Source organism: Fistularia commersonii, chromosome 25 (assembly GCF_037954325.1).
Source record: "Fistularia commersonii isolate RoL2024-O1a breed Wild chromosome 25, RoL_Fcom_v1.0, whole genome shotgun sequence".
NCBI classification, from domain to species: Eukaryota; Metazoa; Chordata; class Actinopteri; order Syngnathiformes; family Fistulariidae; genus Fistularia; species Fistularia commersonii.
In genome coordinates this window covers 6,741,681-6,803,712 of record NC_141308.1, presented here as the reverse complement: position 1 = coordinate 6,803,712, position 62,032 = coordinate 6,741,681, and the positions used below count along the sequence as shown (strand labels likewise).

At 41.3% G+C, this 62,032-nt stretch overlaps 2 protein-coding genes and 1 long non-coding RNA gene across 3 annotated transcripts; 2 read left to right on the top strand and 1 right to left on the bottom strand.

Moving 5' to 3' along the window:
* The first annotated feature begins 10,929 nt into the window (after positions 1 to 10,929).
* On the top strand, positions 10,930 to 12,830 carry LOC147219014 (uncharacterized). The gene is made up of 3 exons (XR_015108742.1): positions 10,930 to 11,304; positions 11,407 to 11,515; positions 12,800 to 12,830. It is a non-coding gene; the product is annotated as an uncharacterized LOC147219014 (long non-coding RNA).
* Positions 12,831 to 22,186: 9,356 nt separating this feature from the next.
* Positions 22,187 to 23,456, bottom strand: LOC147219013 (C-C motif chemokine 20-like). The gene is made up of 4 exons (XM_086173120.1): positions 23,339 to 23,456; positions 23,071 to 23,191; positions 22,582 to 22,659; positions 22,187 to 22,469 (listed from the first exon to the last, which is right to left on the bottom strand). Exons 1-4 carry the CDS (start codon positions 23,418 to 23,420, stop codon positions 22,406 to 22,408), a joined length of 345 nt encoding a protein of 114 aa, XP_086029246.1. The 5' UTR covers positions 23,421 to 23,456; the 3' UTR covers positions 22,187 to 22,405.
* An 8,218-nt stretch (positions 23,457 to 31,674) lies between these two features.
* On the top strand, positions 31,675 to 58,457 carry LOC147219012 (ephrin type-A receptor 4-A-like). The gene is made up of 19 exons (XM_086172700.1): positions 31,675 to 32,769; positions 33,499 to 33,566; positions 36,471 to 36,668; positions 36,969 to 37,079; positions 37,506 to 37,860; positions 46,643 to 46,798; positions 47,487 to 48,011; positions 50,243 to 50,367; positions 50,518 to 50,677; positions 50,759 to 50,870; positions 51,933 to 51,991; positions 52,228 to 52,341; positions 52,459 to 52,647; positions 52,751 to 52,812; positions 53,217 to 53,426; positions 53,718 to 53,894; positions 56,554 to 56,741; positions 56,835 to 57,020; positions 57,223 to 58,457. The coding sequence occupies exons 1-19, from the start codon at positions 32,625 to 32,627 to the stop codon at positions 57,338 to 57,340; spliced, it is 3,258 nt and encodes a 1,085-aa protein (XP_086028826.1). The 5' UTR covers positions 31,675 to 32,624; the 3' UTR covers positions 57,341 to 58,457.
* The last annotated feature ends 3,575 nt before the right edge of the window (positions 58,458 to 62,032 follow it).

Sequence of the window (62,032 nt, the reverse complement as noted above, 5' to 3'; positions counted from 1 at the left end):
GCAAAGTCTAGACTTTCTCAGCCTTGCTATGATGCATGGGCTTCGGCTCTGAGCCAAGAACCAGTCAGATGGCACTGTTTAGTCATGTGGGATGGAGAGGTAGTGCTTCTTTTTAACTTGTATTATTTTTTTAGTCATCATAGCACATTATAAAGTTGAAGCTCACATTTGTTGAGTTCTTATTATTGCTATGTAAAAAAACATGTCAGCGAAATATTGTGTCTTCTTGTCATTGAAAAGAACTGTCCTGTCCCTTTCATGGTATTTAAACCAGCTGTTCACTCACTGGCTTAGTTTATATTTCCACAGCGCACATGACGTGTGGTTCATTGTGATGTTTTCTGTACATGTGAAGTTTAATTTTTTTTTTTTTTTTTTTTTTTACATGATTGTAGCCCATATTCAGTCTGGCTGGTAGGTCATACAAGAAGGAAGAAGACGAAATATGATAAGATCCCATCTTCCGATTAAAATCCAAATGCCTCCTGTCATCTAGCCGGATAAAAAAAATAATCTGCCATGCTAAACTACAATGCAAATGACAAGATTAGGTATGACAAGGCTGAAAATAATCATTGCAATCCATAACTTCATTTATTTTTACTAATCTAAAAAGAGTGCACCTTCAGCAATGGACCCTGTAAAACTACAATAAACCATTTTATTACTGCACTTCAATCATCACAAAAACAAAATAAAGTAAAACGTTACAAATTTATTTTAGAAAGAATTCAATGAGTAAATACCCAAAACCACCTTTGTATGGTTTACAATATAGCTTGTTGCATTGTGGGTTCTAACACACATACCTTATTATTCTCAGTCAGTCAGAATTAAAGCTGCGAGAAGAAACGAGCCAGTCTCAAGCTTAAAAATCCAAAATACCATCATTTAGTCTGAATCTGCTTAAAGAAGTGATAGAAGTCACATGCTTGTTAATTATGTATGGGAGAAGAATCAACAAAGATGTTCTCAAAGTAAGTGCCGTTTTATCTTCCCTTCAATCTACAGTAGTTAATGCATTCGGGAAGTCCCATTGTTGAAAAGGATCAACTTAGGAGCTCCTTATTACCATTATCATTACTTTTTCTCCCAAAAGTAATATGTAAAACTTAGGGAGAAGACTTAATGGCAAAGTTATGAGGAGAAATGAAAGCAACACCATTTAAGCCCCCCCCCCCCCCCTTCAAAAAGATGAGAAGAAAACTTGGAACACGCTTACAAGTAATAGCGCTGGATGTTTCCGATTAATTCAAGCAGGAATGCTCAGAAAAGTGGATCCCAAAAAGAAAAGAGCACCCTGCCGTACCCTGACCGCAGTGGCATTCCCACTGGCGGGCTGCTCGCTGGAAATTTACTATGTTGGCAGTTGCGTAGTAGGTTAACAGCCCATATAATCATTAGTCCACAGTCATTTATATCAAAATAATATATGTATATTTTAAGTACAGGGAAACTAAAATCATTCTGAACAGTGATTATTTTAGAAGTTTAAAATATTATGACTTGAAAAAAAATATTCTTTGTGTTTTAAGGGCAGCACAGTGGCTAAGCGGTTAACCCTTTTGCCACACAGCAAGAAGTTCCCAGGTTCGATCCCAACAGGGGTCTTGCTGTGGGGAGTTTGCATGTTCTCCCTGTATCTGTCTGGGTTCCCTCCAGGTTCTCTGATTTCCTCCCCCAGTTCAAAAACATGCAATAGGTTCATTGGACACCCTAAAATGCACAGGTGTGTGATTGTGAAAGTGAATATTTTGTGAATGGTAAGTTTCTATAAGTGGCCTTGTGATTGATCGTCAACTAGTCCAAGGTGAACCCCCACCTCTCGCCTGGTGACAACTTGGATTGGCTGACATCCCCTCCCCCATGACCCTCAGTGCAGGAAAAGTGGTACAAATAATGAATGAATGATAACTGTGTTTTTGTTTTACACATCTCTGACACACTCACTTAGAAAACCTGACTACTCTCACAGCGACTTTATTCATGGATGCTTTTCTAATTGGAGGATTCCAGTAATTTACCAGGGAAGTCTGAACCGGTCTCATGCTTTTTTGGCATGCTATTGCTGCCCAAAAAATAAGCTATTTCATTACTTTATCTAGTTCATACAATTAAGATGAATAATATCAAGAATAGAGCAAATTCAAGGTATGGATTAATGGCAAACTTCAAATCACTGAAACTCACTTCTAGGACCTTTGGGTGGTTAATAATTGTGAAGGGTACAAATTTGAACTGTGCAGTGCTCATACATTCCGTCATTGCATCAAAAGCAAAAAAAATGAATTTCTGTATTCCATTCCTGCTGATCTCAGATATAAACATTTAGTTTTCATTGACCCCTTTACCGCTTAGCCTCCAAATGCTCGGGGGCAACATTTTCAGTTGCCAGCTGATGACATTTCATTGTGAGAAAAATGAAGGTTAGATTAATGGACAATGAATTTGCACAATGTTATGTTACACTGAAAGGCTTTTTTTTCACTTGGTGTGGGAGCACATTTTATGTCGGTTGTATTTTTTGGAAGGCTGAATTATGTTTCCTCCTAGGGTGAAAAGCAAATTTCAGTTGCTGCAGTGAAAATGTTTTAAATCCGAATGATTCACGGGATGCGAAAAAAAAAAGCAGCAGCAGTGAAACAGAAAGTCCACAATATTAGCAAAGCTAAACGGAATTATTTGAACTGTGAAGTGGATTAACAATAAACAGCACTTCAATCGAAATGGTACAAAGTTAAAGTTGCTCAGCTTCAACCGAGGGGGGAGGACTTGTACATCTGTTTGGGCACAGATAGCCAAACCCTCATGTGGTGATCAGTAGAGAACTTAAATCATTTTCAATCTTTGACTGAATATTGTTCTCTGGCTAACCGGCATGCTGAGAAAAAGAGGAAAGATGGATCCATGACAAAAAGGAATTTTGGCAGCATAACTCTCCCTGGGTTCAGATTGTCAAGCTTCTGCCCCCCCCCCAGGACAGAGGCTATACATTTAGAAGCCTCGCAAAAGAAACATCAAAACACAACTCCCTTCTTTTTATTAAATTCTCCCTGTCTATCGGTTATTATTCTGTTTTTTTTGGCAAGTGAGAGGGGGTCCCTTGATGAGTAAACTGATCTTCATTTCAACATTCCTGGAATTCTATCTCCTGTTGGAAAATAATCAAAGATTGGAGGCAAACACTGAATGAGAAAATCATGTGTTGTCTCTAATGGCAAAGGTTCCAGAGGAAAATACCAAGCTTGTGTTGTCTACCTCTGGAAATTAAGATATTCATTCACATGCATTCAAAATAAGAGCCACTCTTAACCATCTACCTTTGGTGCTGTGTTTATTTAGTACAATACACTTAAACAGCATGTAGTTTGAAGTGTTTGCACTTGTATGGCTAAGACGTTACATCTCATATTTAGATTATGACTGGTTGTAGGTCTGCTGAGATAATATCAATAATAATAATATTAATGATAATAAATACTTATAGCTATCAGTCAGCTGAAAACTGAGGTAACCTTTGTCTGAATGATAAAAAAGAAGAAAAAAAACCTTGGAAGAGTCTCTTGACATTATTACTGAGTTTTAATGATATGCTATAGGCATCATTTAAAGTCTTAACAGCTGTTTTGGATCTATTGCACCATGTCACTCAACAATCAATATCTTTTCACACACACATGTACACGCACTCCCTGGGAGGAATCTCTCTTATCGGGAAACATCAGATCAAGCAGATACACTTGAATGGCTATCGGGGCCAGATTGACCCGCTGAGAAGGGATGGAGGATCAATGTTTTTCCTCGCAACGCAAACTCATCCTGTTGTTGTGTGTTTGAGGGGGTGTGACCAGGGAGTTTTCTCCTGCCCAACCAGCTGTCTGCTTATTCACAGCATATCAATATTAAGATGGTAGCGAGGATTAACCGGCAGACTCGTAGCTCCAGAACGGGCCGGGTGCATCCGTGGACTCGACCGACAAGAGAGGCCCCTGTTTGAGCTTCCCCGCTGTGCCCAAGAGACAAAGACAAGTGCCTGTGTTGCCAAACATGGGCCCCTCTCATCACCCACAGGTCAGGAACTTAGAATAATCTAGCTCAAACAGGAGGGCACACACACACACACACACACACACACACACACATGCACACACATGCACACACACACGCACACACACACACGCATGCATACTCCCATTAAGGATTAAGGCTTTGATATGACCCTGCTTAACCCAACAGAGGAACAAATAGCAGGGTGTCACAGGGGAGGGAAAAGAGCTGCAGAAGGAGGGATATGAGGAGGAAAGAAAGAATTAAAAAGGTGGTGGGTGAGGGGAAATGAAAAGGGCAATCATGGGACATGTGCTTGACAGACAGAGCTTGTGGATGCCTGCTAAGAGACATAAAAAGAAGAGAGAAGGTTAGATATGCGTGTGTGGACTGCGTGATCAAAGCAGAGAAATAAAGAGATAGATGACGTGAAAGAGACCTTGCTGCGGTGTGTCATTAGGACTTTTCCTTTTAGATCAACTTGTTGATCTAAAAGGAACACGGGTTCTTTGATCCCATTATAATTGTTTTTCAGGGACAGCCTCTTGTGAAATGCCACCTCCAAAGGCTGACAGATGTGATGACCATACGCATAAATCAATCTGTGGTTTTGTCCAACGCTTGCAAAAATAGGCATTTGTCATGTTTTAAATGGGTTCAAATTACAAACTGGAAATAATTCCAGGCAGGCTGACATTTTATCTCTTTAGCTTCACAATCTACTGTACTGCCATGAAGAGTGGAATAATGTCAGCTATACCCTAGAGGTTGCAGTAGTTGTATTTTTGCCACTTTTGACTGCTGGGCTAAATTTGGATGGCTCTCTCAGACTGTCGAGCTTAATTTCCTCGAGTCTCTCCCTGCAGAGAAAGCTCACCATCTAGTGGACGGGTTTAAAATGCCACAAAGGAAACTCCAGAGTAAATTAATACAAGACCACTACAGCGTGTCTTGTAATCTGCGGATCTGTGGATTATCTGTGGAATCTGTTGAAGAGACACTTGATTACAAGTATAAAGACACATGAACACAAATTTGACTTTCTAATGAGGTTTAACTGTTTTGGAACTCTAATTTTAATTTTGTTGTTTAGGTTTTGTATCCTTCCAATGAAAACTACCTTTGAGTTTTTCTGTAACACAGTAGCAATTTTTATTAAGTACCGTACCAACACGCCATATGTTGCCGACCACCCCACCTGAGCCTTTTCATGTGTCTATGTGAGGAGTGGAACACATGCAGTGCCCGCTGACTGAGGAGTTCGGAAAAAAGATGCAACAATATCATCATTCGGCTTTGGACTGTGGTACCGTCTGCGAGGAATAGCCACTGTGTTAGAAAAATAATACAAATTATTTAAACTAAATCAAATCAAATTAAATTGAATTAAATTTGATTAAACTTAATTTAATTCCAGCAATTTTAGCAGGAATCTTCAAACAAAAACTTCATTATTATAAAATGGATACTCCAATAATTTTCCATAAATCTGGAGCTTTCCAGACCACTCAGGTCTGGTCTATGGCCTCGGGGCTTTGCTTTATCCGTCCAGTTGTCCAGCCAGTATCATAATCAGTTATGAAAATCTCTTTGTTCATAGATTCTGTCTAAAAGTAAGAATATTCCCCTTCATTATGACTGTTGTTAGTTTTTTGAAACTTGACATCCAATTACCATAGCAACAGCCATCTGCTTTTTGCAGCAGCCAGCATAAGCCCAATCCACAAACAAAGCCACTGCCTCCTACTAATCATTCCATTTTACCAAATCCAACGAGAGGAGTGGACAATTTGCTGTCTATAATGGCACTGGCGAAAAAAGAGACAAGTTACTGAGGCGGTGAAAACCCACTCCATCTGAAATGATCATGCTGGATCAGCTGTGGCATTGCATGCCTCCCAACCGTGAAGAACTGTGGGTTGAGCACTGTTATAATTAAAGCACTTATTGATTAGATTTTACGCGCTCCTGTGTCCTCTGGACCGTGAGGCACAGGGTGGGTCACTCACTCTCACAGACATTCAAATCACCTCAGAGTCAAGAGAGCAATGTCTATGCTAATGTCTATGGTAATATAACCCCGGCTTTAAGTCGATTATTGACACTTTCCTAAATGGACGGTTGATCCACAATTGAAGCTTTGTGCGAGGGGGTCAATAACACCCAGATTGATACAGGGCCAGGAGGTCAGTTTAATTTCAACTCCGCCACCTTCAGGAAATGAATTGGAAATGACTTTGTTAATTGAAATATTAATTGGAAAGAAAATGACATATCTCAAGTGGGATTTCAGTTCATCTCCTGGTATTGACTTGAAATATACATCTATATAGACCTTGGGGAATGGGTCAGAGATCCCCATTTGTTGAGGATCAACGTCTCTGGTTCCGTTTAGTCATTTATCTCCACGAGCGATCCGTGTGCGAGAAAAGAGAACACAGAGATAAGATAAAAGGGGCATAGCACAAGTCCAGAGGTAAAATAAAAGAGTGAGACACGAGATGAAAACCGGCTATACCTTGCCAGTTGGAGCAGAGAATAACAATGGTTGATGGTTTATGGACCTCTGGTGGGTGCCGGTGCTGGGGGCAAAGAACATCATGCAATCAGTCTGAGAAAGGTCGGTGTATTGATCAGCGGGTATGACTCCACTGTTACATATCAAAAATCATCTCTGCTCATCCCAAAACTTCTCTCTCGGAATGACCCCGAGTGCATTGTTCTTTATATCGGTTCATCCCCAGACAGAGGTTTGGTCTGTCACATTGAAGCGCTGGTGAATACCAGACCCGAACCCAGACGCACAGTTCTCTCCTGGCCTTTGCAGAAGTTTTCTGACAGTTATTTCCCACTTGGGAGGACCTTATCAGTGTGTGTAATAGATACAAAAGATGGGAAGTGAATTAATCTTTGTCTGATTAGCCTAATATACATATCTTTAATTACTAAAATGAGACATTACAATTTCTCAGTGTTGGGTAGGATGAAATAATGCCCTGATGTATCTGGAGCTGATTCCATTTTATCAAAGAAAGGACACCCAGCCAAATGTATCCATCCATAGAGATGCTCCTGTAAATACTGGTCCCTTTCATAGCATGCCACTCAAACTCTTCGCCCATAGGTGCACACTTGTTTGTTCTGAACGCCGACCTCGAGTGAGCTGCTATTCCACATGAGCTGTCAGAGGACACCTTTGATTTTAGCACAAGGTCCTCAAAAAGTTAAAGGGTACCTCGCCTGGGAGGACCAATAGGCATAAATATGCTTTACTGTTTCACTCATACTAGAATGTGTTGCTGAAAAAAAGCCCAAAGCATTGTTATTTCTCTAAAAGTCTCAATTTATGAGAAATATTCTAACCCTGGGGTGCTGCCATTGTTTTACCGCTGCAATATATGCTGAGTTGATGATTTATAGAGGTTGCTCGTGTTAACTTTGGCTTTCCACTATTGTTAACTTTCACTCAGTACACTGCAGTATACAGTTTATGGTAATAGCCCCGTTGTGCTGATTTTCGGTGCAATTTCCAGTCCAAGGGAACTAAAGAGATTGACCCTTGTCTACAAAGCTTTCCAAGGGACAAGAAGAGAAGAAAGGAGTGGGAAATTGCTTGTGGACACACAACTACCTAAGGATCTGTTGCTGGGTTCTCACTGGTTCTGTCCAGATGCATTTGATGCATTTAGCCAAGGTAATCTACTGAAAGAGCTCACGGGCGCTGCTAGTTTTAAATGGACAATAAGCCAACCGCTGTGCCGACAGTTTTCTTTCACAAGCATACAAAAGGTCCTTGGGAAGCCTGATCGAAGAAACGCCACAATCAGGAGATGGTGGATGTTCTCCCACGAGGATGTCAGCCACTCGCTACCGTAGAAGTAGCACCTGATGACAAAAGACACGTTCACGGAGGAAGCTGACGACAAGCAACTTGGTCAGTCAACAGAGTAGTCTGTAAGTCTACAGTGAACAGCCGATGACTAAAGAACTACTTACAACACACGCTCTCACCCTGTTAGCATAGCGACGCAGTTGCAGCAAGAAAACCAGTGACTTTTGCCGACTTGTGCCTCTTCGCTTCTTTTCTCATCTTCATTTTAAACCTCATTTTGACCTCTGTCTTCGGTGTTATCCACTTCGCTCCCGTCTCTCCGGTTCAAATGGGAAGGATTGCACACATGGCGTGTTTTTGTACCGTACGGTAAAATGAATGGGGCCGAGCCCAGGTAAACCTTGTGACGTCACTACCCAGACAACGTTTCAACGTAAACAATGGCAGCCTATGAACAATTTTATACAAACTAAGATTTAGTGAGAGATTTTATTATCGTTTTAATGTAGCCGGAACGCATATTAATCAAATAGGACAATAATGTCTCGGTAACCGGGATCCCTTTAACAGTTAGAAACTGTGCTGTTTGGTTCCCTCACTTTGCTCTGCGCATGGATGGAAGTTGTGGTCTGCGCATGCTTTTGTGTCCACGTACAGGGGTCCCACCGTGTTCCCCTCATTCCTATTTGTGGTCGATACTGGATGAGGATACGAGAGTCAGTATTGATTGTAATTTCCTGCAACGCAAAGCTTCACTCTTGTTTTATCGAGAGACTAATTCCTATCTGCTCTCCTGTCGGCCAACTAACAGCTTTGGCCGCCGCCCAGGACAATAACTAATGAATAAGAGGGGAAAAAATAATCTGGCAAGGCATTTCTCCTCTGACAGCCAGGTTGCCACATAGACGATAATGATTAGCCTCGGATTCTTGGTGTGGAGTAAAGTGTGCTGCAAATACATCAGGACACACAAGCCCGTGTGTGCTCTGCACACGCCCATTAATATGCATATTCTGCTTGCTGAAGGCACACACCACACCAGTTTTCTGTGATGGCTAAACGCTTTGGACGACAGGTGTTTGCTTTTGTTCGTGCTGACTGTTGTTGACCGAGGGAGTCAAGGGCAAAATGCTGACATTTGCCATTCATCCCAACAGGAGGTGAGGAGCCAATCAAGTGTGAGTTTTTGCCGCCCCTTGTGGAGGGTTAGACATGATGATGTGCTGACTGCGATGTACCTCAAGGACTTGGTTGTCCATCCCATCGCTCACCTTTCTCCACTGGTGGTCTTCTCTCCTCATTTATCCCAAAATTTCATAGTCTGCTTTAGGATAGGTCTGATATCAGGACTGATACTGATCCAAAAGCACCCCATTGCCTCTTAGTATGCCCTAAAACTACAACCACTGTTTCTTATTGTTTCTGCTGAGTAAAGATAAAAATGTGTTGTCTATACTTAAATCACCACTGAAACTAAATTCCATTCAGTCTGCCTGATCAGACCTTTGCCTAGAGACAAGGGGCAGAGCAATGCCGGGACTTAGGAATGGTTACATGGCAGGTAGTTATAATTAGCCAGATATGTGATTTTTTTTTTTTTAGCAAATATAGTGTTGGGATCCAATTGTTTAAAGGGGATACAATTTTTAGCTAATTTCACATTAAGGTACACAGACATGACTGAAATAACTTTACATACTTGTATGTCACTGATGTATTTATATATAAAACAAGGTATAAGTGCTTATATGGAAATTATTTCTCAGCAACTTTTAACTTTTACCCCACACCTTTTGACAAAAATATATGCTGTCTATATTTCCCCCTGCTTTAGTTTTAATGACAGGTTTGTCTCTATAGATGTAACGCATTTTAAGAGGATTTTTCAGTTCAGTTATGATTATTATTTCTGCATTTTATCATCTTATGCTGTTCTAACATCAAAACCAATACGTGCATTTCATTCATGAAGGACACAATGACAAAAGAGCAACTGCAACAGAGGGAGACTGCGCTGAAATGAGTTTGACATGTAATTAAACTTTTTACAGTCTTTCTTAACACAGAAAGCTGTACTTCAGTAAGTGATGTGGGAATTCTAGATCCTGCATTTTAACTGGATCACAACTGTTATTTGTTATGAAGTCCCAATATGTTCTTTCACAAAATTTCAATTTTCGAAGTCAAAGTCAAAGACAGCTTAATTGTCAATTTCTCCGCATGTACTGCACATACAGAGGAATCGAGAAGATGTTCCTCACAGTCCCAAGGTGACATGAAATTGACAAAACAATAATAATAATGATATCCATCCATCCATCCATCCATCCATCCATCCATCCATCCATCCATCCATCCATCTTCTGCCATTTATCCTGCACTCAGGGTCTTGGGGGATGCTGGAGACTATCCCAGCTGTCATCAGTGAGCATGTCAGAGATTTGTAAGACAAAAAACACAATTATCATTCATTCATTATCTGTACCACTTATCCTACTCTCAGGGTCATGGGGAAGGGGAGAGGTGGAGCCTATCCAAGTTGTCACCGGGCGAGAGCCTGGGGTTCACCTTGGACCGGTAGCACGGTCAATCACAGGCCCACTTACAGAAACTTACAAGCATTCCCTCTCCCAGTTACACACCTGTGTTTTTTAGGGTCTCCAATGAATCTATTGCAAGTTTTTGAACTGGGGGAGGAAATGAGAGAACCTGGCGGAAACCCAGATAGATACAGGGAGAACATGCAAACTTCACACAAAAAGGCCCCTGTTGGGATCAAACCAGGGAACTTCTTGCTGTGTGGTAAAAGAGCTAACCACTGCACCTCTGTGCCACCCATAATAATAATAATAAAGTGCAAATTTGCGGTAAAGTGCACCGTTACATTAAACAGTTATAATTCTGTTGATATACAACTAGACAAGCGAACCAACGAGCCAGCAAAACATACAGAGGTGGTGAAATAAAGGAAATCCGGCAACAGCTGAGAGAAACCATGGCTACAAGGTATCTCTTACTTACCTCAACAAACTGTTTAGTACAAGTGACCTTTGAGGGGTTTTTTTTCAGGGGTGTTAGGGGTGTGAAGGTGTTTTTTTTTTTTTCTTTCATTATTTCCCCCATTGCGCAGCCACAGTAAATGCACTTGCTGTACAGCTGGGGGCTTGTATGTGGGGGAGGTGAAAGGGCTTGAACTTTAAAAAGGCTTAGACCCTAACCAGACTGCTCAAAAAGGTGCTGGCTGGGTTCCTGCGAAGCTTTAAGTGGCACCTTAACTCTTTGGCCAAGCAGTAACATTGTTTCCTGTGAGCAACCCGTGCTATACGGCTTTGTTTTGAGAAACAAAGGTGTCATTTTTAAGATGCTATTCAACCAGTTGTCCACTTTTTTTCTCTTCACCACATGGATGGCCCTGGCTAAAACAAGTGAGTACAGAGAAAATAATATATATATTGTGAAATGCTTTTTGAAGTGAAGACAGAAATATTCTATAACTTAATCAACTTCTCTGCATCTGTCCTGTTTAGCTCCCGGGTCAGCCTGTTGTGTTTCTGTGACCACAACCGAAGTCTCAAAGGGTTTAATCAAGAATTACAGAATTCAAGAAGAGGGCGTCTGTCCCTTCAGAGCTATTGTGTACGTGGTGAAAGCAATATATATTTTACTCTATTATTTCTCATATCTACACTACGATCAATTTGTGGGATATGGATAAATCATGTTTCCTCAATCAACTCCTAATAGTACCTAGCAATAAACTTTTAAGATGGTATATACAAAGTACTTGCCATAATAATGTGAGTAGTGTTGGGCTTATCTAAAGATTAAAGATTTTGAAAAGACTCATGTAAATTACCACCTCATACCAGCTTATATCTTAAAACTAGTTTTTAGAGTCTTAAATCTTAGCGTAGTCATACTATGCTGAGGCTTGGCTGAGACTAAGATTTTACAAAGACTGTGTCTCACATTCAAAGACTACAACTGGATTCTTTCAGCAGTTTTTTTTTTGCCAACATGCAGTCTATTTGCCGAGCCTCTGCTATTTCAGTCCAATAATCTGAATCAGAGAAACTTTATTTGTCTCCGGATGGCAGTTGAAGGGCACAAAGGGTTGCGTAGTTACCTAGAGCAGATGAACATCTTCAAATATATAAAATAAAAATAAATTTATAAAAAAAAAGGTAGAAATAGAAATTAGATAAAAAATAAAGTGGCATCGTACAAGTTGAGCTATTCTGCCCACAGCTCCACCATCCGCTCCTCTTTCTGGACGCTCCATACTGATCAGGACATCATTCACCGTTCCCATTCATCCATACCGCAAACATTTACCATCTCTGCCACCAATACGGCTCTGGCGATTATTTGTCTTCCAGGTTTCCTTTTTCCTGTTTTGTCAGAGCTTATCTATTGGTTGTTGATTCAATCTTTATGGTGACGTTATGCCAAGATTTACAAAAATATCAAACATGTTTGATATTGTTGTAAGCCCTAAGAGTAGGAAAAAACGGAGCCATGACTGCGCCAAGACTTTAAATTACCACGTACATTGAACGGCCGAGATAATGGGAACATGCTGCAACTCCACTGACACTTAAATAAGATTCTGAACTTTCAGTTTTAAGTTTGTGTATGTGAAAACATAAGGTGTAAGACCAATATAAAATGAATGCTTAACTCTATACTGCATTGAAAGAAAATTTAGGTTGAAACTCAGTCGTAACAGTAACTAGAAGTAACATTCGATCTGAACACCAGACCATCTTCGAAGAAATTGGAATTTGTGAAATAGATTACACAAAACAATCGGAATTTTCACAAATTATCGATGTCACGATCATATACTAATAGGTCATCAATAACATCAATACATTCTATATCATAGAATAAGAAGTAATGATACAATGTCATTTGCAGGTTCTACCAAGCTGATGGAAAAACCATTTGCTCCCCCCCTGGAAGCAAGTGGGCAAAAAGAGTCATGAATTTCTTGAAGCGGAAGGCAACACAGAATGGGAAAAGTTCGGAAGGTGCCAGAAGCACATCAACCATAACTAAGAGAAGTAAAAGACAGAGGAGACAGTCCAGAAAGCAGAGGCAGCGAAATTACAGATCATGAATCCAGATATGCAGATCAGATCATTCTTTTAAGCCTGATCCTGTTCTATCATGTTATCAGTCAAATATGCTGTAACAAGTGATTTATACTTTATTCTTAAAATAAATGACATCTATGCCCTTTGTGTCGTTGTAAAAGAATGTTTATTTACCTTAGAGACAATCTCAAAAAGTTTACCTTTGCCCTTTGCCGAATGCATCTTTTGTATTTTTGTTTCTTTTCATATCTTTGAAAATTAATTGTTTTTACATCTCTGGAAATGATTGTTTAAGGCAGAACATCACAACTCGAGTGGATAAACTGTAAAAACTAAACTGTCTTCTCACCTTAAAGGCAAAACTTAAAGCTGGGGTTCACACAGCTTCCGCGTTGATTTGACAAGAACAGCTAAAACCACAAATAAGTAAGATGGTTCTGGTCAAGCCAAGGTTTCAGCATGTTCTCCTAAAACAAGACGTAACGGCAGCAAAGGGCCTTTCACAAACAAGGGGAAGTATGAGCGACAAAAATCCAAAACGGCAGGTTAAAAACAGCAAAGTAGCTACAACTGTAAAAATTAAAAGATATGTGACCAGGGATATGTGGTCAGGCAATGCAAATGAGACAGAGGGTATGACGGAAATCTAGCTTCTTTCGAATCGGAATGACCGACCTGATGACCGTAACCGCCTATACCACTTCCCATGTTACTTTTGTTTTTGTTTTGAATGAGTGTGAATCGTAGAATTGTGACAGCAGATGGAAGATAAATGACGAGTGTTGAGCAAATCCACTTGCCGGCATAGATATAACCCCCTATCTTGGTCCAAAAATGTATTTTACCTATGTGTGCGTAAAAGATGCTAATATGAAATCAAAACCTAACCAGCAGTCTATGCGGAGTCAGCCAATTGAATAGTAAATACAATATATGTATAGATCTATTTATATACACATCATATAAAGTAAGAGAGAGAGAGAGATCAGAGCAATAGAGTGTGGAAAGGAGGTGAAGAAATGTATGCAAACAGGTTGGAACAGGCAGAGAAAAGTGTCACAGATGATATGTGGTAAAAGAGTATCAGCCAGAATGAAAGAAAAGGTGTAAAAGACGGTGGTGAGAACAGTTATGTTGTTTGCTTTAGAAACAGTGGTACTGAGGAAAAGAGCAGAGAAGAGATGTTGATGTTCTCTTTAGGATTGGGGAAAATGGATCAGGAATGAGTCCATCAGAGGGACAGCACATGTTAGATGTTTGGTGTAAACTCGGACTGAGATGTTTGGACACGTGCGGGAGCGACAGACGACCAAAGAGGAGATTTATATGGATGGAGTGAACGGGGACATGACGTTAGAAGGTGTGAGGCAAGGACAGAACTGGACGACAAACCCTGAAGGAAAAAGAAGAAGTTATATAGAGAAAGAATAAAATAGTGATTTGGGAACTGACGTACCTCATATTAGTCTTATGTCATTGCGTTTTTTTTCATTCGCATCAAAAGTATTTTAGGCAAACACAGTCACCACATCCTTGGGGCATGTGTGTGCGTGTGCATGTGTGTTTGTTGTTTGCGTGTGAGATCCTCTCCACTGAGACAGTTTGATTATATATAACAGCATTTCTCATCAGTGTCTAAGAGAAAGTGAAAAAAAGCATTTTTAAACTGTGGTAAAAGTTCGCAAACCGGTAAATAACAGAAAAAAAACAGCAGCCGGTATCTATAAAGGTGCCATTTGTACGTTACAGTCATATTTCTTTCACCTAAATGAGATGTTTTAAATCCTCATATCCTATGATGTCTGTGTATTCATGGCAGCAAACGTTGGTACACAAGCCTCTCACATCTCATTATGAACTATCATGGACTAAAAAATTTACTTGAATATGATTTTTTTTTTTTTTTTTTTACTTTGGCTGATATTTGATATTTGCGATTTGTGTCAAAGGTCTCCTGGGAGAATAGGAGACTTGACGCCTGATGTTCTAGCATCCACCCTTCATGCTTGGCTACCCTGAAAAGGAATTTTTCATTAACTGGATTTACTTTCCAAATGTAAAATGGTTTCAGCCAGCTGTTCAGCCCTCCTAAACTGCTCTGATGAAGCCAATGCAGCACTGGTCCAAATAGCAGACAAAGAAAGGTTCCTATCTGGTCTACAGAATGAAGAAAAACCTAAAAGCAACCTTAATATAAAGAAGGTCCCAGGTACAATTCTGACAGACAGGAAGTCACACAGGGTTGGTAAAGTTTGTATGTTCTCGCCATGTCTGCATGAGTTTCCTCTGGGTTACCCGTTTTCCTGCCACAGTCCAAAAACATGTAGGAGGTTCATTGGAGACCAAAATTGGGGAGCGAATGGTTGTATGTGTAATATGTGGCCTTCTGGTCGACTTGCGACCGTCTGTCACCCATTGACGGCTGGAATAGGTGCCAGAACCACCTTTAGCCTGACTGCAGGATGAGCGGTATAAACAATGATTGAATAAATTATTGCTATTATTAAATGTGTTGTTAGGCTGCGATTTAAAACAGGTACTTGTCTGACGTGTCTGTTATTGAGCCAAGTCCGAGCCCAATATAACTTTGGCGCCAATAGACGTTATGCTCAAGAGGTACGGTGGTTGTGACGGATGAGGAACGGTCCGTCAAATATGGAGGTGCACGGAAAACAGACAAGTTTTAAGTTATCACTGTGGATTCAGAGCTGAGAATCAAGCTGAGACGTGACCGAAGAGTCTGCTTCGGGACGAGATCTCCTGTTGTGGCAGAAGTGCCGGGCTGTTTTCACTAGCAGATCATTGGGAGTGGGAGGGAATACGGACCTTGATCAGAGAGGTCGGGGAGGAAAGGGATAATTTAGTTGGCAATTTATGGATGAATAGCAAGGATTTGAATGTGATGCCCGTAGGTGTTGGGAGCATGTGGCCAGCTATGAGCAGAAGGGTGACATGCTATAATTCATTATAGCCAGACTTCTTATGCTGCTCTGTGTCTGCTTGATGTACAAGCAGGAGCGGGGATTAATTCTAGGATTTCAGGGCACGCGCTTAATAGGTGAATTGGAAAAAGAAATTCAATAAGTATTGAATATACAGTGTATGTGATGAATCAATGGTTTCTGAGGTAAATCTGAAATGTCCATATCAGCTAAATCAGCCTGTCATGTCAGGCTGGTATTTTGGAATCCCTGATGAAATCTCATGCCACTTTTATGTCGATAAGACGCTAAGGGGCGACGTGGCGCGGGAGGTAGCAATCGTCTTTGGAAGCGAACATTCCTGGTTTCATTCCAGGCTCCTCCTTGCGTGTTGAAGTATTGTTGAGCAAGACACCGAACCCCTAACCGCTCCCCTGGTGCCGGTGGACGGCAGCTTACTTCCTCTCCTTTCAGCTTTTCCCTCCAGGGTTCGCCACAGCGAATCCTTACCCTATTCCCTGTATCCTTCCTACTCTCACACCAACTACCTTCATTTCCTTTCTCACTTCGTCCATAAATCTTCTCTTTGGTTTTCCTCTGGACCTCCTGCCCGGCAGCTCCAATTCCAGCATCCGTCTACCAATATATCCACTATCCCTCCATATGACCAAACCATCGCAGTCTGGCTCCAAAACATCTAACATGTGCTGTTCCTCTGATAGACTCATTCCTGATCCTATCCATCCTGGTCACTCCCAAAAAGAACCTTAGCATCTTCATCCCTGCGACCTCTAGCTCTGCCTCCTGTCTTTTCGTCATTGTAACTGTTTCTTGGCCATACATCATCGCTGGTCTTACCACTGTCTTGTACACCTTTCCTTTCATTCTGACTGATAGTCTTCTATCTCATAGAACCCCTGACACTTTTATCCACCCATTCCAGCCTGCTTGAACCCGTCTCTTCACCTCTTTTCCACACTCTCTGTTGTTCTGGACTGTTGACAGCCTACAGCTCATGGTGAATTGCAGAGCATGATTTCCCCATGAGGGATTAATAAAGGATAAATTATTATAAAATGTGCATTCATCATATAATATCTGAAACAGATGGAAATCATATCATCCAGTGCTTTCTGATATTGACAAATATTGAATTGTTTCCCAAATAATCTATTTTGATGATGTTGACATCTTATGATCAAACTCACTACTAGCATTAACCATTAAATATTGAAACTTTATGCAAACAAATATCCAATCTGATTTGTGACAGTTATAAATAATTTGAAAGGCTCTCCACCCCCAAACCCAAAAATAGATTTAATTTAATTCAAAAGCAGACGATGCAGCATTCGCTTTGATCTGACGAAACCGTGTCACATAGTGTGTGTGTGTAAACTATAACGGAAAGATGACAATGAATATATTTATTTACTCATGCCCTGATGAGGACTTTCATTCTTTCCAAACAGTCTCTGGTTGCAGCCCCACCTCCTCATACACACACACGCACACACACACACACACACACACACACACACACACACACACACAATGGAAACATGTCATTGATGGAACAGTCGATGACTTTGCAGAATGCTATCTAATCATCTGAATAATAATGAAATAATGGAGTTGTTCAGACTAGAGCAACAGTCTAATTACCCACAAAATAGTAAAATCATATCATTTGTACAGTATATCACATATACAGTTTATTAAGTCTAATATCTATGAAACATTTTAGCTTCAATTCATGCATTCTACTCATTCTAAAAATTAATTCAACAGTGGAAAATGTGGACCACCAGATAACTTGTGGAAACAAGCCATTTGCGCTGAGGTCTCGGTTCAGCACTTTCACCTAGACCTCAAACACCTCCCCACATGGCCCCATTTCATGGCGGGAACTTTCTTTTTTCTGCCCGCTCTGTAAAAACTAACTCATCGTCAGTACCTCACCAATTCGTGGAAACATGTCAAGTTGAAGCCCCTAACACTTTAAGTCGGTCAGCTTGCAGCGTGCAGCATGCGACGTCACTGTTGGTAGGTGGAACATGATATGTGTCATCTAGGAAACAAGGTTTTTATTTATAGGGTGACTAGCATTGGGCTTGACAAATTATTGTTACTAATTCTACTTTTATCTGGTTAAAATATCAATAAAAGAGCAGCTCTGACATTTGACCCATGGTTATGGCTATCTGTCATGGCCTTTTCTTATTAACATGTCCTTTTTTAAACAATGGTCTAGACAAGTACTTTTTGAGAATTCATTGAAAAGTCTGTCTTGTATCAAAGGAGATCACATTTGTGTAAAAATTCATCAGGAAGAATGTTTGCTTCAGGGCAGACAGGACTTCAGAATGTACAACAATCCTTAAGAGATATTTCAGATGTCCACTATATAAAGTGTTCCTTTAGATACTATGTTGTGGAGTGAGATTAAGAGGCTTTTGATATTCATAGTATTTTGTTTTTTTTGTTGCTATTGACTGCAGTTTAGACATTTCTTTAATCAAATTCTACCATTTTCTCCCAGTGTTGCTGTTTATGCACTGAGGTATGTTTCTATGGTGAATTCTTGTGGTTTTATGAAAGAGTTGATGAGGTGAGACGCAGAGGCAGCTGTGAGATGCCAAAGAACACAGTGTCTTGTACAATAGGTCCTGTGCAACCTGGCATCCATTTAGGTTAGCAAATATACATCATATCTTTAAAAAAAATGTTGTTATAGGTTCCACAAAAGTGTGGATAATTGCAGAAAGTGGCATACCAGTGATATTCAAACACATAGCTGAGAAATTCTGTTAATTGCTTTTAAAGTATTTATACTTCTATTATGGTTCTTTCACGATGGAGACGCCTTCTCTTGCAATTTAGATGTCTTTCATTTGATAAAGTGAGAAAATATTCTCTTGCCAACCACAACTGCGAGAAACCTGGGTGTGGTCCTAGACAACCAACTGTCGTTCTCAGCGAATGTCGCCGTCGTCGCATATTCCTGCAGATTCCTCCTTCACAACATCAGGAAGATTCACAAATTCCTCGCGGAGGATACGACGCAGATACACATCCAGGCTCTAGTCATCTCTTGTCTGGACTACTGCAACTCCCTCCTTCACGGTGCCCCAGCGGTAACCATCAGGCCTCTGGAGCTTATTCAGAAAGCTGCAGCCCACCTGGTGTACAACCGTCCCAAATTCTCCCACACAACTCCCCTTCCTATGTCCCTTCACTGGCTTCCGGTAGCCGCCCGCATCAAGTTAAAGACCCTGGTAGTCGCCTACCGGGCATCATATCTTCAGGACATGGTCAAACCACATGTCCCTACCCGTCCCCTGCGATCTGCCACCTCTCGGCGACCGTCCACCCCATCGCCCCCGGCTTCCGATCGAAACGGTCTCGGCTCCTCTCGGTCTCGGAGGTGGAACGCACTCCCGGAAAAGGTCAGAACAGCGGGGTCGCTGCCCATCTTCCACCGTGAGCTGAAAACGTACCTCTTCACCAAGCACTCACCCACTTATCGCACTTAGCCCCCCCACCCAAAAAAAAAAAAAAAACAAGAAATGAATGTATGTATGTATATGGTTTTGAGATGGCTATTTGGTAGAGTGGTGACTTCTGAATAACAACTACTGGTACTTTGGATCTTCGGTTATTGAATTGCAATTTTTGTTAGTCTGCTACATGACTGTAATGTAATGTAATGTAATGCAATGTAATGTCTTGCCTTTCAGTGTGATGAATCACTGATGTTTCAGTGCAAATAGTATAAACTGTAACATATAAATCTACATAAAGATACACAACTTTGGCTATTAGGAAAAAAAAACAAACAACTTGCAGTTGCCTTGAGCTGATGCTCAACACCAAAACTGTTATGCTCGAAATGGAGTTCAAGCAGAGACTTGTCACTGTGTTTGTCCTTCGTGATCTGATGTAAAATTTGCTTTTTGTGTTGCGAGCATTCTCAAGGTCTCAGGCACAGTCCACGCATAAACTCCCCATTCAAATCATACACATTTAACTCACTGTAGAACTGCACTGGAAACAACCTATTTCCTTCCACGCAGCCACAATGCAGTCCCTCCTTCAAACTCATCACTGGTGGTCTCAGAGTTTCGTTACTTTTTCCGTGCCAGGCATATACAAGTTATCTGGTTAAACGTGTTATCACGTTGCAGGTGGAAAATACCTGCAATACAAGGAGGGCTATTGGTTAATCACCATCATTATGGCCAATGTGGTTGATGTTGCTGTCACTTTGTCCTCTTACAACCAAAAGCCCCTTTCCACACCAGTATCGATGAACTCACAAGTTGCGCACTGATCAAAAACCAATATAGATTTAATGTCATTTGAATGTTATTTTGTTGTCCTATATTTGTTAGAGCTTTTAGTGGCTTGTGCCTGTGTGTGTCTGTTGTTGATGACATGGCCTCGTGCCAACGGGGTGCAGGGCGGATGGAGTGATGTGTGTACGTGTGTGTGTGTGTGTGCGTGTGTGTGTTTATGTGTGAGAGCACAGCTTGAGGTAAAATACTTGTTGGTTGAAGACAATGAACAGGTGGGCACTGAAGGAGGCAGGAAATGAAAAGATCTATGGCTAAGTAAAATATAAAACATTGTACCTTAGTAGAAAAATCAGAAAGCACTTTAAAACTAAAATATGTTATTTGAAAGACTCGAGAGCTTGAAAAACACTGGTCATAGCAGCAACTTATAAATGTAGGCTATTTCCTGGTAAAGTGTTGGACTGAGAGGAACATGCCTTCCATCATTCACTAACTAATTCCAAGAAAGAGACAGTGCAGACAGTGCAGACTACAAGAGCTGAGCATTATCAGAAAATATGTGGACTATCATCTTTGTGTAATATCATTCTTGGATTGTAGATAGAACATTATGATTAACTATTTCATTTTCAAAAGAAAAAAAAAAGGAAAAAATCGGTGGCCTTTTAAAATAGTGAAATCACTAAATGTCTGCAAGAAATTAAACATGAGCCAGAAAATGTTTTAAGATGTGAATGTTCAATTATTTAACTAAATAAATTTAAAGGTCAGGTGGACTAGTTTGTGGTCTGTTTTTTACAATTAATATAAAATATAAGTGCACCGCTAAACAACCAGGTCCTTTTCTTCAAACAGCCTCAGGTAAACAAATAAAGATTTGTATAACCATATATATTTTTTTATTTTTCTGTTATCTATATAGTGTCGCGAGTCACGAATGTAGTGTTTATGTTGATGCTTGTTTTCTGTGTGATTTTGGGGTTGTCGGGAATTTTGTGGGTGTAGTTTGGGGTGCAAGGAATTCTGTTTTTTTTTACCTGGAATTGGTGGTAACAGTTATTGCAGGCTTGTGTGGCTATTTCTTACCAAACGGATGTTTTACCATAAACCAGGTGTTTTTCCTGACTAATACGTTACAATATATATATATATATATATATACACACATATTTTTTTTACATATATATATATATATATATATATATATAAACGTATATATCCTTATCCAACAGGTTCCTATCCTACTTGTTCCGTCTAAGTCAGGCCACAGAGAGATGAATACAATAAGCACTAAAAGAAGTATTTCGCCTTAGAAATTTCCCAAATGATTGTTAGACGTATTTCTAAAAATGAATCTGGGCCCTTGAAATGACCACCAAACACTCAAGGTGGGGTAAAATGTGTGAATCACTTCTGACATCTAGTGGGGTGTTGGAATCACCACATGAAGTGTGGCATTGCTGTCTCTTAAGAACTGTAGAGAAAATCCTCTACTGCAGATCTGGGCCAGAGATTTAGAAAATAAATTTCCTAAAGCTGACCTGAGTTTACCAGTCAGATAATTCATTCACTCTTGATACCGCCGGACGATTACAAGGCCACATATAGAGACAAATAACCGTTCACTCTCTCATTAAACTGGAGAACCCACACAGACACAGGGAGAGCGTGCAAACTCCGCAAAGAAAGGTCCCCTGTTGAAATCAAATCGCGGACTTTCTTGCTGCATGATAATTTGAATCTTCTTGTTTCTAAGTATGTAAGTGCAGCAAATTCCTTCTGAAAATAGAAGCCTTATAAAAGGTCACAATCACAAGTTAGTGTGCAGTTAAATTAATTTAATTTAATAGATGGAGACAACAATATGCATGTTCCAAACTAAATTTATTTCTTTGAAACAGTTTCTCATGAAATATATTTATAGAACAAAAAAGCAGGTTTTCTGCAAGAAGGGTAGCAGGAATAGAAAGCAAGAAACGCTCAGTAATATTGAGAAAAAGTCGAGTGCATAGCAAAAACTAATTTTATAGGTATTTTTTGCTTTCCTTCTAGTTCAAGAACTCATACCATGTGCTTTTGGAAAATGAAAAACCTACAAGATTAACGCACATTTTGTTTCAATCGTTTTTGCTTCATTGTCTTATAAATGCCTTACAAAGCTTGCTGCGGTATTGAAGATCTTCTCAAATGATAAAGTTCTGGATTGCTTTACACTTTTCTTTGGATTTGTTCTTCAGACAAGCCGGACGTTGACATCCTTTTCAGTTTTGAACTGCAAAAGAGATTGCAGTTATTGTCATTACACCTGAAAAAAAACACCTTCTGATTGCACACAAACTATGTTTTTCAATATCCGAACTAAAATAAGTTGGCAAAGTTCATACCTGAGTAAAATCAGAGTTTTCTTCACCCACAGATCCTTTGGAGTCACACAGATCTCCTTCTTCTGAACCGTGTAAAAACTGTAATTACATTCATAATGCATCCAGCCTCATGGAGAATTTCAAAGGGAAACCAGACAGTCGAGTAATAGCTTAATATTAATATATTATCAGAAAAAATGAAGGTAATACAATTTGAGAATTTAAGCCTTTTGTGTCAAAATGTTTTTTTTTTTTTTAATTTTTTGGACTAAAGCCTTTAAATACCAGAATTGAAATCTAAAACCCCACCCAATTGAGTAATTGGATTCAGTATCTTTAAAAACTGAAATAGAATTTTGTTTATTCACAGTTACATGAAGCACACCAAAAAGCTACATAAATACTGGAGCAGCTTGATGAATCAGTGTCTGTATCCCAAAACATGTCTCATAAACTGTTATTCAAAATCAAATCATGAGTCAGGAAATGTTGGACAGAATGGGGTCTTACATGATCGCGTCAATGCGACAATATTCCAGCGTAGTTTGCTCTCTGTAGCCCTTTATGCGATTGAAAGGGATCGGCTTGTGATTGTAGCTCGTACAGCATTTGACCCTGGATCGGGAAATATCTGGACACAAACACATCACATTGCTGATGAGCCATTTTGTCTTTTCTTCCTCTTCATCAGCCATGTTCGCACAAATCACTCAATCATTTACTTTGCTTCCTTTTGTTTTAAAAAATAAACAGGTAAATGGAATTTTAATTAACTTACTGGCAGTGTGGACTGGACTGAGGTAGCCAATCGTGAGACAGAAGACAATGGTTGTCATGGTGATCAAACCTCTACGAGCCATGTTGAATATCCAAATGACCAGCAGCGAATTAACCGAAATCGTAAGGTATGCACACACACACACACACACTCACACACATACACACACATGCACAGGAGTATTTATACACCTAGGAATCTGGATTTTATTTTTTTTTTTGTTAACCTGCGGCTTCTTAATTTAGGACAGGAAAGCCAATATTGCATCATGCAAGCTAAAGTAGCACACACTGCACACTGATTAAAATCAAAGCACTGCTGTGCTATTATGAAACACTAAGAATTATTTCTACACTACATGCCTATAAGCATTTCACTGCGGAGGTGGCGCACTGATAAAATAGGTTCAAATAATCTCCCTGGGCTTGCATCTATATTTATGCATCTATATTTATGCATCTATATTCTTTCTAGGTTGATAATTATGCTGTGAAGTTTTTTTTTTTTATTTTCATCATCACCCATTTTTTTCATTAAGAATTCTCAAAGGCTGTATTTGAAATGTGTACAAAAAAACAAGCATTATTACTCTTTAGTGTAATGATTCACAAACAAAAAAGTGACTTTTCATGCTCTTTAAATGCTCTAATATGAACAAAAAAACAGTATCATTTTCATTGATGTGATATTGTAACTTCAAACTGCAGATGGTAGTTGCTGCATGATCAGAAGTCCTCAAATTGTTTTTGTGGCGAGAGCTGATGGAGTATGAGAGCCTTGTCAAACCCCTTCGTTAGCATGACCTATTTAATTTGCAGAAAGCTGACAACTATAAATCTAGCACAGCTAACCCAGATAGGCACATCTTTAATTTTGTAAATGCTCTACAGGATACTGAATACTTTCAAGTTGTAAATAAGTGATTGTGAAAATTAAAATGCTTGGTACAGTAATATGCTGAAAGGAATTTTAACAAATCACTGCAAGAGTGATTTACAGTCATCATGTTGCATTTTTTACAAATGCACACTTTCTGTAATAAATAGCTGCATTTTCGTGTTGAGTGGAAACAAAAATCTCTCTGTCTTTGTATAGTAATCAGTGTGATGCTTATCTGATGAAGTTATTGTATAATCTGTGCCCGAACCCCTAAAACCAGTGTCAGACATCATGTTTGGATGGATTCGCTCTATTTTCACATTTTGTGACTATGACATCGCTCGCATTATAACGTCTTCGCTGAAACAATTTATCGCATAACCCTACGACGGGTTGAGTCGTAAAAGCCGTACGACATGAACTATTACTGTGATTTGCAGGCCTGTACTGCCAGGATTCAACTAAATTTTAGTATTCACAGCCCCCAAACATTACATAAAACCCGACTGAATTTATTAAGCAGATGAAAAGACAATAACTATCAGTATTTTGTAACTGTAGAAGTCAATGCATCTGTGGTTAAATCATCACTTGCGCAAACACAACCTTTGCTAACTTTTTCAGCTTTTGTCATTTTGTGACGGTTGTTCAGACTGTGACTCATTGTGTTCTTGTTATGACTTGCCTGACTTGCGCCCTCCTTGAATCCTCCTCTGCCCTTACACTTGAAAGTCAGGCCCACACATAACAGTTTAGCACCTCATGCACAGTCGCAACACATTAGACGGTGTCCGAAAGAAGAGGCTGTTGCCTCTTTTGGCCATAGGGGGGCAATGCTTGCATGAGCGCATCCTCTGATGGATGTCAAACTCCAAAATAATACATGGGTGTGAAGCACATGTCCCACATCAACCTGAAAATCTGTCATAACAACAAAGAGGCTGATAATTATATGTAAAATGCAAATTAGGTTTTTTGTTCCTTCAAATAAACCCACCCGCGGTTCCGGCAGTGAAACACACTAAAGCAACCCAACAGTATTTGTAACACAAGTGCACCAGCTTGGGATTCAGCTAAATATCATTACACTTGCCTTGAGGGCAAATCATGTCAGTAACAGTGATCAGGGACAGCTAGTTTAACCCAGCTTCAGTTTCACCCTCTTTTCTGTGTGTCTGCGTGCATATGTGTGCCACGTATGTATTTTGGTAAAAAAAAAAAGAAAAGAAAAATGCTTTGACTGGACAGCCATTTGTTTTGAGACATAATCTCCTCACTCTATCTATCCTCACACGCACTCAAATTGTTTATTATTCTGTTCATTAGAATAGTAAAAAGTTAATCATAACGTTAATTAAAAAATAGGATAAACCAAAATATTCTCAAAATATGTTGAAATTCATCACTCATTGCTTTCCAAACATCTGTTTTACTTAAAGTGTAAATACAATACCTTTGATTTAGGGCACCTTTGTATGACTGAAGCACATATTGCTGTTGGAAATTAAAATGATAAAAGCAGTGTGATTCAATTAAAACAGTTGAAGGCCATAAAAATGAAAACAAAAACTGAAACGCTTTGTAAATCAAAAGCAAAACGTTGCATTCAGAGTTGGACTCATTTGTCATGACAAACAGCGACCTTTTGTTCACAAAAATTGAGCGTAGGGTCAGCTCAGGTGGTCCGAAAGGAGACGCTCCACTCTCAACCCACTTGATCCAAACCACCCCACATTAGCTGAATATTTAGCCGTTTCCCTCTAATATTAAACCCGCTAATGTCAGACCACCTTTTTCAAATTTGTCCACACTGCTCTAGATTGGTCTATATTAATATCTACATTGGTCCACATTGATCTGTACTGCTTGTTCGAAAGCCCAGTTTCAAGGACAGCCTCAACAAACACTTAAACTACTTAGAGAAAGACTATGGTCTTCAGAACATCCATTTGTCTTTGGAAAAATGTACATAAAATGTTCGTGATATGTGATTATGAAGTATAAAGGAAGCATTTGTATTCAGCTCAGAACATAATAAGAAACCATACGCAGAGACCAAAGTAATAAAGAGTCAACTGAGGACTGGTTGAAGTTTTCTCAGCAATACACTGTTCATTGAAAGTAATAATCCATCAGGACTTAGTATTCTTTGTATCAAAGCTAGAACAATGGAGCATGTTCTTTTATATATGCAGGGACTACGTACATGTAAGAATGACAACGAGGGCACAGTTAAAAAAACACCAAGGGATTTGAGAGAGAGTCTGAAGAATATATGGGTATGGTTGGAAGGACAAAATTTATTTTTCTTTAGGGACAGCTACAGGTTTCAGATGAGAAGTGAAGAAGGTCGTAGCTTGATGACGACGGTGGGTCAATACAGCCTTTCTAAATGGTGGCCTTTCTTTCAATGAAAAATATTATCCATGTGTTACATCAGAACCATTTGACAAAGAAGGAGTGAAAGCTTGACTTGAGGACAACTTGAACAGTCTCTTTTCAGAGTGTAAAATTATTGTCCACCTTGTGACATCGCAGCCTGTGACTATGAAAGAAAGGGCTTCACCAAAGAATAAAAAGCTTCCCATTAACATTGCGATTACAAAAATAAGGACAGCTGGACTAGGAGGATGACTCTGAATGCAATGTCTGTGATTGTGTTTTATTTTGGATCACTTTAACAACGCATCCTGTCTCACAGAGAAAAAAAAAAACGTGCACTTGAACAAGAAAAGAGGCAGTATCGTCACTCTCTGAATGCCAAATGCCATGAAGCCTTACCATCAACTCACTTGGTGCTTTCACTGCACATGCCGCGAAAGAATGTTAACGGAAGCTGAGAACAGGACATAGAAAGCTAAAGAATGCTAAAAACATAGCTTTCGCCAGCTGTGCTGCCACATGGCTCAGCTGGGCTTATTTTTCACAATTACAGTTTGATTGGCATTAATTGTGCTGAAAGATGTAAAACAATGTTGTTTACAGAAGTTAAAAATGAAATAATGAATGATGAATGGTTTATATGTGCTTAAAAACCTTGGATAACAATGTTATAAAATATGATCATTATGATAATGTGATAAAAATGTATCACAAAATGTCGGCTCGATTTGACTCAAGCACCTCTGTAACCCTGAGGGCAGGATAACAAAAAAGAACAATGATTATTATTGTAAGCAAATGAATAAAAGATGTGGAAAAGTTATTGCCGTAGTAAATTGGTCAATTTCGTACAACATGGAAGGGATACTAGCACATAGCAACATATGGCCAAATATAATAATAAAAACAGGAAAGTGGTTCTAATGAGGTCATAGGGGGTGAGAATAGGTAATTGATACATAATGCAACGGCTAAAATAGACTGACACTAAACAAATGGGGTTAATCATAGCTGCAAATACACAGCAGGGACCAGAAAATGGCCAAGATTGGGATATTATGAATAACTGACAGCCAAATACTGTTAATAGTGGCTGAAACACAGATAGTGTAATATATGATAATTTTATATGATAAGATGGGCTAACACTCACAGAGCTTGTTGATACGAAGACATTTCTAAACATTCTGCTGTCAATGCTTCTGTATCAACTGATCCAAATCAGCCCACATCAGCCCACATCCCCCTCATATCCTTCTACACATACAGTTAGCGCCGCTTATTTTCTTCCTCATACACCATTGGCAAATGTCAGTCAAAGCGTCTTATTTTAGAGGCTTCAGTCAACCTATTCTTCCTCACTCCACTGTACGCCGCTTTGCAACCCACATTCACCTCAACCTCTCCTTCCCATCCCTGTCTGACTTAAGGCAACGTCGTATCTGTTGCCATTGATGCGCTGCTCTTTTCCACACCCTATGGGTTTTTTTTTACTGCTGCTCTACCCACCTTATCCTCCCTGTGAAGACACATAAAAGGGCTTCTAAATCAACACTATTCTGCTGAAAACAAAATAGTGAAAATTGCCATTTAGAATAAATTTCTTACACTACGTGACCCTGACTGAAATATGAATGTCAGCAGATACTACAACATATATTCACAAGTTTGTTTTGAATGCCGGTCAATAAATGATTTTGCCACAATTTAACAAGAAGTTCACCAACTGCAGCAGAGTCATTAGCGTTACATTTTCTTATTTTTGCTGTTGTGCTTGGATAGCAACATTTTGACCGGCATATTGGCCTGGGTGTTTCTTTGAAATAAAACGTTTTATCTCCAAGGCCCCCCTCCTTCTGCTTGGACTCATGCTGTTGGATGGAGGGCAAGAAAAAGAGAGAAGGGGAGGGGAGGAGTTGGATGGTGAGGGTAGAGAGAGGGTCGCCATTGAGTTGTCCACCCACGCAAAGCCCCTTCTGGTCACCTGCGTGGGTTTGGGCCGAAAGAAGGGCGAGGATGCGTGCACGGTCTAAGACAAAAAGAACAAAAACAACCACCTTTTAACCCCAAATGTTGAATATGAAAAGGAGTTTGGATAAAAAAAAAAAAAACATTTTAAAAACAGCAAGAAACTTCCTGAGGACTAAAAACAAGGGCGCTCTTTATTTCCTTAAAATCGCCTTATAACGGAGGAGTCTCGTGCAACAAAGGGAGCGGTAAAAAAGAGGATCTCTCAAAACACGTGGCTGTAGCTCGAGTTGAAAAACCCTGCCCAGATTATTGTCCTCAGCATTGTTCCAGACTGACAGATCCGCGAGGCAAGACAAATAATACAGTCTTTAATAGTTTAAGAGTTCTGGTAAATTAGTTGATTTGTAATTATGTGAGCCCAGAAGATTCTGTCCTCACCATCTCCTCCTACATCCCATCTGCCCTGTGTGTCCAGAGTGTGGGTGACTGAAGTAGCTGCGGGGGTGATGAGGAATTATTGTGGAAAATGATAAGAAAACTTGTGATATAACAGTCAGAGTTGCGCTTCTGCTATTCAAGTTAATACAGTAACATCTATGGCCTCCGGAATGTGTTGCTGAAGATGAAAAGAGGGGAAAATATAGACTTTGAAGACCTTTTTTGACATTAGGAAGCGCTCAAGGGTGTTTTAGGCAGGCAGAGCAAACGCCTGGCCATGTAGACTCTTGAGGATACAGTGAGCCAGAAGAGGTGAGGAGAACTGTAATGTGGTAGAAAGAAAGTATTTTTGGGGTGGTCTGTTATCTGTGAAGATGATGGTGTGTAGTATCACAGCCTGGTCACATTGCTGAGGGGGGGGGGGCAGCACGGGCTCTCTGCCAAGATAGTAGATAAGGAAGAATGCAGCAATGAGATCTCCCAAACTCGCACTTGTACAACTGAAAAGCTACGCACGCAAAAACCACAAACACAGGAAGACAAGGCGCAGCTTTGCTGTTGCACATCCTCAGGCAGACACGTTAAAAGATCACATCACAAACTAGGCTGAGAGCTGCATAGGTGATCCACGAGTGTGTGTCGTTGCTCCGGTGACTGACAGACAAACGCTGTCATACATTGTCCTCATTCAGTTGTTTACCTACATCTTTTTTGTGTCCTCTCTCTTTTGCAGCCCTTGAGAATGTAAACACCAGCTGAACAGATGGATGTAGAGAATATCTCATCACGATGACACAGTGTTTCTGTAATCGCACACATATACGTGCATATACAACATAAACACACCCTTCATACACACACACACACACACACAAGATGCTGGTGGTGGATTTGTTTTTTTCTAACTCATTAAACTATGGGCAGACACTCACACGCAAACACACACAGGGGGACTTTTGGTGTTTTTGCCAAAACCTTCTGTTTAGAAGAAAATGCAACTCATGACAAAACGCGGAAGCACAGTCGCATGCAATCACACACACACACACACACACACACACTCATACATGTGTGCTTGAGTAATTCACCAGACTAGCAGCTGTTTCAGGGAGAACAGGGTAGTAGCAAAATGCTTCTGACATGCTAATGACGCTCTGTCGACCCGTGGAGTTCAACCACTCACTACACACGTGTACACACTGAGAGAGTCTGACTATTATCTGTCATATAACCAAGAGAATATCAGTCTGCTGGTATGAATATTAAATGGATTGCGCTCCCAGTACGATGTAAGCATTCTGAGTTGGACTGAAAGCCAAATGAAACCCTAAATCACTCCAGGAATATCTTAGCGAGGCTTTGAGGGAAGATCCTTTTTCAACACCCCCCCCTCCACACACACACACACACACACACACACACACACACACACACACCGCCTCCTCCTCATCCTCCTCCTCTCCAACTCCACAACCACCCACCCAATCAAATTCTCCCTGGCAATGCGCTGCTCCTCATCTCTCCTCTCTGCTTTCTTTTGTTCCTCTCTTTCACCGCCCACACACCTACCGTCCCTCGGGCTTTTCTCTTTACACGCTCACAATCATGCACACATTTACATTTGGCTACTTCGTATGTAGTTTATTTAAGTTTTTTTTACTCTGTCCTTTCCGTTCACTTCATCCCTGTTACACCCTTGCGGATACAGTGTGAATAAGTGTTGATTCGTGTGGATGAAAACACAAATATGGCCACATTGGATCTAAATGTAGGAGATGACAATACAGATGTGTGGGCAGAAGCCATCTGGGGACCTAAATGGGACAAAAGGTAGATGTGTAGTTGTGTGTTTGTATTTTGAAAGGACCCAATTTAAAGGTGGGGTCTGAGGCCAGAGGCCCAGTATGGAAATCCCCCTCCAGAGTCGCTGTGAATCTCAGGGGAGAGTGGGAAAAAACATCCCGACGGTCATCAATCAAAACTTTGGTGACACAAATGACCAGAAACAAGGGACCGTTTCTCCATCCGTGTCAGTGTGACACCTCCACACAGCCACCATGTCCCACCCACCTGCGCCGCATCCCCATAGGCCCTCGCCGAGCGCCGCTTGAAAGGATTGGCTCAACGGTCCCAAAGCGAAATCGTGATCCCCTCTAGGCTAATTGGGCCTTTGTGATTGCGCAGTCTGTCGTGGCACTGGGGGGGGGGGACGAAACGTGGAAACATTATTATGGCGGACGGGGAGAGTGGCAGGTCGAAGCGGATAGATCGTTTTTGGCTTCTCAAAGCGCCAGATGCTCTTCCTGGGCCCATTATGAAGCCTTACAGGGGATCGAGATGGTTTTGGCGTAGCAACTGCGAAGCCACAAAGCGAGATGGAGACCGACCACGATGCGGGCTTTACACAAACACATGCAAATGCAGGCACGGACGTGCATCTGCATGTGCGCGCGCACGCATAGCCCAATGGTTGAAACGCTCACCGAGATCACCTTTGATGCCTGGCAAAAAAAAAAAAGAAGTAAAATTTACATTGCCTTTTTTTTTTTTTTTTACAGGAAAGGGCAGAGATTACCAGAGCACAGCTTAAAACAGTAGGCAAAACACTTCTGTTTCACCTTTTTAAGTTCAAAAACACAAACACAACGCTCTCACCCAGAGCGCTGTTTTTTTTTTTTTTTTTCTTCAAGCTGCGCATGGACTGAGACTCATTGTTCACCGGAGTCTTTGACTAAGTGACAGTGTAGGAAGATGGGTCAGCAGCCTTTTTCTTTGTTTGGTCGCACTGTGCTTTTATGCAAGCTGGTGCCTCGTTTTGATCTCCAGCTGCTCTCATCTTGAATATCATGATTAATGTGGATTTAAGTGTGGAGCTACTCCTTTTCATTTATGTCCAGAATAGATTTACAGATTTTTTTAAAGAAATCCAATTACTGGAAGATGGACCGACGTCCCCAAATCCTCATCAGTATCCCTGATTGTTCCGTGTGGTTTCTCTAATTACCGACTGGTGGCGCTGTAGTATCACTCTTGTGCACAAAGAGCCACGGAGAGGGAAACCACACAGAGCCACTTCAATCTTAAATGGCCACTTCCAACACATTCATGTTTTGGAATTCGTGGGCGCGCACGCGGACGCGCGCCACCGGTGACGATCCGACGGAGTGGCCGTGCGCCTCCAGCGCAACCGATGACTGATAAATGTCACTTGTGACGCGCGGAACGGAACCGGGGGAAGGAGGGCGAAGCGCAAAGCGCAGCCGTCACTCCGGATCACACGGGTTGCAAAAGAGTATGCGGGTGGCCCCTACCGTGGAGGATCGACGGATCAACATTTAGAAGCAGGGGGAACATCAATACACATCTGTGGTTATATATGCAGACAACTTTGGATAATAAATCTATTAAATTTGCTCCTTGTCCCCCCACCCCTACCCCGCCTCTCCAGTCCGCCTCAGCCGGTCCTGTTAATTCAGCCTTCTCGGTCGGGGGACAATAGGGACCACCGGACTGTATGTTTTGACTCATGCGTGCGCGTTAGAGACCGCCCCAGCGTCCACCGCCTCCAAGTCGCTCTCATTCTCGAGATTCATTCATACACACTTTTCCCACCGGGATGGATCCTCGTCAGCCGACGCGCACAGTCAGCGGGTTACAGCCGGCACGTATGGCTGCAAAACTATGGAGAATAGCCTCCGCCTTTGCCTGGATAATAGCGCTGGTTGCCGGTTCGCGGACTCGTATTTATCCACCAAACGAAGGTAATTTTTATTTTTTTTTTTTATTATTGTTTTTTTTTTTTTCTGTTTTGCTGGACGGCTTTTGGAGAGGGGGGGAGGGGGGGTGTGCACGTCGGGAGACTCTGCGCTCCGGACGCGTCCCGGCACGGTTAGGGATCAGCTTTTTATTTCCACATGGAACTTCAACGAAGAAGTTAAAATATAATTCAAAATATGTCAACGTTAAGGTGGTTTCTCCAGGTATTCCATTCAGCTGTGTGTTCTCCCTCCTGATGGCAAATCTGATTTACATTTTGACACGAACGCCGCTGGAGCACTTATTGCACGGCTTATCCAAGGAGACTTTAATAATGACAAAAATAATTCAACGCATATTTACGCTAAACCCACTCTTATTTCTTTCCACCTCAATATGTATTAATTGCATAACCTAGAGAACATTAAACCAACCCGGAGTCATATATATACACGACTCCCCGGACGATTTAAAGAGAAGTGTATTTCTTTTCACCGTATTTTAAATTCATCCTTTCCCGTAATTATCATTAGATGTTATTTATGGTTTTGCATTCTTTGTTTAACCATTTTTCTGCACTTTACATGATAAAAACATGCGATTACAATTTAGAATCATGCATTTGTTTTTATTGATGCATTCTCGGCTGCAGTTTAACCACCCACCTCTCTCTCTCTGTGTGTTTGTAATTGCTTGGTTGCGTGCGTGTGCGTGTGCGTGTGTGCGCATCTCAGTGACCCTGCTGGATACCAGAACAGTGCCAGGAGAGCTGAAATGGGCAGCCAGTCCTTCAGAGGGAGGGGTGAGTGGGAGCTCTTCTCCTGTTCTCCTTTGGACAACACACGTACACACACACGCGGACACATGCACACGCATGCTTGGTCTGAAAACTTTAAATATTCATCCCACAGATTTTGAAATGTGCTGTTGTTCACCAACCCTAAGTGCTAAGATGAGATTGCTGGCGTTGTGTTTGGCACACAATAGGATACGGCACCAGCCAGCTTGATGGTGGGTGTCATTTCTTAGGGTTTTCCACTACCACGCAATTTCCAGACTAATTTCCTGAAAAAAAACATATACATATACATTTATATATACATATACATATACATGTACATATACATATATGTGTGTGTGGTTGTCCATGTGTTTTTGTGAGTGTGTCCACCTCACTTTCCATCTGACTTTAGCTCGCTGACTTTTCTTACCCTTTTGTTGGTTTAAGAGTTATTGGTGAACTTGACTCCTATTTTTTCAGGCGCAATGCTCTTATTCTCTCACATGCTGCTTGATTGACGGGGTCCTGGTCTGAACGCACTGAGCTTTTGATTACAGGCACCCCCCTCCACCTTCCACATCCCCTAGTTACACACACATACATACACACACACACACACACACACATACACGCACGCACAGACACACACATACAAAGCCCAACACAAGAGATGTCTATGGTTGGGGCAAGAGCAAAGTTTTTTTTTCCCCTCTTGCAGCTGTGATTTCTGTTGGATAACAAAGACTCCAAAGGAGACTAGACAAGAAGGCATCAGACCTCATGACAGTTTCTTTTACTGCTCTCATCATCCGTATTCATACAGGGGTTAAAAAAAGAACATGCGGAGGGACATTTGACAATGAGCTGGGATACTGTACACAAAGGAGTACAATTGCACGCTAAAGAGCTTAACGTGTGAAGCCGGGATCAATGTTTCCATTTCGTGATTGATTTAGATGTGATTTTTTACATCCCTCCATGTCATTGTTGAGAAGTGTGTAATCCATATTGGGTCGATCATCAATTTATTAATAAATCCGCGGTAAGCCAATATCGGCTAACAAGATCAACTCCGGAGTAAAAACTTATCAGGGTTCATTGCACATGCATTCATGCACGGCCCTCCACTACACGCACTCGGCCATTCTTTGACTCTCCTTCTCTTTTTCCCTCATTCGACATGGCACATTTAGTGTGTATACGAGTCTCACTAGCAGGGAGCGAGAAGATTATTATTCAGTGGCAATAAAAAGCCAATTTGGAGTTGGGGAGGCTCAGCGGTCATTTGAAGGGTCACAGTACAAGGCAAATTCGTGGCTCTATTGAGATGGATGATGCAGTGAAGGTTGAGCCTTCTTCGCTAGTATGGAAATGTGCCTGTAAAAACCTTGGAGTTGCAACAAATCTGAACCACTGTCCACTGCAGAATACTGATGCAATAGTGAATTTAAGGATTCCTGTCACAGAGGTGAATGAGAGTATGTGCTCCTTGATATGAAATATGATATTTGAGCTTTTTTTTTTAATTTAAATTGATGTAGGCAATGTTTTCCTCTACAGAGGAAACTAAGTAAGCTGGCTATTGGGTGCTTGTTTGGTCGCTGGAACTTCTACAAGAGTATTATATTTACATTTCTTTCTACAGTTAACTATGTTTGAATTGCACTGACTTAATATCTCAATTTGTAAGTGTATTTTCAGTGTAGCTTGCTTGCAGATGTGACCGTGTGAAGTGTCATGTTCTACAGAGATACTGATTTTCCAACTGATGTGATAGAGTATATTTTCACCCTCATGTCCAGTAACTAACCAGATGCTTAAATTCAGCGCATGTGACGTCACACATTCACTAACCGTTCTCAACATCCACCAGAAAAGTTGGGCAAAAACTAGCAACATGTTCATTTTAGGTCTTCACAAAGCTTTTATAAACTGTAGAAAAGTTCATCCCCATGACAACATAGAAACAAACTCAAAAACCACAATCAGGTTTTATTGAAATAATCAAATGACACATCGTTAAAAAAGGCCGAATAAAGATAATTCAGTGCAAAAGAGCTGAAACAGGACCAAGCTTATTCATAAAATCATGATCTGTACCATTCCGTTCATATTTCCTATTCTTTTCAAATAGTCCCAAAAACATTTGAAATAATTTGTTATAAAAGTAAGATCAGAGCATGATATTTTGGTGATATTCCATGATAATACACAGGCTCTTTACTTTTGTTAGTAAGTGTTAAACTAGATAGTTTTGTTTAATAAGTACTAAAAAGGCCATTAATATTTTTCCAAGTGACACTACAGATTTATAGATGTGTTGCACAGTATCATTCTATATGAACAATAGATAGAAGAAAATATTTGCGTAGACAGGTTTTTGTCGCAACATCTTTGTGTTTCCGAAGTTTCAACAAGATGACTTTAGGTCATGTGTTGTTTGATGTCTAAATACATCAGCAACATTTTGATGTTGCTATAAAATCGAATTAGCCTGTTTTTTTTACTCATTGCTTTTGCCTACCCACAAAGACATAAAGCTTTCTTATTTGTTATTTTTTTATTTGTTTCTTTCTTGTGCTGAAATTCTGAGTTGGTTGCTGATTTTTTTCAATTTGGAAAAAAAAAGCAAATAATTCACCGTGTGAAAAAACCAAGTTTTTTTTTTTTAAAGTCTGCTGTAACAGATTTTCAACTTACTTTATGAGAGTGTGGTTCGATTCAAATTCAAGTATCTACAAGTTGATGTTAATTCCGTAGGCATGACATAACAGCATCATTCTGGGATATATCTGAATATTTATGCCATTTGTATAGTGACAGCTTGTAATTTCAATTGTTATTTGGGGACTAAAAGATAATGGACTGACTGGCAGACAACCTCACAAAAGTGGTAACATCAGTGTGTCGACGTCCACGTTGCAGTGGGAAGAGGTGAGCATCATGGACGAGAAGAATATCCCCATCAGGACGTACCAGGTCTGTAATGTCTTGGAACCCAGTCAAAACAACTGGCTGAGAACTGACTGGATCCCTCGATCCGGTGCTCAACGGGTCTACGTCGAGGTCAAGTTCACCCTGAGGGACTGTAACAGCTTGCCAGGGGTCACCGGCACCTGCAAGGTAAGAAGATTTGACAGAGAATAACAATCTTGTTTAAAATTTCGGGCCATCTCTTTGCCAACTAGAATCCAACTGAGGTACGTATCTGGGTAGGCTTGCTTTATTTATCATGTTAATACCTATGCTAATAGTAGACTGAAGTAGACTGCTGCAAATTGGACTTAATTATATATTACTGCAGCTGGTTATTCAAGCACAAATCCCACTTTGACTGATTATCATATTAAAAGATTATGAGTACTGACGGTGATAAATAGATGCCATAGACATTCTTTTCCTAAACTCCCCTTTGTCTTGCAGGAGACATTCAATCTGTATTACCACGAGTCAAATGAAGACAGAGAGAGCTACATCAAAGAGAGCAGCTTCATTAAGGTGGACACCGTGGCAGCGGATGAGAGCTTCACTCAGGTAAAGCCAAGTAACTGAGTCAGGCTTTGAGGTTTTCATCCGCCCTCCTCCACTTACTTTAATATGCTCTTCTCTTAAAAATGTGCCATCCCTTGGCACTTGGCAATAATGTTGTTCTATGTTTTACAAGCACTCCTGTCTTAGATGCTTATCCAGCCATCTCAGAAATGTTGCCAGTTTGCTACTTCTTCATCCTTACTTTTGATTTATTATTTTTTTTAATGACATTGATGTTAGAGACTTTCTCAGAAAGAAAACTGCAATCTCTGAAAGTCAATCTGGGTGGGAGCCAATTGCTAAAAATGCAAAGATCAGCAGCGGTTCATTAGTAGCTGTCTTAAGGTTGAACAAACACATTTAATTAATAAGGGCTGACACGGTTTATTGAACCTTTTATCGGTCAAAATCCATCCTCTCTCTATACAGGTGGATGTCGGGGACCGCATCATGAAACTAAACACCGAGGTGCGAGATGTAAAAGTCACAACTCGGAAAGGCTTTTACTTGGCCTTTCAGGATGTCGGCGCCTGCATCGCCTTAGTTTCTGTCAGGGTTTTTTACAAAACCTGCCCCCTCACCATTCGAAACCTGGCAACCTTCCCTGACACGGTTACCGGAGCCGACACTTCATCCTTGGTGGAGGTCAGGGGTTCCTGTGTAAATCAGTCAGAAGAGAGGGAGGAACCTAAAATGTACTGCGGCGCTGACGGAGAGTGGTTGGTTCCTATCGGTGGATGTCTTTGTAACCCAGGATATGAAGAGAAAGGCAGCGCATGTAAAGGTAAGTCTCTCTTACGGGAAAGAACCAAATTATAAGTGGCCGCCGTATTTGTTTTGATTCAATTCAATGACTGTATGTCAGACTACAATAACAACCTGCACTCCATCTCTCCTGGTTTCATTTCCAAGTCTTTACATAACCCCCTCCAAAATATCCATCACATGTATTTCATGCCTCCGGCTCTGATTGTGAGGGATGGACCGATAACATCCATATTCACCCCTCATTTTGTGAAGTTAGAATAGGAACTCTTTGCGCACAAACCACTGAAACATACTTGACACTGGCCCGGAGTGGTACTTTGAAGCCAGAGTAGCTGCAGTTACACCTTGTTTTACACAGCCTGCAGGCCACATTCTGCTCAGTTATGATAACAACGGATACTAACTATCCACTCGCCAACATGCAGGCAGGTTATGTTAGTAGTTGTGTCGGTACACGCTGCCTAGAATTAACGTACATTTGTGGACTGAAGCCTCACTGAGGCTCATAGACTGAAATTAACCCGCGGATCACTCTCAGTTCAGCCGTTTTAGTGCTTAATGGCGAAAAATGTGACACGTTTAGAGTCAAATGTCGAACACTGCTTTTCTTGCGTATGCTTTTCTAAACGTATACGTTTCTACTGAAAATCTTGAATATGAATGGAATTGAAGAGTTACGAATAAATAATATTTAGACCTACCATAAAAGAAACTAAATCTGGGTCATCGATCAAAATATCATATCGAAGACGTTAAGATTTTGATACAGTTAGGAAATCGGTTGGCCACAAAGTCGATGACTGAATAGCATACAGTATTTAAGAGAATACATCGCTTCTGGAATAAGGTTTTGAAAGAACAAAAAAAAAACAAATCTGAAATGTGAAGAAACAAAAACTAATTACCTGAGTTATTGCCGACATGAACCCGTCGGCCCTAATGGACTTAGAGACTTACACAGGGAACAGATTACGTTTTTGAGAAGTGTATTCCTTTTGTTTTTATTTCCACTAAGAATCAGTTCTAATGCGGCTCTGATATCTGTCGACCGAAAATGATACGAGAGCTATTAAACAATTAGATTCGTTGTGCATAAAACCAGGACGTGTGGAAACAGCTTGGCAGCGACAGAACGTAACACAATCCGCTACCGACGTCTTTTAAAGTCACTTATCAACTCCACGAATCATAACAATACATTTTATTGCACCTGGAGAAGAAAGTCATCTATCTGTTTTTCATTTGAAACGTTCATTCGATACAAAGTGTGAATTACTGCCATTTACAAGTGTTGGCAGTTGAACTTTAGACTATTTGTCTCCTTGAGAGATTACGCAGGTATGTGTAGTAGATCATTAGATGTAGGATCATTCACCACTTTCGAAGGAATATATATTACACTGTGAACTGTGTAATGTTTAAATTTTTTGTGCGATTTTATGCGAGTTTCACTCTTTTGTTTAGATTGTCTGTCGGTTATTCCAAACGACGAGAAGACTTTTAAACCCCGGCGTTTGTAAATGTTAAATCCAAAAAGAAGTTCTCAAGTCTCAGTGTGAGGTGCACTGACATAACAACAGCCATCTGGACAAAGATGCTTCTCTATCACTTACAAATCTTGTCTGAACTTTCCTGTAGCAAATATTCAAGCTGTTCACACATTTAGCCAACATACATGTGGCGTGGATGGCGTGTAATGTTTCTAAGTGACTGTGACGGCGAGGAGCACTAATTGTGTGTGTTTTCTTTTAAAAGTGTTGCACAATGGACAATAGTCTTTGCAGAGACACGTACGACATTGCATCGCTTCCCGTATTCAATCACATGAACTGTGATTGAACACACAACACCCTCCCCTATACACACACACACACACACACACACACACACATATGCAGATGGAGAGACAGAGTGACTGGGGAGGGCGACTCACTGATCTGTTCCCTCGATTTTATTTATGTAGCTTATCCCAGCAGGCTAATTGTATAACAAACAGACCAATAACTCAAAGGGAAGAGAAGGCACGTTTGGGAAAGACAAGGGTGAAGACGGGCAGAAAGGGAGAGATGCATTTGGTGCCTGTGGGCAATATGCAGAGTGGGAAACTGTACCTTTTGTCTCGCCATAAGATGAACGGAAGCCAAACTTCTGTGTGTCAAATGTTCTCAGAAACCTTAACACCCGCTCGCCCCATTTGTTTTTCCTTAAAAGAGGAGGTGGATTGCGGGGTGGACCCCGATGCCTAAAAGATGTTTCTCCTCAACTAGATTTAGGAGAGACCCTTGACTCTGTTGAACCTTCAGCAGATGTGAAGTGCCATCTATCTAGCCACTGCCGGCCTCTGTTCCTCCCCTCTCTCCCTCTCCTCTTTCCCTGCCTGTCAGGTTGTTGGCTGGGCTCAGCTGCCTCACTGGAAATCCATCAAAGTCTGGGTGAATACCATACACGGCTCAGCGAAAACTCTGACCCTGCACTATTGGATAGGCGCCTCAACGCTTCTCCCATTTTAAGTTCGAAAAGCTGCAGGGGAAGAGGGCACATGGAGCTGGATACGATGAAAAGACATATAGATTTGATAGGAGATTTAGATGATCTGTCTCTCATCTTGTCACTAAGGTCGAAAGGTTTTTAGGTTTCCAGACTCGTGTGGCGGCACTTTGTCAGCATTGGAGACAGACAGACAGAGACTGAGTTTGCGTAGATGTAACCGCAACAAGAAGTGCAAGCCTCTGGCAATGTAATATTTCCCGGGAAATCAATGTAAATGTCTGGAGACAAGTCGCATTATGTTTTCCCGCTTATGTAGCAAAAAATCTGGGACTCTTTCCTGCTGCGCAGAGGGTTACATTGTGTGGAAGAATATGAATTTGCTCTTTTTCTGATGAGAAATGACATTAGAAATAAACATTCAAGATTAGATTTTCAATGAAAAAGTTTCAGCACGCCTTGGCTGCGGTATTGTTCAGAACATTACCAGAGGTGGTATGAGTAATCAATATTTTAAAAAGGGCTCTAGAAGAGCTCATTATAGCTACACCCTTATAAATCACCTTAGCAACAGGGTAAACAAAAACACATCAAAAAACTTTATTATTTAACGGGGCGTGGCGCAGAAGCTAGAGCAATCGTCTTTGGAACTGAACATTCACGGTTCCTCCTAGAGCGTCAAAGTGTTGTTGAGCAAGACAATGAACCCCTAAATGCTTTCCTGGCGCTGGTGGACGCCGTGCTTAGTTCTCATGGTTCGTCCACGATTGCTAACTGCAGAGAATGAATTTACCCATGGGGATTAATAAAGGATATATTAATCAACAGCTGTATTGATGGGCCTGACTATTCAAAAAGTATTACACGATATTAAAGCAAGTATAAGGAGTATACGAATGTATGTATTTTTGATTCAGAGGATGATATTTGACCATATCGGTGATGTTACTTGCCGAGTTGCGTGCTCCAAATGAGCCTACTTTTCGGATCCTCGACTGATGATTACCTGAATGGGTGACGCAACCGATGTATAAATTCATTGGGTGTTTTTCAGTGGCTTCAGTCTCGCTCTTGTTGCATTTATCTCTTTCCCACACCAAGGACGCTATGTCTCTATTTATGATTGCTGGCGTATTTGTGAGTTCGCCTGTCGGTCCGTAAAATCATGCTCAAAAAGTTATCTCCCGATTGCTGCAAACAGACCAAGGTATCACCTACTCTGTTTTAGTTAATTTAGAAATCCTGCAAAGCTTTTTTTTTTTTTTTACATTGGTCTCTAAAGAATGCCCTTCTGCTCTGACATGGCATTTTGCAGAAGGCCCGGTTGAACATTTACAACTAGGAGGGTACTTTTCCATTCGTGTTATATGTCGGTGTAATTGAGCATCCCAAAAATGGATTTCCATTCACAAGAGTAACCATGGCAGTGAAATGTTAAAGGTTCACTTTCAGTGTTGACACAGGGTGATGAGGACGGAGAGGATGAGAAGTGAAGCTCTGAAGAGGAAGAGGGGATTATAAGTTGAATAGAGAGATAGGGGGATAGAAAAGAGCCGCTGACAGCAAAAGGCATCAATACCACAGCAGCCCCTCCCCCCGCTGAGGGCTTGGTCACAGGGCGCAAAGGGGACGGATAGAGAAACAAGAGAGGTAACTCCCCCTCCTTTCCCAACTCCTGGTTAATGCCTAGGTCATGGCTGAGCTTAATGAAGACGTCAAAAACTCTGACTGACAGCCGCACACACAAAGACACACATGCTCGCATACTCACACATATTGATATAGACACGGTTTAGCTGCAGAGTGCAGGGTCATGACCGAGGTAGATGAAGACGTCAAAAGTTTGACAGCTGTGATCCGTCTGGGGGGGATCGGAAACGTAGGGGGGGACAAGAGGCGAACGGAGGAGAAACAACAGAGAGAATCTAAAATGTGAATGGTTAGGGAGGCAGAATGAAAGAGGAGCCTTCTGGTTTTTGTCCCGATGTCTTTCTCCCGGCCTCCTTCCTCTGTCATCTGATTCTGCTGAAATTCAGCTCACTGCCTGGGAGGGTTGGAATGTTTCTCTGTGTGTGTGTGTGTGTGTGTGTTTCTGTGTTCCCCGCGTCTTTAGAGATTTCATGGTTGTGGTTCTTTCCAATGCACCTGCAGTGTCTCATCGACAGCAGAGAGTGTTTGAGTGAGCAGAGTGGTAATAGAGAGGTAGAGAGGAGGAGGGGAAAATGGCCACACTGAAAGAAAGAGTGAGCGGATGATAGAAAGAGTGAGCGGATGATAGAAAGAGTGCGTAATCGCCGCATTCAGTCCCCCTAATTATTGCATCGCATTTTTGGCCTTGAGACTGTGTTGGATTGCTGATTTGGTGTGTGTGTTTGTGTGTGCATGAGCACACAAGTAAGTGTGTGTACTGTATTTCTGATTTTCAATCTTACAAAAGCCTCCCCTCCCTTATACTCACAGTTTGGAGGACTGCCCAGGAATGCCTACAAGCGCGTGGTTGAACAAAGAGTAGGAGATGGAAAAGGAATATGCGCGTATTTGAGTGTGGATGAGTAGATTTTGGTCGTACAGCAGGCGACAAAGCAGGGGATGACGCTGTAATGGCACAAGTTATTGTCTGAACCAAGCTTAACTCAGGTGGGGGGTTGGCGGTCTGCATTCCACCATCACAATTAAAGTATATGCCGTTATGCATGTTTGCGTGTGTGTGTGTGCGGGCGCACGCACATGCTATTGTCTTCCACTCCCAGGTTGCTCTTAGACGAGGCTTGCCAGCTCCACCAGCCCCGTCTGTAGCTCCCTGGCAGTGGAACAAGCCCCGCTGTCTGTCGCTGTCTTCCTTTCATTATCCCTCCTTTCTCTTTTTTTCAACTCTACTCCCTGATCCATGGTCAGGGGTGGGGGTGCTGCTGGTGGCAGGGGTTGATCTGTGTGTGGCAGGGTGGGAGGAGAGGAGGGTCATTGTTGTAGAGCCCCTTTTCACATGCTAATGTTCAAGCAGTTTGCTTTTTTTTTGCAACATGCACATTTCTCTCCTAACCCTTTGCGTTGTGAGTGTTTAAACTTGAAGCGATCATTCCAACATACGACTTTTTTTAAGTGCAAGCTGAACCTAAGAAGAGAGATTTTAGAGTTTTTATAAGAGCTTTATAAGTTCGGGAGGAATGTTGACTGATTGAATTTTTTTTTTTTTTTGACAAACTTGTTTTACAGAGGAGGGACAGTAGAAAAATGATAAGATTCAGGTCCATTTGACGGCATTTTTCGGGTTCTAATTATCAGGGCACGACCTCAAAGATTAATAGTGTCCCTCCTTCACAAGTGGCAGTCTGTCAATCAGTCCATCCGTCAATCTGTCCCTCCCTTCATCCATCACAGAGACAGGTGTCAGGCTGGAGCAGTGGGGGGGAGGGGTACTTCCTCCATCTACACTACTCAGCTGGGAAGGAAAAAGGGATGATGACAGATAACATGGGTTCAAGGAGAATACACACACACACGCACACATACATACATAAATACACACACACTAACTAGCCTCCACACTAGCATACAGTGTGCTCTTAGTCGGATTTGCAACGAGCTGCATTTGCATTTTAGGCAGAAGAAGAATGCATATGCAAATGCAGACAATCCTGATAGTAATCAAAGGGCACCTTCTCCTCTGTGCCGTTGTCTCCCCCTCCTCCTCGCTCCCTGTCTTTCTCCTCACCTATTTATCTTCCGATCCTTGTCATTCTCACTGTCTCACCTCCCTCTACACTTTTCCTCACTTGTCCCAAGCAACCAATCAGCTGATTGCAGCATCTTAATTCTACCATGATCTGGTTGGATTTGCACACACGCCCAAAACGTCCGCCTTTTTGAATTTGTGTTGACATAGTTTAATGTCCATATTCCACTCGGTTTACCAGTGATGCGCGGCTCCTCGGGCCCTACGCTGCCTTCGAAAGCGTGGGGTTAATGTTGGGTTAACGACACCCTCATGATCTCCTATTTCAGGTCAACACTCAACCCTCCCCTCTAAACTCTGAAAACACTTTGAAACCAGTGCTAAAGACACAAAAGCCCTCAGACATGGAGAGAATGGAGAGACATAAGAGGGCGCTGAAGCAAGTTTATAGCTTCTTTCTTTCTCTTCCTCTTTCATTCAGACTTCAGAACTGGAGAAAAAGGATAGATGATTGGGTGGGACTGAGACAAAAGCAGCGTGCTACCCCCTGGCAGTCTTGTTTGGCATTGTAATCAAGTCTCAAACCCTTTGCAGGTCAAATTCTTTTCTCCGTCTCTCTCTCCCTCTCTCCACCCCCTCCGTGGCTTACATACCTACTGCAGTGATTAAAAACAAAGCGACACGCACAGCAGCAGGTGGATAATAACTGTATTTTATTTCGCATCTGATTATATCAGATAGAACATCACGATTAGTCATTCGCCTCATGAAAGACCGTCTTATCAGGTGTTGTGTTAATGGTTTTACAGGTTTCAACTGCTCTGAGTCATGAGCGTTCTTGTTTGATTTAATTCGAATTGGTATAGATAGGGAGCTATAAACACGACAAGTTGTGTTCACGGCTTTCGGGGCAGAAATGCTGTACAAGACAGTCGTCACAGATAAAATAGGAGATAAGAGGAGGTCAAGTGTACAGGAAGTAAATAATCAAGGTGGTGCAAAATATGAAGTGAGCAGTGTGTGATAGGGGAAAACTGTAGCAGCTCACATAGATGGGGCAGGATAGTTGGTGTGGGAAGATTGCAGGGGGAGACGTCCTTTTATCTATTGGTGAAAGTATACAAACCCAGTCAAACACACACACGCACATGCACACACACAAACACACACAGTCACACATTATTGCTTTTTTTCCCCCCAGTCTTTTTGGAATCTCTTCATCTGTCTTGGAAATATTAAAGGGTGGGGCGGGATGGTAGGGCCAAGTACATGAGGAGACGGTGGAGCCGAGGAAGGAAAATGAATAGGATGTGATGATGAAAAAGAAGGTGTCGAGGGAAAAAAATATTGCAATGGAAACAAATGAAGGATTTCCTTCTGAAATTCAAGAGGCAAGAATTGCTCTTACCCATCCACGCTTCGCCATCTTTTTGGCTTCACCAGTAGATGTCAAGCGGTATAATTATGCACTCATTTATTGCATTGTTGCTCTGTCAATGCTTGAACTCCTCAGTACACAGAGAGAAGATTTTCTTTTCTTGCTGCTTTTCTCTTCTTTCATATATTTAAATGTCAATTATATTTGTGTGGGCTGCCGGCGCTGTGGAGTTTTGATGTATTCAGTACCAGTGTTTTTGGTTTCCGTATGTGTGTGTGTGTGTGTGTGTGTGTGGGAGCTGATCAGTTCTAGTCTAAGTGTTCTCTCACACATTTAATCTTTTGTTCATCATAATCAAAGGCTTAAGAAGTCAAAGTGCATCCATAATATACAATATACAGTTCTCTCCATTTTTGGGTTTCTATTTATAAAAGTTGAGATCCAACCAAGTGTAAAAGGCATGATTTAATTTTGTGTGGGCACAGTCAGCCTGAAAAACAAAAGGATCCCTCTAGGGGTCAGAGGTCAGTTGCCCTGTAGCCAGTTTTAAATTCATTGCTTGCGGCTCGCAGTGCACTGGGACTTTGATCATATTAACATGGTCAGGTGGCCCTACTGACAAGGGTTTTTGTTAACAAATTGCCACGTATATTAACATCAGTCATTTTCATCAAAGTCCTTTTTCATTCCTGAGTCTTATTTATCAGCGTGTATTTTGTGTTGCGTGATTCTTTTTCTCATTAACATTTGCAATGTTAAACGTCTTCCTCTCTACGTACCTCATTCGGATATGATAAAATATGTGTTTGTGTCATCGGTCCTAGATGAGGTCAAGAACGGATAAACAAATAAAATGAGGAAACCACTTGTATCCATAATGTTCAGTACATGATTAAAAATCAAAATCTAGTTTATGGGTACTTTCTTTTCAATAAAATGCTTTGTTGTCTCCAGTGGTTCTCAGTGTATCGATCACAGCTTTTTTTTTTTTTAAGTCCTAAAAAATGTATGGGACGTTTACTGTTTGGTAATTTTGCAGCAGATTTATATTCTTTAATCCTTTCCATTTTTCATGTGTTTAAGAGTTTATTTGTTTTTAAATGTTTTGTCTGTTTCTGAGAATAATGAAAATCATTTTGTCTAATATGTCAGTCTTAACTTCTTCAACTTAGAACTGTCTTGTAATGTGCAAAAGACGTGCACACGAGTAAGTAAGCATTGTCTGTTTGGTTGAAGCTTTCCTCTGTCGTCTCTCGGCAGCCTGTGCTGCAGGTTTCTACAAGGCCGAGTCCTCAGATGCCACTTGCTCCAAGTGCCCTCCACATAGTCACTCACTAAGAGAAGGCACAACCGTCTGCGACTGTCACTCTGGGTACTTCCGTGCTGACACTGACCCTCCCTCCATGGCTTGTTCTCGTAAGTACAAGCACTCTCACACACGGACACACACACACACACACCAACACAAATATACACACTCGCACACCCTCAGACACACACAGCTGACAATGCCTAAGTGGAAAACACAGGCAATCTGTACGTGCAATTCTTGCAAATAAAAGCAAAAAGGCACACTCATTGTATTCCTCCTCCCTATCTCTACCAAACAGAGGGAGACAGAAACTTGTCTGAATGCCTTCCCTGTTTCGTGATCCCATTACTTATGACTAAACCGCCATCTACATCCTGTCTGCGAGTGATAACTGAAGACACTGAGAAGTGAATAAATGTCCTTTCTACCGCTTTCCCTGTCCCTCTGAGTCTCTGACTAAGTCATGTGTGATAGGTTTGGAGACCTCAGTCTGTGTGTAGTAAACTTAATTATGCCTGTACACAGCACATGGTTTTCTTGGCCTGGGAAAAAATAAAATAAAATACAAATACACTGTTTCTCCTCCACACACAAAAAAAAGAAATACCACTGAAGGAAACATCGACCCCTCGAAAATATCTCTGAACGGTGTGGTTTTCACTCCGATGCCAGATACCGTATGCCTGGAACTCCAAGAACTTCCTTTTCCTTCCACTTAGCTTCAGTGCTGTACCTAATGTCAACATGCTTGGTTTTTCCTCATGGCCAAACCTTCATCTTTCTCTTCTTCAGAGCCGCCATCGGCCCCACAGCAGCTGATTTCAGTGGTGAATGAGACATCGGTCGTGCTGGAGTGGAGTCCCCCTCGTCGCCTGGGAGGGCGCAGTGACGTGTCCTATAACGTGGACTGCCTCATCTGTCAGCCTGGCGCTCAAGCAAGCGGCCACGGTCCGACTGGCGGCAAAGCCCTCCCCAGAAATCACAGCGTCTCCCAGCCCGATGCTCCGCACGGTGGCCAGGGGATGCAGTCGGACCAGGGGCTTTTGGGGTCCGACGTCCTTTCGGGGCGAGCGGTCTATCAGAGAGATCACCCCAGACTCACCCCTGGCTCCGGCCCCCAGCTCTGCCAGCCCTGTGGCTCAGATGTGCTCTTCTCCCCGGACCAGACTGGTCTGAAGACCACCAGGGTGGTGGTGAGCGAGCTCAGGGCGCACACACACTACACCTTCATCGTACACGCACGAAACGGGGTCTCCCAGGCCGGCAGGGCAGGAGCGGGACAGAGCGTGTCGGTCACAGTTACTACCAACCAAGCTGGTGAGTTGTCTTTGAATAATTTATTTAAATGTAACCATTCCTGTAACACATAAGATATTTATATCCAGCGTGCATGAATGGGCCAGTAAATACACATTTTCAAAAATGCAATAAGGATAGCTTCTGGTAATGTTGTCAAGGGGAGCTTGTGACCTGAAATTCATGGAGAGGAAACAATTAAAAAAATGATTATTTTGGATGACTAAATACATTTAACACAGAAAGCTCAAAAAAATCAGGTTTTTGTCTTAAATAAAATTAGCGTACGTGCAATACAGGAATCCCAGTTTAAATACATAAGCATCACTTTAATTAACTAAATGAATTAAATGCATATTAAATGCTTCCTTAACCCAGCAGTTTTCATGATGAAACTAATTATAAAAAAAATGCATCTAGATTACGTCTTCACAACAGCAGCCTGAATTTTTTTTTAATTTCAGTGCCACAGTGTAATGCTTTTAAGACACTCTTCCTTTTTTCTCTCTGCTGCAAACTGTTGTCCAGAATATCTGTTATAGTTGCCATAGCTATTACTTTGTCCTCCCACACCACAGCTGAATTAATTATAGTGGTGTTCTTGACCATATGTCAGAAAGCGTTCTGGGAAATGTAAACCGCTGACTTAAATACAAATCGACACAGCTGGTTGACATGAGCGTAGATACAATAAAAAAACTAAATCAAGAAAGACAAAATAAAAGTTAAATGAACAGTATTAGAGAGATTAAGTGCATGAGTGTGTAAGAATGTATTTCCTGGTGTTCAATCTTCAAACCAACTGCTTGAAAAAAAGAAAATTCTCACAGATTTTATGGTGTGTTTCATTTCGGTTGAGAGGGTGTCAGTTAGGTTGTGGTGTTTCTCACACATGCCCTCCATAAGTTTCAAGCGTGTGCTTTTTTTTTTTTTTGTGTGCTGTTACGTCTCAACTGTCATCGCGTTACGTCTTTTGCGGTTGCATTTAGAAACGTGCACACCTGCTTTGTTCTGGTACCCTGGAGAAATAATTTAGCTGTGACTGCACAGCATGAGAGTGAGTCTGGGACGTGTCATGTCCAGCCTCTACCGCCACATGGCCGAATATCATGTGAACGGCCACAAAAGATGAAAAAACTCAGTGAAAAGGAATTGGAAATGGAGCAGTGTAAGAAGAGAGAGAGATAAGAATTGTTTGTCCCTCTAGAGTAGAAAGGTATATGATTTAGGTCAGTTCTCAGGTTCACTGGGTCAATGGGATTATTGATAAATGGGGAGCCTATATAACATTTTAGCTGTCAGAGGATCATAGGTGTTCTCACTGAATACATGTATTATAGGAGATCTAGAATCCAGCGCACCAGCTGCACCAGATGTCCATCTAATGTTAAGAAAACCAGTACAATAGATTGTATCTGCGTGCACGTTATTCTTTATTCTATGTAGTTCAATGTTTATTGTTTGTTTTGCACTTTACTGTTAATGTGCACTCTATTATTATTTTGTTAATTTCACGAAACCATTGGGAAAGTGAGAAACTACTTTTCGATTTCTCTGTATGTCTAGTACATGTGGAGAAATTGACAATAAAAATTACTTTGACTCCTGAATGTGATATGTTACATTCTTTTTGAATTAAAATAAGACAAAAATCCATATAACCTACTATCAAATACAACATTAGACTTAAAAGTGGGCTGCATGGTTGCACAGTGGTCAGCGCTTCTTCCTCACGGCAAAAAGGTCCCTGGTTTGACTTTGGCAAGGGTTCTGTTTGGACCTTGAACGTTCTCCCCTTGTGTCTGTGGGTTTCCTGCGGGATCTCCGGTTTCCCCCAGCAGTCCAAAAACATGCTGTAGAATAGCTGGAGACTCTAAAATGCCCAGATGTGTGAATGAGAGCGTGAATGACTTTTTCTATATGTCTATATGTCTCTATATGTGACCCCTGTGATCGACTGCCGTCCGGTCCGGGGCGAACCCCGTCTTGCGACCCTGAGTGAAGGTTAAGCAATATAGATAATGGATGGATGGACTTAAAACCAACTTTAAGTGTCATACATTTGAAATTGCACTGTGTATAGAAAATGTTGGTTAGTCGAGATCAAAAACCATTACTTACAGGGCCCAGAAAAAATGGATGAGATGGAAGAGCACTAAATGTAACTTCTGTGATGAAGCAGATGCACCTGGTAGCAACAATTATACTACTGTTATTCAGAAATACACTGCATTTTTCTTGTTTTCCCCCAGCTCCCTCTCCTGTAACATCCATCCAAGCCACTGACGTCACCAGGCACAGCCTGTCATTGTCCTGGCCGCGACCGGAACAACCCAACGGGGTCATCCTGGAGTACGAGGTCAAATTCTACGAAAAGGTGAGTCACCCAGAGGTTAATGTATCTCTGGCAGTTCTCCAAAATGCCAATATATTTTATGTTTTTTTTTTTTTTTGTTATTTGACCAATCGTAGAGATAGATTTGCTGTCAGGAATTCACAGAGCCCCTTTTTCATCTGTTCCAATCAGGATCAGAGAGAAAGGTCCTACCGCATAATGAGGACCTTCTCTCTGAGCGTAGATGTCACAGGTCTAAACCCCCTCACCGTGTACGTGTTTCATGTGCGCGCTCGCACGGCAGCTGGATACGGACAGTTCAGTGCCCCATTTGAATTTTCTACCAACTCAGGTACCGCCATTCTCATTCTCAACAGGTTTGGGAGATGCTTTTATCAGGATGAAGATTTAACTCTCTGTCCTTCCCTGTTAGATCCTTTCCCTCTGATTGGTGAGGGAGTAAACTCTGCCTTCCTATTGCTGACTGTGAGCGGGGTGGGAATTCTACTGCTCATATCTGCCGCTGTCTTCATCATTAGTCGAAGGTATTTACAAACACATCCAGCCGGGAATGCACGTTTTACTGTTTGTTAGAATCGGTGGGAATTTCCCTGCCAGTGTTTCTCAAACACATAACTGACATTGTGAACTGTACCGGCCATGGCTTTGAGGAAACAGTCACCGTTCACAGACAGTGCCCACAACTACCCTGTCATTGCATTAAATAATGTGTGTGTTACCTGGAGCTTTTAAAGGGGATTAGAGTGGAGACAGTGATAATCCCTTTGTCTCTGGCTTGTCATCACTGTCTCTTCAGCGGCGCAGCATGTTTCGCACCGGCTTGCATTCTCTTGTTCACGCACGCGCACGCCCCTCACCACATACACACAAATACATCCACGTACAAGCACACACACACACACACACACAGATTTACAAGTGCATTCACACGCACACACACCTGTTCAGATACAGAGGGTTTTTTTGGCAGTTTCTTTGTTTAATGGAAAAACACCTTTTATCTTGCTTTACCTGAGGCATTGCCCCTCCTCCTGCTCTCTCTTAAATGCTTTCATCTGCTCGCTCTGTGTCTTTTCTGCAGCCCATTGCTCTCTGTTCTCATTGTCATCACCTTCCATTATAGCAAATCCTTAAAAACCCAATGTATTCAGAGTGCTACTGGAGGAAAAACAAACAAAGTTGAAAGCGTTGTAACAGAAATATGCTTTTGACAGTCACATTATTGTAAAAATCCGTTTGAACAAAGTTGCACTTGGATGGTTACAAAAATATAAATGATTAAGACTGATAATGGAACAAATTTATGGTGCCGATCCGGTGTCTGCTTCACAGTAAGGCATTAAGTGAGTGACCGTGCTTTTCCTCATGCCTGACAGTCACCCTTGACCTTATCTATAATGCAAATAGGCTGTCCACAAAAGAAGAGAAAATGGGATTACTTTCTTTATATAGAAGTTGATACATATTTTGCTTATGAATGAAATCCCGACTATAAATGAACATGAAATGTAATAAAGTTGTGACAGAATGTCTATGATGAACCTGTTAGCATTTCTGATAAATGTTCACCTCTGTTGTGCAATCAGGAGGAACAAGTACAGTAAAACAAAGCAAGACTCGGAGGAGGAGAAACATCTTAACCCAGGTAGATGACTTACTGTAAACATGAAATAAACAAACCACTAATAAAAAACAAATACATAAACACACACAAGCACACACACACTGGGATGGATCATCTTCCTCTGGCCCTCTGGTCCACTGCACCTGCTCACATCCTTTAGACATGCTGCCAAAGACATTTACATAACATATGCAGCAGTTATACAACTTCTCACCCTCTCTCTTCTCCCTCAATACTTCTCCTCTCCTTCCTGGCAGGAGTGAAAATCTATGTGGACCCGTTCACCTACGAGGACCCCGATCAAGCCATCCATGAGTTTGCCAAGGAGATCGATGTTAGCAGTATTCACATCGAGAGAGTTATTGGCATGGGTAAGCCTGGTAGTAATGCTCACGCAACAACTGACATACACGTTTATTTAGTGCTGACAGAGTTGATTGCTGTTTGTGTGTATATGTGTGTGTGTGTGTGTGTGTGTGTGTGTGTAGGAGAGTTTGGGGAGGTTTGCAGTGGTCGGCTGCGTGTACAAGGAAAGAGGGAAGTCTACGTGGCCATCAAGAGTCTGAAGGCAGACAGATATTCAGACAAACAGAGGCGGGATTTCCTTTCCGAGGCCTCTATTATGGGACAGTTTGACCATCCAAATATCATTCGTCTGGAGGGGGTTGTGACAAGATGTGAGAGTTAAAGCAACTTGTAATCTGTTTAACCATCAATGACATTTAAATTTGAGTTTTTGCGTGAGGATATAGAGCCGACCTTGTTATTTCTTTTCAACAGGCAAGCCGCTGATGATCATCACAGAGTTCATGGAAAATGGGTCTCTGGATGCTTTTCTTCGGGTACGTATTATATATTTTATATATAATATCTTTTCTTGTTAGATTTGTCTCATATTAAACATGTATTCGGTTTTAAGAAGTATATTTCCAGAATACGATAAATGAACCATGTATATAATGCAGTCAGCTCATTGCTGACACCAGCTAAAATCTGTAAATTACACAAAAATTATCGAGGAGACCATGTGAAATATTTTGGAATCTTTATTTTAGAGGATCTGTCTCATTTAACTAGTCTCTTTAATCAAGGATCAAGAATCAAGATTTTTAATTGTCATTATGCAGGCACAGTGAAATTTTTCGGACAAATTATTTGCATAGCGCACAGTTATATACGTGGTGTGGATGGCATGAAAGATGATACGAGTATGACTGAGTTAAAAGTGCAATTTCAATGTTTCTAGAAACATGACGGCCAGTTCACAGTGATCCAGCTGGTGGGCATGTTGCGCGGCATCGCCTCAGGCATGAAATACCTGTCAGACATGAGTTACGTTCACCGGGACCTCGCAGCCAGAAACATCCTGGTTAACAGCAACCTGGTCTGCAAAGTCTCTGACTTTGGCTTGAGTCGAGTCCTGGAGGACGACCCAGAGGCTGCTTACACTACAAGGGTAAGATTGAATATTTATATAAAAGGACATACATATCTCCCCTCCTTAATGGTATCTCATTATTTCTCATGATTTTGAACATTTAGACGCTTTTAAAAATCGATCACGTCTTTAGCTCACGTGTGATTATCCGCGGCCTGAAATGTGTGACGATAACTGAATTTGAAAAATACTCATGTATATGTCCAAGAAAAAGAATAAGACATTTCCTCTTTATGTAATAAGAAATACCATCAAACAACCGACCAACAATAAATTGAATGGACTAATACAACATTTATTGCTATTTAGGAAGTCATCGGGACTTACCTGTCACCTGGAGGAAAGATCCCAATCAGGTGGACAGCCCCAGAGGCAATAGCCTACAGGAAGTTCACCACAGCCAGTGATGTGTGGAGTTATGGTATCGTCATGTGGGAGGTGGTATCATATGGCGAGAGACCCTACTGGGACATGAACAACCAGGATGTGAGTCATTTTTCATCTTTTAAATTACGAGTTTCATCACAGTCACATAAAACTAGTAGAACCTCAATACCATACAGTATGTAAAGAAACCAGATTTGTGAAGGTAGATTGTCGTTATCATGGGTATTGCCTATATTATTTTGTCCTCTTCTGTGAAATGTGCACATTGGAAATGAAGCAGTAAATCAGATCACACAAGCCTCAAGCCTATTCCCTTCCTTAAGACTGGTGCTAACTTGAATTGACTTCATTTGAAATTATATTTCAACTCTCACTTAAATCTGACAACTGTATGCAGGGTTAGGTGATATAAAGTAAAATTGTATTTCACTATACTTAGTCATTACCTACAGTTGGAACGCAATTAAGTTCAAATGACATTTCGCAAAGTTTTAAAGAAATTAAAGCTTTAGTGGGTATTCCAGAAATCTGGCACAAAATCACCTAAAATCCATGACTTTGAATGAATCTAGGAAAAAAGAAATAATCAGGAATTGGGGGCAGATCATCAGAAAATTATCTCATGAAAAAAGATTTTGCAGTTATCATAATCGTATGTCTCTCAAAGTTCTCAATATGTAAAAGAATAAAAGGTATTCACGATTGTAACACAATTGTTAATAGATGACATGCTGAGATGAGTATTGTTCCAAATTTTAGTGATAGTGATCGTTCATATCAATGAGGAAATTCCTCACTAAAATGAAGATTTTTGCTTTAAATCAATATCTGCTTTGTGAGTATTTTCACCAAGTCAAAGTTTAGATCTTAAGAGGCCATTTAAAAAAACGAATGGCTACATCAAGCAGGCTGTCCTTCTCTCAGGTATTTCAACAAGGGTCTCTCGAGGAACATGAGACATTACGCTGCAGTACAGAATCCAGTGACACGCTGACACAGTATAATTGACCCCGAAACCCTTTGAACATTGTAAATTTTCCTATCAAACAAAGCAAACTTGGGATAATAAAGACTCAATATTTTTATTGAATGTGGGGCCAGCAGCCGATGCCCTCGATGCCCACCGTAATTTGTTCTCCATGGGCTACCCGAACTCCACCCACGCCCGAGATTTTACCTCAGCAACCACCAAAGCTGCATGCCGCTTGGCCTGCCGGTACCTGTCAGCTGCCTTCAGAGCCCCACGGGCCGGAAAGGCCCGATAGGACGCCTTCTTCAGTTTGACGCCATCCCTCATCGCTGGCGTCCATCAGCAGGTTCAAGGGTTGGCGCCCCGACAGGTGCCGACCGCCTTATGGCCGCAGCTCCAGTCCGCCGCTTTGACAATGGAAGCATACAACATGGCCCATACAGACTCAACGTCCCCCGCCGAGGTGGGAGTTGAAACTCCTTCTGACAGGGGACGTTCCCAGACGTTCCCAGCAGACCCTCTTGTTACGTTTGAGTCTGCCGGGTCTGACCGGCATCCTCCCCCACCATCGGAGCCAGCTCACCACCAGGTGGGGATCAGTTGACATCTCTGCCCCTCTCTTCACCCGAGTGTCCAGGACATGCGACTGCAAGTCTTACGACACAACCATTACGTTGATCAAAGAACTGTAGCCTAAGGTGCATGGGTGCCAAAAGCATATATGTATACCCTTATGCCTGGACATGGCATTTGTTAAGGATAATCCATGACAATCACAGAACTCCATTAACAAAACACTGCTTGAGTTCGGATCAGGAGGGTTCCTCACAATCCGTATCCGTGGGCACAGTCCTTGCCCACGTGAGCGTCGAAGTCTCCTAGTAGAATGAGGGACTCCCCTTTCAATCCTTCGGGCTGTGCTTGGCCGAGCCTCGTGGGTGAAGGCCTGGCCACCAGATGCTGGTCATCGAGCCCCACCCCCAGGCCTGGCTCCAGTGGGGGGTCCCAGTGACCCACGTCCAGGCAAGGGAGAACTGGATCCAAAGTTTTATGTTCTTCATGAGAGTCTTCTGAGCCATGCTTTGTCTGGTCCCTCACCTGGGACTTGTTTCCCTTGGGTGACCCTTCCAGAGGCATGAAGCCCCAACAACATTGATCCCCCGCCTCGATAAGGTGGCAGCTCAAGGAGGGAAAATTCTATGGCTGAACAAATATGCAGTTGCTTTGCTTTTTAACCCTGATAATACTGAGTTGGGCAAAAAGTCAGACCAATATATGTAAACTTTTAAACACTGAATGTGCTTCAGTTGATAAGTCTTTATGAAACATTAAAAAAAGTATTTTTTAACTTGTTATAAACTTTGCCGTTGAGCCTGTTTGTTTAACTAAAAACTGGTGTCTAAGCATCACAACGGTACATCTTGGAACCCTTTTTTTTATTTCTGTTGGATTTGATTCGCGTGCGGAAAAAAGATCACATGAAATAGCTATGCACAAAAAATCCTTTTTTAATTACATAGTCAGCTACATTCAACAGTATGTGGTTGATTAGTAATCAGTGTAAAAGAAAAGGAAGTCTTTGAAAAGCAAAGTTTTGTTTTTTAATTACTTTTTTTTTACTTGTTTTACTGCAAACATTTTATTTGATTATTCAAGTCAAATACTAAAGAAGCTTTTGCTGGACACATTCTTTTGCTGATTAACATTTGAGTTTGATATCGATCCAACGAGTTTTAAAAACTTGAAGCTCTAGAGCTGCCTTTCAATATTATTTTACCTCTTTTGAAGGTAATAAAAGCAATAGAAGAAGGCTACCGCCTGCCTGCTCCCATGGACTGCCCCGTGGTTCTGCATCAACTCATGTTGGATTGCTGGGAGAGGGAGCGAGCCGAGAGGCCCACCTTTAGCCAAATACTTAACATGCTAGATAAACTTATCCGTAACCCTGGAACTCTGCGCAGGACAGGAGGGGAAAGGTAAACGCCGCCTGATAATAAACTCCTATATGAAAAAAATGTATATTGTGTGTCGATGCACAGCGCTTATTCAATTCTTATTCATTTTTACAGGCCAGCAGCCGCCATGTTGGAGTCAGACGTGGGTCCAGAGGTGTGTGTTTCAGTTGTGCAGCAAGTTTGCGTGCCCAAGTGGTCAGTGTGTGACTGGTTACAGACCATTGGCTTGGAAAGGTACAGAGATACTCTGGCAGCAGCAGGATATTCCAGCCTTGACAGCCTACTGGCTCTCACACACCAGTAAGTGCACCATGCACGTTGGACCAAACACACACCTGTTACAGTGACAAATATGATCCCGTCTCAATTATGTTGGTCATTTTTAAAAATGTCACACAACTTGCACATTCCTTTTCTAAGCTTTACATGAAATTTATAGACCCCATTATTTCCCAAATAACTGTAACCCCTGTTTAATGTGTATCTTTGTTTCTTCACATAGGGAGATGGACAGACTTGGAATTATCACAACATCACACCAGGACTTAATAATTGCAAGTGTGCAGCAGGAAATGTTGTCTCAGATGGAGCAATTGCAACACACTATGGTTCCAGTCTGACCCCGAGAATGGATACAAACCTGTTTTGCGAAGATTTTCATTTACCTCATCCATGCACTTTAGGGGAACCATTCAACAGTGGAAATACAAGGAATGGAATAAAATGAGTAACTGTGAGAAAATGAGCGGGGTCGGGGTTTGTGAGAGAAAGCAGCACTTTTGTGAATTTCCATTTCTTCTGGATTTTTCTAAAACATGATCTGGACATGGACACAGATAGCATGAAGCTACTGAGAGTTCAGAATGAAGCCTCATCCTCTTATCCAGTTCTGTTTTTCACTATTTTATTATCTGTTTTGTGAAGGCTGACATGAAAGGCTGTGCATAAGCAGAATGGCTTCCAACATTTTTCTTTTGCTGCTTTGGGCTTAACTTGAATACATTGTGTTTTTCTGTTGGCTTGTTTGTTTGAATGTATGTGTGTGTGTGTGTGTGTGTGTGCACACTCGTGTTGCTAATGTGTCGGGGACATAAATGCATAGGGATGTAGTTATGCTTAGGGTACATCTCCAGGAAATGAATGTTTCTATGTATCTCGTCTGAGATGAGAGAGCCTCTTAACTGTGTGTGTGTGTGTGTGTGTGTGTGTGTGTGTGTGTGTGTGTGCGTGTGTGTGTGTGTGTGTGTGTGTGTGTGTGTGTGCGTGTGTGTGTGTGTGTGTGTGCGTGTGTGTGTGTGTGTGTGTGTGCGTGTGTGTGTGCGCACAAATTCTGTGTGTGTGTAGCTTTACCTCACACAATACCGAATCTCCTTTGTCAAGGTATCAACTATTTTTAAACAGTTGCAAAATGCAAAGTTTAATTGAACACAGAAGGCAAAGGGCAGAATGTATCATTACTAGATCTTATAGTCTCATACTAATGGACTGCGTGATACTAACATTGTTGTTTTTTGTATTGAATTTATATTTCAGTTGTGTATTAAGCATTTAAGTTACATCGCTGTCCATGTGTGTCAGTTGTGTGTGTCTGTCATTTGATGCTGAGAGTTAGCTACATTAAGCATTTTGTTTATTTATGGTCTTTTTTTTAAACCTAGTTTGTACATTGTAAAATAGAAACACTGGAGAGAAGTTGTAACAATTGCCATGTCGCATTGCAATAAATGCTAAAATCCATCTAAATCCATTTAATATTGTTTGCATAGAGGCTAGTAATATATTGAATACACAGCGAACATTGCACTGTAGGGATGATATCAAGTAAAGTCTCAGAAGCTTTACGCTTTTCATCTTGGAGTTTGGTGGAAGAATGTGTCCTCTGTGGAAGTTGAGATTTGGTCAGAGGTGCCTGTAACAAGGAAATAAACTCCAGAAGAACACCCAGCTGAAATGTTGCTTGGGTAATCACAATCCCTGTCGGCTTTGTATGTGAACGAAAGGACAGGCAGAGACAGAAAGTAAAAAGATTAGGAGGAGAAAAAGAGAAGAGGGTGGGAGCTGGACATAAAAGGGAGGAAAATTCAGAGTGGGAGTTTATGTCGCATCATTCTTTTTGGTTGGCTAAATTGGGCTGAGTTTGCAATGCAAACTTGTCGAATCAGCACACACTTGTCCCCTGCTTCACTGCCACACACATATATTTTTTACACACCCCGGGGAGTTGATTGCCGGACGCTTTTGATACACAAAGAAAAAAAGATAAGATCAAGATTCTGGAAAAAAAGAGAAAAGGTTGATGTTTTCCCAGACTAATGAGAGTTGCCTGCAGACACACAAATGGGCGCACACCAACGTACACGCACACATACATGGGCTTGATTCACTTCCAGTAAGTCCAAATCACACTCAGCAAACAAAATGCTGATGGTGGTTAATGAGGCAGTTGCCTCTGAGTAAGATACAAAAAGGAGAAGACAGACTGAGGGAGCCATGCCTGAGGCAATGAAAGACTCTTTTAAATAATGAAGACACTGACATTACATTTAGCAGGTACCTTCGTGTGAAAATACCCTGCAAATTGTGCTGATTTTTTTTTCAATGTGTCAATTGAATGTGATTTAAAAATTATGATATGAAAATGGTTTATGAAGTGAAATGATGTGCCGTATACTATGTATAGCCTATTGTATGGGGATTTAGAAGTTGCATGATTTATGCTGTAATTCCAAAGTGGTCCTCTGATCTCATTGATCTCTTCCTTTTAAAATTCCTTTCAACACTTGGAGACTTATTTCGGGTCTCGCTTGTACAAATTTCAATAAGGACTCGCTGACACAGGCATGTGCATCTGCCCCATATTGTCATGAAAGGGATCAATCATATAGATAGCCCAACAGTTTAGGCCTAAATCCACATTGATTGACGGTAGACTGAGCAGTAGTAATTTTAACCCCAAAAGACACTCTAATTGTACCAAGGAGAGCCGATCAAACTGAATCTTTCTGTCTCCATGTCTCAGCAGGGGACGATCGCGAGGTTTTGTACCCAGATTAAGGCACGTATAGGTCTGGCTAATCCTGCCTGCTCTTCCATGTGGGAGTGGCGGTGGGGAGCCTTTGTGACGCGGCCAGCCGTAATCTAATGGGTGTGAGATTGGGTTTAATACACAGGCACACTCACTCACACACAGCCGGTGATACACAGCACAAAGTCTAGATTTGTTTCAGGATTAAAAGCATCACCTCAATGGCAGACACAATGCCACAGGCATTCCCACGGCAACCTAGTTGAAGCTATCTCCAAGTGTGTCTACGAGTGCCTGAGGACGTGTATGTATGCCGGCATGTATGCGTGGTTATATTTTGAGACGCTGATGAAAAGTACATCAAGAAAAGAGGCATACAGGGCAATGCAACACACACAAAGGTACGCACACACACACACACACACGCAGACACCAGCCAGTCCCACTTGTGAAGCAGCTGCCCAAGCTGGCAGGCCATGTCCCTCTAATTATGCTGGCCAGTCACTTATGTCCTGGCTCTCTCTCCCGCCTGCTGCTTCTTCCACTGCTGCTGTGCACTGCTGCTGGGATTGGAGCTGCTACTGCTGGAAGACAGGTAGCATCTGACACACATTAGCTTTCTATTAATGACTTCTTCTGTTGTAGTCATTATCACACACTTACGGAGGAACATCTGCAGGGAGCCATTTTTGCAGAGATATGCATTATATACCCCCAACCAATTTTTTTCTAAAGTTCTGCAGAGACAGCAAACTAACACATTTAAAGTTGCACCCCTCTGAGTCCTTCCTTATTTCTTTCAGTTGTTTCTGACAGATCCCGGGGATAAGTTGAAACTGTCTGACAGGAACGTGGGTTGTGGCCAGTGGACCTCCCACATTAAATTGATTGTTTACCCATGATCCCAGAGGGAGTACCACTACGATTAACATTAATCCTACTAGTCTTTGGGCAAACAACGCAAATGACATTGCAAAGTGTCCAAAATCACAAGTGGGTACTCATCAACCGTTCCCCTGCTCTTCACTATGTGGTTCATTGTGTGATATTGTGCCTTTTTAAATGGACATTTTTGTAATTCTAACTCTTTTTCTAAGGTCATGCAATTGACAGTGCTGCCTTGGAACACTCAGCCATCCTACATTGTACTTCATATCATACTTTGGATCACGGGGTCAAAATATTGTTCAGTGACCAGTGAAAGGAGAATTTGGGATAGCACCGTTTTATAGTCTTATTTGTAATATATTCTCATCGGAAGAAATCAGCCACTGACTATAAACATTTGGTGTTCTGCTGCCACTTGAGTTGGAATTAAAGTTCATATATTGTTTCACAATACATCGAAAACGCCTCCAGTACAGATTTTATCTTTTGCATTATAGACTGAGGAGACTTAAGTTGCTACAACAGCAAATGTATGCAGACAATTTGACTTTGATCGTGATACAGAATGTAAAAATTACAAACTATTTTTTACACCATTTTTGGTTATTACCATAGTCTTGTATACAATTTCAATAGCACTGTTAATCCCGTGTTGAGTCCAGTCCTTAGCTGAGCGAGCTGCAACATCAATCATTTGGCATTTCTTTGTTGTCATTGGTGCATTATCATCTCAACAACACTAGAGGAGACAGAGTACAGTAGTTTGTGTTTGCGTTGACATGGAAATCTAATATTTACTCTCTCAGATGCTACTAATAGTAACAGCACCTTCAACTTTGTGAGGATGCCACTAACTTAAACGTTTTATTTATTTATTTATTTCAAGATCGAGAACAACAACGGGTCAAGATGTGGAATGGGACCCAAACCACTTAGGTCAGAGACCTCAACATTTTCCAAAGAGACAGTCAGATCAACATATATTTTTTTTTCTTTTCTGTCTTTCTGTGACATTCTTCAGCATGCACATACACCTGCATTATTGCTGTCTTCAAGAACTAGTTGAACATCCTCAGTACCAGCAACCACAACAGAGGTTTATGAGAATATGAGCAACAGCAACAACAAGTCTTGCTTTATCATAACACCCTGTTTCTTAAGAGGTAGATGTGAATTGCAAGCCTGGCTACTGATCAACAACTGAGTGTATTCGAACCAAAAGGATGCATTCTCAATGGAATACCAGGAAAAGTAGGGAAAACCCGGTCATACTGTAAGATGGAAGATGTGGAGTTTATATACAGAATACAGAACACTCATTAAATTCACTGATTGTGAGGCAACCTGACACCTGTCTTTTATGTATCAGCTTGAACGAAAATAATTGCAAAAGTGTGGT

What these genes read in the sequence shown, in the direction of transcription:
- LOC147219013 (XM_086173120.1), bottom strand. Translation starts at nt 23,420, where the DNA reads ATGGCTCGTAGAGGTTTGATCACCATGACAACCATTGTCTTCTGTCTC. An exon ending in TGTCGCATTGACGCGATCAT is followed by an intron (nt 22,660 to 23,070) that starts GTAAGACCCCAT and finishes ATGTAATTACAG; the next exon opens with TTTTTACACGGTTCAGAAGA. An exon ending in AAAACTCTGATTTTACTCAG is followed by an intron (nt 22,470 to 22,581) that starts GTATGAACTTTG and finishes TCTCTTTTGCAG; the next exon opens with TTCAAAACTGAAAAGGATGT.
- LOC147219012 (XM_086172700.1), top strand. Translation starts at nt 32,625, where the DNA reads ATGGATCCTCGTCAGCCGACGCGCACAGTCAGCGGGTTACAGCCGGCA. An exon ending in AGGCTGCTTACACTACAAGG is followed by an intron (nt 53,427 to 53,717) that starts GTAAGATTGAAT and finishes ATTGCTATTTAG; the next exon opens with GAAGTCATCGGGACTTACCT. An exon ending in GGGACATGAACAACCAGGAT is followed by an intron (nt 53,895 to 56,553) that starts GTGAGTCATTTT and finishes CCTCTTTTGAAG; the next exon opens with GTAATAAAAGCAATAGAAGA.